The 63105-nt window shown below is 43.5% G+C and overlaps 4 protein-coding genes across 7 annotated transcripts; 2 read left to right on the top strand and 2 right to left on the bottom strand.

The window, feature by feature from the left end:
• Nucleotides 1-2557: 2557 nt before the first annotated feature.
• SYNC (syncoilin, intermediate filament protein) lies at nucleotides 2558-14030 on the top strand. Of its 2 annotated transcripts, none has more exons than XM_074934152.1 (4): nucleotides 2558-2796; nucleotides 5728-6697; nucleotides 10072-10196; nucleotides 13470-14030. In XM_074934152.1, exons 2-4 carry the CDS (start codon nucleotides 5735-5737, stop codon nucleotides 13528-13530), a joined length of 1149 nt encoding a protein of 382 aa, XP_074790253.1. In that variant the 5' UTR covers nucleotides 2558-2796; nucleotides 5728-5734; the 3' UTR covers nucleotides 13531-14030. The 2 variants fall into 2 exon arrangements, with proteins under 2 accessions (XP_074790253.1, XP_074790251.1); XM_074934150.1 differs by lacking the exon at nucleotides 2558-2796 and adding an exon at nucleotides 3046-3139 and having other exon boundaries at nucleotides 13470-14029.
• Nucleotides 14031-15214: 1184 nt separating this feature from the next.
• RBBP4 (RB binding protein 4, chromatin remodeling factor) lies at nucleotides 15215-25894 on the bottom strand. Of its 2 annotated transcripts, none has more exons than XM_074934273.1 (12): nucleotides 25738-25894; nucleotides 24168-24315; nucleotides 23312-23457; nucleotides 20758-20931; nucleotides 19676-19791; nucleotides 19394-19554; nucleotides 19165-19291; nucleotides 18963-19040; nucleotides 17561-17637; nucleotides 17400-17457; nucleotides 17201-17311; nucleotides 15215-16233 (listed from the first exon to the last, which is right to left on the bottom strand). In XM_074934273.1, exons 1-12 carry the CDS (start codon nucleotides 25871-25873, stop codon nucleotides 16168-16170), a joined length of 1398 nt encoding a protein of 465 aa, XP_074790374.1. In that variant the 5' UTR covers nucleotides 25874-25894; the 3' UTR covers nucleotides 15215-16167. The 2 variants fall into 2 exon arrangements, with proteins under 2 accessions (XP_074790374.1, XP_074790375.1); XM_074934274.1 differs by having other exon boundaries at nucleotides 24168-24312; nucleotides 25738-25884.
• Nucleotides 25895-30692: 4798 nt separating this feature from the next.
• Nucleotides 30693-45901, top strand: ZBTB8OS (zinc finger and BTB domain containing 8 opposite strand). Its single transcript, XM_074934711.1, has 7 exons — nucleotides 30693-30833; nucleotides 35517-35541; nucleotides 38682-38803; nucleotides 39078-39160; nucleotides 39559-39611; nucleotides 41251-41287; nucleotides 42551-45901. The coding sequence occupies exons 1-7, from the start codon at nucleotides 30746-30748 to the stop codon at nucleotides 42635-42637; spliced, it is 495 nt and encodes a 164-aa protein (XP_074790812.1). The 5' UTR covers nucleotides 30693-30745; the 3' UTR covers nucleotides 42638-45901.
• A 4222-nt stretch (nucleotides 45902-50123) lies between these two features.
• Nucleotides 50124-56706, bottom strand: LOC141974471 (zinc finger and BTB domain-containing protein 8A-like). 2 transcript variants are annotated; one of them, XM_074934216.1, is made up of 4 exons: nucleotides 56615-56706; nucleotides 54614-55605; nucleotides 52199-52314; nucleotides 50124-50963 (listed from the first exon to the last, which is right to left on the bottom strand). In XM_074934216.1, the coding sequence occupies exons 2-4, from the start codon at nucleotides 55572-55574 to the stop codon at nucleotides 50637-50639; spliced, it is 1404 nt and encodes a 467-aa protein (XP_074790317.1). In that variant the 5' UTR covers nucleotides 55575-55605; nucleotides 56615-56706; the 3' UTR covers nucleotides 50124-50636. The 2 variants fall into 2 exon arrangements, with proteins under 2 accessions (XP_074790317.1, XP_074790316.1); XM_074934215.1 differs by lacking the exon at nucleotides 56615-56706 and having other exon boundaries at nucleotides 52145-52314; nucleotides 54614-55589.
• Between the last annotated feature and the right edge of the window lie 6399 nt (nucleotides 56707-63105).

Genomic DNA, 63105 nt, shown 5'->3' with positions numbered 1-63105 from the left:
TAATCCAAAAAGCAGAAACTCCAAGACTTGTCAGGTCTGCAAATGCAAAGGGTAAACTCTGGCCTCTTATAGACTTGACTGTATGATATATCTCTTTCCTGGGGCTAGGTATACCTTCTGACAATCTTTATACATCTATAGTTTTATGTCTTTCCACTCCTTTGTTGATGGTTTTATAGAGCAGTCCTTTATACTGGGAAGACCATCATCACAGGGTTATGCAATCACCATTAGAGAGTAGCTGGCACCTTCTTCCACTTCTGAGTTTGCTGCAGCTGATATAGTGAGCAAGGCCAAGACTGCCCTGAGAACTTGGAGGGGGAGAGAGACAGCTGCCAGGTCAGGGACTGAGGCTAAGATTTACCACCACTGGAAAGAAAAGGGCATCTGCAGCAGCAGAACCTGGTGGGCACAGCTTGGCTCATCCCTCCTCCACGCTCTCTGCATTACACTCAGAATAGCCACATTGCAGAGGAGACTAAGCATGAGGGGAGCACATTTGTATATATATATATATATATTCAATGTTAGCAAATGGGAATATATTTGAAAGGGTGCAATCTTGAAACAACAAAGCCCCCTTGCATTCCCAAGGGCAGGGAGAATGTTACTGTCAGAGCAGCGCTACGGGGGTGGGCAGGTTTATTAGTGAACCACAGCTGAGCTCCCTCTTGCGCCAGCTGGGAGGGGAAGACCGAAGTGCAGTGACAAAGGAGACAGAGCTTAATTATTCCTAATAATAATAGCACCTGGCACTTATGTAGTCACTTTTCAACTGCAGGTCTCAAAGTGCTTTACCACAGTCATTATTCTAATCCCGTTTACACATGGGGACAGAGAGGCACAAAGGTAAAGGATAGAATTTTCAGAAGCATGTAAGTGACTTAGGAGCCTAAGGTTATGTCTACTCCAGGAGCAGTTTACCAGCATAGGACTACAAGTACTATCCCAGCAAAGACCTAGTGTGGACACAGCTGTACTGGCAAAGCTGTGCTTTATACAGTATGGTAACTCCACTCGCCCATGAGCAAAACAAGCAAAGTGTAGTTTTCCTAGTACAGCTGTGTGCACACAACAAACTTTTGCCAGCACAGCTCAGTCAGTCAGGGAATCTCAGACTCCCGATCAACAGAGCTATGCTGGCAGAAGGCTGTAGTGTGGACATAGGCTATGTCTTCACTAGAAATGCTGCAGCTGCACCACTTTGATGCAGACACCACTACAGCGACAGGAGGGGATCTCCATTGTTGTAGTCAATCTACCGGCCGGACGGACGGTGGATGGAAGAATTCTTCCGTTGACTTAGTGCTGTCTACACCTGGCATTAGATCAACTTAACTACATTGCTCAGAGGTATGAATTTTTCACATCCCTGAGTGACGTAACTGGGTCAACTTAACTTTTCAGTATAGACCTGGCCTAAGTCTAAGACCTGGTCTAGGCCTAAAACTTAGATCAACCTAGATACATCGCTCAGGGGTGTGAAAAATTCACAGTCAAGAGATGTAGTTAAGCCAACCTAAGCCCTGGTGTAAAAACCGCCTACCTAGCCCCTCTTGAGGGGGTGGATTAAACTACAGTGACAGAGAAACTCCTTCAGCCCCTGTAAGAAATGTCTATACGACTGTGCCGCAGAGGCCGAGCTACAGTGTGGTAACCGTGCCTGTCACAGCCTCATTGTCACAAGGAACTTAGGGACCTAAATCTCACTGAACATCAGTGGGACTTAGGCTCCTAAATGATTTAGGTGCTTTTGAAAATTTTATCTAAAGTGACTAGCTCTGGATCAACTAGTGAGTCTGTGGCAGATGTGGGAGTAGAACCCAGGAGCCTGACTCACAGGTTGGTATCCTAGCCAGAGCCGTGGGCAGTGCCTAGGGTGACCAGATGTCCTGATTTTTGGGTCTCTCTTATATAGGCTCCTATTACCCCCCCCCACCCAACCCCTGTCCCGATTTTTCACATTTGCTGTCTGGTCACCCTAGCAGTGCCCCATCCCTAAAGTCCATTTAATCTCAAAATATTTTTAAGTGATTTGCTGGGGTTTTTTAAAAAAAAATTCTGTAGTATTTTCTATTCCAGTCAACTAAAACTGATCACAGGCCAAGAACTCAGAACGAATATCACAAACCCTTACGCCTCACCCTTCAACTCATCCCACCCATTCCACTGCATTTGCTTTCTCATGTACTGCTCACCAGACAGCTGCCTCTCTGTGCAAGCATCGCCATGGCTGGACTGGGATGGTAAGGGTATTGTGCCAGTCAAGGAAGAGGGCCCAATAAGGGCAGGGAAGGGGCGGGCTTAAGGCTGCACAACAAAAACCATCACTTCAAATCCTTCTAAAAATCAAAGGCGTACAGCAACCCAGAGCTTGTGCTCTGTCTCGAACAGGATAACTCCAGCCACCACCTTCCCTGGCAAATGCCTCCCAGGATGGGCATGCTTTAGATCCAGACTCCCAGCCCATAGCCTGCCTTGGACTTCTGGAAGGACCCAGCCTCATTTGCTGTTACTTGCCGCTTGCTAAAAATGATCTGGAGCAAGGAGCCAGCTCTCCCTTTCTCCGCCCTCCTCCTCCTCCTCCTCCTCCTCCTCGTCCCTGACCACGCTGGGAGGGATCCAGTGTCAGCCTGCAGCTGGCATTGCAGCTGGTGTCCAGGCAAAGAAAGGGAGATTACTGCTTGGAGGCCAGAGGGCTCTGGTTTCCAACAGTTTATTAATAGCAAATACACACTCCCATGCTACACCCACGTCCAGTCCAGAACACGAGGAACTGGGCTCCTGGAGAGAAAGGTGAGAGCTAACAATTGTAAATTGGGGCTGTGCTTTTCCCTTGTCTGGGACCAGATGGGGTAAAGGGGGCAAAAGTGGAGGGGTGGGGAGGGGTCTTCCCTGAGCAGAGCCACTTTCAGCGTTCGTGCTGGGGTTAACCCAGAAAGTCCAGCAGCTCTGCTCAGGATGTAGGGCAGCAGGGCTCCTGCAGGCAGCAGCTTCATTCATTTGACAGGGTTAGAAGATCTGCCAGGAGTTTGCCTTCTTCAATACATGCAGGTCAGACTACCAGCCATTCTGGTCTGTGCTGAAGAATGTGTGGTACTTCACCACAGGACGATAAGGAAGGGATGTTATGTGCCAGGTAAGAGATTCCTTGTGCGAACTGGAGGGAGGGAGAGGGAGTCCACACACACACACAAATGAGAAGAGGGGTGGCATGGTGCGTGGGTGTGAATCTCTAAACCCAGATCTAGAAGGGTGGGACTGCAGTGTGTGGTCTTGGGCAGTTGATCAGTTCCAGGATTAAATCCTGCAACAGCAGGACAGGTGTGGCAGGGGTTATTTCCTGATTTTAGTCCCACACGTGCAGATGAGCACCAAGGGGTTCAATTAGCCAAAAAGTTGATAGTACCAGCTGAAAAAGGGCTCTGCTTTTGTCCTCACCTTTTCACGATTTTTCCCCTTCTCCCTTAGGAAATAAGAGACACTCACCCTGCTTCTGAGGCTAGGGATGTGTCATGAATTCAGAAAACTGCCTTATTTGGAAAGAGGGAGCGTATCCATTAAAATAATCTGTTCTCTCATCTTAGAACTGTTTTAGCGAACAGAGGGGAGCGCTGTTATTGTGCCAGCCTACGCTATTTTATTTCTAGGTAACTAGACGTTAGCTCAGATCCATGCTGGCAGCGAGCATGCTTTCTTCCTCTCTGACTCTACTCCAAATTGGGTGTGGTTGTAGCTTCCCCACCGAACGTATTCTAGGGTGTAATTTTTTTTTTAAAAAACAGCCTTTTTGCAACAGATCATTCTCTCCTCACGACCCCAAAGCACATGCGTTTAGACTAGTTATGACTGAAGCATTTTGTAACAATGTGCACTGAGGACTTACACAGATTGTAGTGGATGAATGATCAGCTCACAGCTGCAGAGGCGAGTTAAGAATCCCTCCCGGGAAAGCTGAAGCTTCTCTACTCTGTGTTAAATGTTGTATTCCATCCTCAGCCATCTTGGAGAGCCTGGATGTAGTCTAACAGCACATTCCCTCCCTCGGAGGCTGTGTCAGCATGGCAAAAACCAGGCAGGTTTTACTGAAGAAAGGAAAAAAAAAAATCAATAGCTTGGCAGTACTGTATAAACCGCTGACTGCCTGACATTTTGTATACGAGCTCTCGATGCAACAGCATCTAGTAAAAGCCTCTCATTTGACTTTCTATCATTCTGAGGAGTAAATTCTCTCCTAAAAATAAAAGAGATACAGACTTAGCACGTAAAGTTCAGTCACAGCCTGTGGGAGAGGCAGGAATACACGTCGATTATTATTTTGTATTACTGCAGCACCTCAGCATCCTAACCAAGGCTGGGGACTGTGCTAGGCGCTGTGCAAACACAGAACAGAAGACAGTCCCTGCCTCAAAGAGCTTCAATGCCAAAGGGCTCGTCTACACTTACATTGTATCGCGCTCAAACTGGCTGCGCTCAGGGGGGTGAAAAACCACCCCCCTGCACGCAGCCAGTTTGAGCGCTTTAAAGCGCTAGTGTGGACAGGCGCCGAGCCGCGCTCAGAGCTATTCCCCTCGTGGAGGTGGATTACCAGGAGCGCTGGGAGAGCTCTCCCCCAGCGCTCGCGCGTGACCACGCTCACACTTCAAAGCGCTGCCGCATCAGCACTTTGAAGTTTCTAGTATAGACCTAGCCTGACAGAAATATAGTTTGACAAGCAATAATATGAATCTAGGCATGTCCACTGCACCCATCCCTACAGCATCTAGCTACCAGCTCACGTATCAACTATGGAAGAAAAAGAGAGATGGGTTTCCACACCCAACCTCTATCAGCAAACACCTTCACTCATGTAAACAAAAAAAGTTTAGCTGAGTGTTGGTCTAGGGATACATATGGCCATAGTCAGACATTCCAGTAGGATTCTCTGTACTTGTGGCGCAAGGCAGTGTGAAGAAACAATGAGTAAATGGATCAGGATCATTTGGTCTAGTCCCTATGAAGCAACAAGGAGGGATCAGAAACAGTGTCTTACTACCAGCAACCAGGAAACAAAAAGGATATAGCTACCTTGGTATTTACAACGCAACAATCACCGTAGTGTCTATGTGCCACTGTTTCAGCCGTCACTCACTGGTCACATCCTGCCATGGGATAACGGTTTGCATCATTAGTGAAGTTTTACTACCTGACCAGCCATGGTAGTGCAACTTTGCAATGTATTGTCCTGGGCTGTTTATTCTGTAACTCCCTGCAATTCCACTGGAGGAAGAAGTGGCTCTACAGTTCTGGGAGGCTGGGTACCACTCGAACTGCAGCTGGTTTTCAAATTACTACTACAAATCTCTTCTTCCCGGTCCATCCGAGCCAATGTCACTTCTTATTTCTCAAACATCTTAGATTTTTTAAGGGCAAACTTCTTGTAAGACCATGCACAATGCATCAATACCAGCCAATACTGTAGCCTTCATGCTTGAAGCGGCTTGTGAATTTTAGAGCATGGTTTCTTGTAAAGGACAGGAAGGGTGTCTTACTTGTGCAAAGGCAGCTAAGAGCAGCAGAGATGGGGCTTTGCAGCAGAAGCAGGTGCTTAGGTTAACACACCATTAATGTTCCTGGTTCATGGGAACCAGTTTGAGGAACCATTCCTTAACACTTCGGAGAGGGAAAGGGAAGGTTGAAACTCGCAGTGAATGTTGTTCTGATTCACACTTCATCTCTCATCTCCAGGGACCTGATGGCAGATTCAGAAGCCCCTTTGGAGCTGCATGTGGATGATTCAGGTACATCCTTAGAGCTCGAGGGAGATGTTACAGATGCCCCGTTGGAGCCTGAAGTTGCACATGCCCCCTTGGAGCTACATATGGATGTCACAAACGCCTCGCTGGAGCTGAACAACACAGATGCACCCTTGGAGCAGCATGTGGATGGCGCAGACGCTCCCTTGGACTTAGATGTTGCAGAGTCCCAGACTCTCAGCATTGAGGAGCTAGGAGAGCATTTCCAGGAATGCATTGAAGCAGTGGAGCAGCTGGAGAAGGAGAGAGATAGCCTCATCCAGGAACTCACGCTGCTCCGGGAACCTGCCCTTCAAGAAATCAGACAAGCTCACGAGGAGATACTGGCAGCCTACAGACTGCAGGCCAAGGTGGAGCTGGAGCGGGACAATCTGAGGAACGAGATCCGACAAGTCAAGCACAAACTATTCAAGGTGACCAGAGAGTGCGTGGCTTGCCAGTACCAGCTGGAAACCAGACGGCATGACATGGCCCAATATGCAGTCTATCGGGCTGAACTGGAAACCAGGGTCAGCCAGCTTTCAGAAGAAATATCGCAGCTGAGAGAGACTTGTGAAAAACAGAAGGAACAGTTCAGGCAGCGCCTGGAAATGCCCCAATACCGGGGGGACAGCCATTACTTGCAGGAGAGCCGAAGGCTTTCCATGGAGTTCGAGAGCTTTGTGGCAGAGAGTCGCCAGGGCCTGGAGAAACACTATGAGCCACAGCTTGTGTGCCTTTTAGAAAGGAGAGAAGCCAGTGCTAAGGCTTTGCAACAAACACAGGGAGAGATTCAGGGGCTGAAGGAGACACTGCGACCACTGCAGGGAGAGGCCAGCAGGCTGCGGCTGCAGAACAGAAGTCTGGAAGAACAGATCATGCTCGTTAAGCAAAAACGGGACGAAGAAGTTCTCCAGTACAGGGTATGCTTTACGGGCCTATAAAATAGCTTAAACACCATTCTAGTATAGGCCTAGTCTGTGCTGCTTCCTTGTAGGTGGTCTGGGGCTCCTGGATTCAGCAACTGCATACTACAGTGATTGGTGCTAGACAAGTACCTTACACACAAGAGTTGGGAACAGTCAGACACCCTCTACTTGCCGATACATTTAGTAGCCCAGAAAAGACAGATGTCCCCTCTCCTTTATGGAGGCAAGGCAAAGCAATGGCAGCTGCTAGGTAGGCAGAAAAGAGGTTAGAAATAAAGAGGACACCAGGCGATATTGCTATGGATTCATCACCATGGGCAGCCAAAGGGAATATTCTTCTAGTTTAACCGGATCAGTTACTGATCTCCTCTTCAGACATGAGGCACCTAAATAACACCTCCAAATAAAGCCAGTCCCTACCTAGCACACTGTGTGAAACACAGTGGAGCAGAAATAACTTTAGCTGTGTTACTTTAAAAGCAAATATTAATTAAGGGCCTACAGCACACCACCATGAGTTTATCACATGCATGTTCATTGTCAAGGAGTTCGTTTAAAGCCTGCGAAGCAGTGTAGTGCCAAAGTTGTTGATTTTTATACTTGCAGCAGTTGTCTTACGTATTTACATTTAAATCAGATGTCCAATACAAGTCCTGCTAAAAGTTTTGGTTTTTTAAAAGCCTCCAAGCTTTGACTGACTTATTAGACACAATGAAACAGATCCTCTGTATAATTCAGTGAAACTCCATTGACTTCAATGAAGCGACACCGATTAACACCACCATAGGATCTGACCCTCTCTCTATTTAGATTTGTCCCAGGAGAACGTGTCTATGTATACTGGATACACAGGCATAAAGTGGGACCAACAGGACTACAACACTACTGCATATCCAATATACAGACACACACTAGCTTACAGGTATGTAACACACACCTGCAGATTTATTTCTGCCTTAGAGACATGCATGTTCAAATACCACAGAGATAAGTACATCAGAATCAAAGAGAGAGAGATGTATCTAAAGAGTCCAACTTGCAGCACATCACATTTCTGCCTGGGGTTACTCGAGAAGTACCTATTAGCTTAACTTTGTGCTGAATACAGCAGCTCCTCTTATAATGAGCGAGCTTCTACGAAGACACTAGTGTTCAGAGTACCCTGTCTGCTTCTGGGATTAGTTCCAGGTGCTGGTTAGTTTATAAAGCCTTAAATGGTTTACGCCTGTTATTTATCTTGTCACCTTGTTGGCAGGACACTGGGCTGCTAACTTGGTGAGCTTCAGGCTGCTGTGTAAGACACATTGGAATTGCCCTCACTGGTCCATCATTGGCAAAGCCAGAGAGTGGATGTCAAATATCTTGAAAACATAAGCCTTTGCTAGCAACTGGTTTGAGTAACACAAAGGACCAGTTGTGGAGATGTTTGGCACCATTATAAATGCCTAAGCCAAACACACTGTTAATACTAAACTATTGATGTTGATGGGAAGAGCTATAGACCCCTCTCTATTGTTCCAAGTAGGGCCATTTTCCCCCCCTAGAGAGAAAAATGATTTTCCTCCAAATTCCCATACTGGATTAGACCAATGTCCCATCCAGTCTGGTATCCGGTATCCTCCAATGGCCAACATTAGAAGCTTTAAAGAAAGATATAAACCTTCATTATGGCTACTTATGCAACAACCTGCTCAGGGGAATGGAAAGGAGAGGGAATTTCTTTCTAAGCAAATGCAGCTAATAGTTGATTTATGCCCTGAAATGTGAAGGTTTATGCCTCTTAAAACATTTTTTATCCCAGTTGGTGCAATAGCAGATATTACTCAGATAAGTGACTACTCCTTCTCTGAATCTTACTAAGTTATTTGCCACACTCTTTTAGCACTGTTCCACAGGTTCAATGAGTTGTGTAAGTTTCCTTTTCCATTCTAAAGTCTGCTGCATTTCCTTTATCTTGTTCTTGTATTAGGACAGAGGATAAACAGAAGCCCCCTAGCTGACCCTGTTTCTATACCTTATCATATTCACCTCCTCTCTAAACATAATAGTCCAATTCTAATCTCTTCCTATAGAAATACTTTCCCTGTCTTTAAACAAAACACTTTCCCTAGTTTTTTCTATTTCTAGAATATGCTTTTTGAGACCAAACCTAAACCCACAAAATTCAAAGGGGAGAATGTACTGTCAAGGCCTATAATGGCAGACTATTTTCAGTATTGTTATCTCTGCTTTTCTTAACACTGCTATTAATAGTCAGAGTCTATGCCATCTAGTAAATGAAGTTGGTGCTCCTTTACAAGTAAAAGCCTTTCTGAATGCCCAGATACAGCTGTTTACCTAACATTTTGGGTCCCAGTGAAAGCACTGCCTGGCTGACTTCCTCCTGCATTAATAGTACAGTAACAGTGTCAAGTACTCTGCCACAGGGTTGGGCTGTCTCCCTTGCCACAGGTTATCTATAAAGACAAGAGAAATGTCCAATGTTAAGCATTTCTCCCCCATTTTGTGAGGAAAGGAAAAGCAATTAAATACCTGCAGAGTGCATTTAGATGAAGATGATCCACAACATTTACCCCCATTTCACTTTACAGCTTTTCAGCTAAATTAAAGCAAGCCAAGGCAGCCAGTGGCTTCTAAAACTGGACTTGGATTTCAATCCCTATAGCCTTTCTGAATGTTGCTGTTGAAAAGCTTTTGGCAAGTTCCCCTGATCATGCATGAAGGTAACAGATGCTGCAGGCTCTGTATGAAGAGGTCAAGCCATCTATGTCCAGATCAGCTTATGGCTTTACATCAACTTTTCATTTTAGATTTCTCTCCCTATTCAGCGCTCTGAAAGGACAGGGCTTGCTGAAAATTGATTTGGATGATCTCCCCGCTATTTCCACATCACACAAGAACTCAGGGCATACTTTCCCCATTAATTTCTTCTTCAGCTCCTGGAAATTTTACATGAAGATAAAAATACAGATTAGATCTCTCTGAAACACACAATTTTCCTGTTTGTATTACACGTCAGTTGTCGCTTCTTGAGGCACTATGAGCTGAGAAACATCCCATACAGACAGATGAGCCTAGCGAACATGCATTAGCACAGTCAGCCAAGAGCAGAACTTCCTCCCTAGGCAAACTAGGTTCCTTATCTATACCGGGGAAATCAATCAATGGGTGGCGCTAGCCATCAGTATAGCTGCAACTGTGCAAACCCATAATGTAACCAGGCAAACCTGCTATACTGATGGCTGTAAGCAGGGCAAAACCTCTCCCTTCCACCCCTCCCCATGAAAGCAACACTAAGAGCTGGTTAACCTTCATCTCCCAGGCACTGTGTTTCAGAGTTACACATCAGACATATTCTTTGTCCACAGGAACAGGTGGAAGAGATGGAAGAGAGGCTAAGGGAGCTGAAAAATGAGGTCCAACTTCAGCAACGTAAGAACCAAGAATTAGAAGAGCTGAGGACCAGCCTGCACCAGGAGCTATCTATTTACAAGTCAGTTTATTTTTAATTTTAAGTAGTTCTCAAGGGCAGCCTTAGACATTGGTTGAGTAGGAGCCTAAGGCTCCTAGTTCCTATACAAGCAGGGGGCCAAAGCAGTACTACTTTGATGGAAAGCACTTACTGTACAAACTAGGCACAATACCATTAGTGTCAGCCAGAAAGGGGAGGGATTGGAACTCAAGTATTTACCAGAGAGCAGGAGGAGATGGATAGAAAGTAAAATGGATAGATCTTTAGCAACACAGAAGGATTGTAGTAGGGGCATAATTTTCCTGAAGGCAGCCCCAGTTTTGGAAAAGTTTGGGAAATGCACCAGTGGATATTCTCCATCACCACAAGCAAGGGGGGAAATTCCCCTTCTAGCCAAGATACCACTACTGCTAATTTTTCCTCAGGACGCTTCATCTTGTTATGGGAATGCTCCACAATGCCGAGAATTTCAAACAAAAATGCATTGATTTGCATCAGTACAATCATTGGTCTCGCTTCTCAAGGTTTTCACTTTGAGACATCTTACCCCTTCCTTGGGCTGTACAGGCTCTGGAGGTGTTTAGTAATTTTCCTTTTTATTGTAGCATTCATTTCCCCCACACTTTTTCCTTTTGTACAGTTTCGGAAAATATTCCCTCACTCCAGAGAAATATCATGCTTTCCTCAGACTGCCAAAGAAGGAGTTAGTTGTATCCACCCTGTCATAGATTCATAGATATTTAGGTCAGAAGGGACCACTATGATCATCTAGTCTGACCTCCTGCACATTGCAGGCCACAGAATTTCACCCACCACTCCTGCAAAAAACCTCACACCTATATCTGTGATATTGAAGTCCTCAAATCGTAGTTTAAAGACTTCAAGGAGCAGAGAATCCTCCAGCAAGTGACCGTGCCCCATGCTACAGAGGAAGGCGAAAAACCTCCAGGGCCTCTTCCAATCTGCCCTGGAGGAAAATTCATTCCCGACCTCAAATATGGCGATCAGCTAAACCCTGAGCATATGGGCAAGATTCACAAGCCCGATACTACAGAAAATTCTTTCCTGGGTAACTCAGATCCCACCCGATCTAATATCCCCTCACAGGCCATTGGGCCTATTTACCATGAATATTTAATTACCAAAACCATGTTATCCCATCATACCATCTCTTCCATAAACTTATCGAGTTTAATCTTAAAGCCAGATAGATCTTTTGCCCCTACTGCTTCCCTTGGAAGGCTATTCCAAAACTTCACTCCTCTGATGGTTAGAACCTTCGTCTAATTTCTAGTCTAAATTTCCTGGTGGCCAGTTTATATCCATTTGTTCTTGTGTCCACATTGGTACTGAGCTTAAATAATTCCTCTCCCTCTCCAGTATTTATCCCTCTGATATATTTATAGAGGGCAATCATATCTCCCCATAACCTTCTTTTAGTTAGGCTAAACAAGCCAAGCTCCTTGAGTCTCCTTTCATAAGACAAATTTTATTTCCCCCACACTTTTTCAGACTGCCAAAGAAGGAGTTAGTTGTATCCACCCTGTCATAGATTCATAGATATTTAGGTCAGAAGGGACCACTATGATCATCTAGTCTGACCTCCTGCACAATGCAGGCCACAGAATCATCCTAGTAGCCCTTCTCTGTACCTGTTCCAGTTTGAATTCATCCTTCTTAAACATGGGAGACCAGAACTGCACACAGTATTCCAGGTGAGGTCTCACCAGTGCCTTGTATAACGGTACTAAAACCTCCTTATCCCTACTGGAAATACCTCTCCTGATGCATCCCAAGACCGCATTAGCTTTTTTCACGGCCATATCACATTGGCAGCTCATAGTCATCCTATGATCAACCAATACTCCAAGGTCCTTCTCCTCCTCCGTTACTTCTAATTGATGCGTCCCTAGCTTATAACTAAAATTCTTGTTATTAATCCCTAAATGCATGACCTTACACTTCTCACTATTAAATTTCATCCTATTACTATTACTCCAGTTTACAAGGTCATCCAGATCCTCCTGTAGGATATCCCTGTCCTTCTCTAAATTGGCAATACCTCCCAGCTTTGTATCATCCGCAAACTTTATTAGCACACTCCCACTTTTTGTGCCGAGGTCAGTAATAAAAAGATTAAATAAGATTGGTCCCAAAACCGATCCTTGAGGAACTCCACTGGTAACCTCCCTCCAGCCTGACAGTTCACCTTTCAGTAGGACCCGTTGTAGTCTCCCCTTTAACCAATTCCTTATCCACCTTTCAATTTTCCTCTTGATCCCCATCTTATCCAATTTAACTAATAATTCCCCATGTGGCACAGTATCAAATGCCTTACTGAAATCTAGATAAATTAGATCCACTGTGTTTCCTTTGTCTAAAAAATCTGTTACTTTCTCAAAGGAGGAGATCAGGTTGGTTTGGCACAATCTACCTTTTGTAAAATTATGTTGTATTTTGTCCCATTTACCATTGACTTCAATGTCCTCAACTACCTTCTTCAAAATTTTTTCCAAGACCTTGCATACTACAGATGTCAAACTAACAGGCCTATAATTACCCAGATCATTTTTTCCCCCTTTCTTAAAAATAGGAACTATGTTAGCAATTCTCCAATCATACGGTGCAACCCCTGAGTTTACAAATTCATTAAAAATTCTTGCTAATGGGCTTGCAATTTCATGTGCCAATTTCTTTAATATTCTTGGATGAAGTTTATCTGGGCCCTTCTGAAGGGGTATCAGATAGCAAAGACTTTAGGACACTACAGATGAAGGCCAGATTATTCTGAATCACAGGTTTTAAAGGCCAACATTTTCAAATGTGAATGATCAATCTTAGACTCTTAAGTCCATATCTGCACCTAAATAAAAGTTGCCTAATAGTCAGAATTCCTGGATACTTACACATGCTGCGGTGTTCACCACTAAAAGTTAGGCCACTTAATATGGACTGAGATATCTAAATAAGAAACCTAAAATTGGGCACCCACATTTGAAAGTGTGGGTCGTCTGCTCCTTTGCCTGTGGCCTGCATGTCAACTCCATTCTTCTCTGTGCCATAGCAGTAGTTCCTCGTTTGTCAAACTCTGTGCTGAGGATAAGTTGATCTGCATTCTGGAGGCAAATCTCACAGTTCTACACGCTTAGTTGCCCAACCTGGTTGCTATCCAGTGCTATTCCTGCACACCTTGCAGCACTAGAGTGTTCTTCATAAATAAAGTCTTCCTCCCATAACTCTCCAGATCATTATTTCATAGAATTGGTGGCCTAAATTTACTTTATTCCCTTGCAGGGGCTGCTTAGAAATCTATGGTCACCTTTGCAACTCAGAAGAAAAAGAAGACCAGGACTGACCCATGGACTTTCCTTATTTTATCAGAAAATAAATGCAGAGGAGCTCAATGTGAAGGACTGAGGTATCTGCAGTGGAACTTACTTTTCCCCTCTCCCTGCTCACCCCCTCCTAAATAATGCATAGCAACTATTTAAAGTCAGGAATACCAGACAATCATTTGCTTGTTTATATTTCTTGAGGTGCTGCTCTGTTGATCTTCTAGCATGGTAGAAAAGAATAAAGCTGCTGACCTCCAGGAGGGCACAGAAAAGTACACTTGTACTAAACAATGAACATATAAAGAGGAATGATAGCTGTTTTGCTGTGTGTTTGGAAAGCATATCCGATCTTGTTTCGTAGGTGGATCGTATAAGCTTGAACGAAAGGGTCATATAGAAAGCCAATTTTTTTTTGTTTCAAAGAACTACTGTTGTTGCACCGTAAACAGGATTGTTTCTTTTGTAGCTCAAAAGATGACTGCTGTATTGTGATATGTTCTAGTAGGGTCCATAAACTGAGTTCCCAAATAAATTGTTTCCACTTTATATAAAAATCTCACCTTGAAAATAAGGATTCAGGTTTTAAAGGCTGCTTGTATATCCCAAAGCACATTCTGCCTCATGGAGACTGCAACATGCTCACGTGATCAAATCAAAACAGCTGTAAATTTGTTCACATGTTAACAATCATCATAGGATGTAGACCTAACAGCCTATTAACAATTGTTAGGGGGATTTAAGACCCTGGTCTCTATCTAAAACTTAAGCGGACCTATGTTGTTCAGTGGTGTGGAACTTTCACTCCTGAGGGTGGCTTAACGACATCTCTAAGCCCCCGTGTACACACAGGTAGGTCAACAGAAAAATTATTCCATCAACTTAGTTGCTGCCTGTAGGAGGAGTGAATTAACTACAGCAAGAGAGAACCCCTTCCATCATTGTAGCAAGTATCTACACCATGGCACTACAGCAGCAGCACCACAGCATCTGTAGTGTAGAGGGAGCCCCACTCAAAGCACCCGGGGAGATTCAGACTCTGAGGTGTAATTCTGAAAAGGGTTACTACAGTCTGCTCATGCCTTCTTGAAGGCCAAGCTTTACCTTAATGTTGAATGAATCAGAACCACAAAGCCTTATATAAAAAGGTAATCCATGCTACAAAACCTTGAATTTTATTTTCTGAACTCATGAATATCAAGGTTTGGGACTCTTCCCCCACCCAAGGCTGCCACACCATTAGAACTTTGTCCTTGAGAGGGTGTGAACAGAAGAACTTTCTGAAGGCTAAATTATGGATAGCTCTGTACATGTACTCTAGAAGGAATGGGCAAGAGAGCACCCTTCATTCCTCCCCTAATACGACAGCCATGTTTTGGCTGCAGGGGACACAAAGAAGATGCTACATGATACTGCTGCCAATGCTAATAGCCCCAGAGGCTGATGTGGAGTAGCAGCCATACTCCTGCCTCCTACACACCAGCATTCTCCTGGCAGCATTTGCAGGTCACATCTTTTAAAGAACCTCCTGTAAGGTATAATGTCTCCATACACTGCTGCTCAGAAAGCACCTCTATTGTAAGAGGTACAATTTTGCCTTGAGAATGCACTTTTCCTGAAGATAAGCTTCAAAAAAAAAAAAAAAAAAAAAAAAAATCAAAAGCAGCACACCATTTATGTAGAAAAACAATTTATTCCATCTGAAGCACTTACACATAATTAGTCATGGAGAGTAACAGCCTACTGGTGGAACAGGTCACCCTAGTGGGAGATGTGCAGAAGCTAGTGGTCAAGGACTAACTCCTAAAAAAAAGTTGCTCATCCACATTTAATATTTTGTTTTACATATACCAGCTACCAATGGTGTTTTCAGATTACTGGGCATGCCATCTGTGGTAAGTCAGTCAGGTAAAAACATACAACTTTACAACTTGGTGGTCCCAAGTTTTAAAAACCATTTCACAGAAAGGAAAGAAAATATAGTATGAAAACACAGCTCAAGAACACACAATAGAGCAAACTACATGGGTGGTGAACAATGATCTGCAGGAATAGCTACCGTATCCAAAATTCTGTGTTGCCCACCAGACGGGGAAGTGAAAATCCAGAATTAAGGAAAGAACTCTAGTTCTGGTTGAAGTCAGAATCTGCACTTGAAAATACTGGCACACAGACAAAAAGGATCCCGATATTCTGAGTTTTACCAAAAAGAGGACACCACTCTCCACTTATCAGCTGCTCACAGATTAAAACCCCTTGCAACATCTGAACTGCATCATCTCAGGCACACTTAGGTGGCTCCACCCCTCAAACCTTGGTCAAAGTTAACCAGAAAACCTGCAGCTGTAGCATATAAGCAGAAGAGAGGAAAAAAAAAGTGAGTTTTTTTTCCACTTCATGAAGGCATCTTAGGCCAGCTTGATACACAATCAACTTCTGTAGGAAATTTAAACAAGGAGCTATAGCACAGTACCAGCTCAGTTGGGCCAAGCCCTTAAGTTAGGGTCCTCACTGTTGGAGTTAAAAGCATTGTTGATGGTATCTACATAAGGAAGGCTGAACACAAAGTCTATGTGTGTTTCAAAACCAGTGTTAAATCAATATCAGGACTGGAAGGGAAGAGAGGGAAAGAGGACTAAAAACAGTAAAAGGTCAGTCATCTAGGACCCTTGACCTTCTGGATCCACACTTCCTTCAGGGTCTTCATCATTATATATGTTCTCAGCCTGCAAGACAGATACAGAGGATGGGGAATTGGAGAAGCACTTAATAGGACAACATTTATCCAAGTTAAAGGGATTCAACTGGAGCACTCCCAAGGACTGCAGTTCTAGCAGTTGCTCATCTCCACATACTGAGCTCTCACCCTAGATCCCTCAAGGCCATTTAGCATTTACAGAAGTGTTACTATAAATACGACAACCTTCTCATAATGGTCATGTTTTCTACATTATTTCCTTAAACAAAGGCTCATTATATAGACTGTAGTTTGTACATAATACACAATTAGGGACTTGCCTCCTTAATTGTAAGTGAAGATCACTGAGAATCCCACTGTATTTAAAAACAATAAAAAAGGATCTTTTCCATATATTTAACATACACTACTCTCAGACAGTGCCTTTCAGAAGATCTCAAAGCACTTCAACACGATCATTCCAAAGCCCCTGTGAAGTGGATATTCCATCCATTTCCAGGTGGATAAGCAGGAGGTAAAAAAGGGACTGTCAGGGTATAAGTCACTTAAAAACACTACTTTCTTTTCCTATGCTTCTAACTGGAGTTATGTAAAATATAAAATTAATTTCCCCAGCCCCATTTATTCTATTTACCATTTGTAAGCATTTCACTCACTTTGGACAATGACCGATCAGTTTTCAACTTCTCCTTTGGCTCTCACACACACTAATATAATGTGTGGTTTCCAAATACTGGAAGGGAATGTTTATATCGTCCCAAAAAAAAAAAAAAACCCCCACATTTTTGGAATTGAGAAACATGAAGTAGTTTCTTTAATGTTTGTAAAAAAACAAAACCTAAATCAACTTCAGTACTGCACAGCAAGTCTGAATCAGAGCAGGGAATTCTACTCTGCTCAATAGATCTGAGATAGTGTCATTTCCCCACACAGCCACCAAACAATGAAAACAAAAAACACCCCCCCACACACCAGCCAACCACAAAGAAACTTACCATTTGCCAGACTTGCATAATATTGTCTTCTGATACAGAACAAATTACCCAGGGTTCATTGGGATTCCAGGAGAAATCAGATATCTTTGCAGTGTGACCACCATGAATAAACTAGTATTGGGGAAAACACAAAAGACAGAGCATTCAGGTCTACAGTGTAGAGCATGTCAGATCCAGCGTTATGGTCTGAGAAACTTACCAACAGCTCCGGTGGGCCATCCTCTGCATCTTCAGGGGACTGCTCTTCTCCAATTTTACTGTAGTAGAAACAAGAGCAAAAGGTAAAACAGTTTTCATAGGACACAAGGGAATTGATTCAGGAAAGACAATAGCAGGTAACACTGCCAGTTTAGGACTTACCTCAAGTCCCAGACATTTAGCCTGCGGTCAGTACCACTGGAAGCCAAAATAGTCTCATTATGAGGAGACCACTGAACCTGCACAAATAAGAGCACATCAGAAAGGGGATGAATCTTAACAAGCGATGCATGAGACAGTTAGTGGAGCTACATCTGCTTTCTCTCATGAATGCAATTTTCCAGTTTCAGGTTGTAAACGCATCAATTCAAAATATGAATTTTCCATTGATAATGCTTCTACATGGAAGAGAGGCTTGTGAACACTCATGATGGCATGTCTAAAGCATGAATGAGGTGATGTACTCAGACTCCAGGGAGCTGCAACATCCAGTCTTCCTTCTCATGTGGGATGCTTACTGAAAAGCACTGCATCCTCCAAGGAAGCTGCTTTCCCTCCCATCTGCGATGAGGGTTACACTTACACAACAAACCATGCACTCATGTGAAACAGGAGGCAAGATTACATGGAGTACAGAAAAAGCAGAACAGAAGGGAAAAGGAAGAAGTCCCACAATCCTGTTTATACCAGCCCAAATACTAGAGTTATTGCCTTCAACTGGAGGACAAACTATTCCTGGGAATGCTACTTAATCCAGCAGCTGGGCCAGAGGTCAAGGGAAGAGTGTTGGGTTCTAAGCACATATCTTTCAACAATGCATGTAAAAGCCATCAAGTGTTCTATTTAGAAACTGTTATAGTTCTCAATGATAGTAAGCATCTTACCCAACAAACCCCTGCATATTCTTTTCTTTCGAATCAGTCTTCCATTTTGCTGCTCTCGAACAATTATCGTCACCTGCCATCTCTTCTGATGCTGAAGATGCTAACCTGTCTAAAAAAGGCGTCCTGCTTTCCCAATTGCTCACTGTCTCTAGCTGACCCTGAATATCCCCATTATTGGTCACCAGTTTGTACTCTAAGACGGTGCAGCGTTCCTTGAGGGACAAATCCAGATGATGAACATGCTGCAGACATTTCAGCACACCACCTTGTTTCTGTCTACCACCATGAATAATTTTACTCTGTATTGCTAACATTTCTCTCTTTAGTGATGAGGAAAGGCCATTAAAGCTACCTCTCATCTAACCTGTTCCTTTCTCCCAATCATTTTAACTCCCTTAAAGGTTTGGTATTCTCCCACATTTAAAGGGCTCACTATCTGCTGCAGCTCCTCACTGCAACTAGTTACTGTGGAGAGAGTCACATAAAGCTGCCAAAAACCCGCCACAAATTTTTAATGCAAATATCCTTAGTACTAAGAGCAGTGGAAGGAAAGGAACGAAATGGACTAATTTTTAATCAATATATGTTAACGCTGTGCAGGGTGTCAGTAAGTTGGAGGCCCCGCAACTGCAGGAAACAAAATCAAAGTAATTCCATAAAAATATACCATTTTACTGTACCTGAAATATTTCATCTTTATGAGATTCAAAGGAGTGCAGCTTCAGTTTTAGGTTTCTCAGATCCCATAAAGCAACAGTCTATTCAGGAAGAAGGAAAAATAAAATTAAAGGCAAGAGATACTTTTACCAGAGTTAGCAATATATAGTTGTGTGAACATGAGCTTAAAGGATGTCATCTGTCCACATTCAAGACAGACCATACCTTATCAGCTGATCCTGTAGCCAGAATAAACTCACTATAGGGATTGAAAGAGAGGCAGTTCACTTCAGCTGTGTGAGCATCCACAGAGTGGCTGGGCTTGGAGGTGTTGTTTGACCGGGTGTCCCAACTACAAAGAGAGGGAACGTGATGGGATATAAACTTTTCTTGTCCAACGTCAAAAGAAAGGGGGAATGTTCTCACTTTACAAATAACGATACTACCCACTTACATCATGAGCTTCTGATCATCAGCAACAGATCCAAAAAGAGATTCGTGGAGCAGGTGCCAAGATACATCTTCCACTACTGCTGTATGCCCTGTAAAGATGGTCTTTGCATCCACCACTTTACCTTCCTTTGGAACAGCGCTAATATCCCACAAGCAGATGGTCTTAAAGAAAAAGTGTATCTTTAAGATAGAGGAACTCTCCTCACCTCCCCCCACCCACCCCCAAAAAAGCAATAGTTAATCAACTAAAGCACAGCATTCTACATATATTTACAATACTCACGTGATCATCAGAAGCACTAAGCAAATGCCCACTCAGATTTGGATTCCATGATAGTCCATAGCCTTCCTTTTGGTGTCCACGAAGACGCAGATCAGGGTTACATTCTCCAGAAGGGTCTGCAAAGGCAGTGTCAGAAAACTTCAGTTCCTAACAACTCCACTCAGGCAAGCCCACCCCAGACCACCATGAAAAAAAAAAAAAGAGTTCTACAGTGCTTCCCCAAGCTTTGCTTTCACATTTTAAACAGAATTTTCCACTTTAGTCTCGAGTATTTTCTCCAGCAGTGGGACCATTTCATTTTTAAGAAAAGCTGTAGACTGCACCAAGGCAATCTACAAGGCTAAAGAAAAATGTTAGAACTAATGTTTTCTTAAACTGCTAAAAGGAGGAATAATATTTCAAAACATTTATTACTGAGGAGCTAATTCTGGACCAGGGTTCCATTATGCTAAGGTGCTGTCAAAACAAAGACAGTCTTTGCTCCGTGTCTACAATCTGTAAATCAAGAAGTAATTTGTCAGGCTGGATGGTGCAATGTAGCCCACTCATTTTGTAATTCGCAATGATCTTCGTTGGCTTCTCCCAAAAGAGGCCAAATTAGTTTTTAAGGCTACCCCCGCTCCCTACTTCCCCTAGGCTGTTTGCTGATGATTTTACATCCCTGTTACATCCCAGGACAGCAGCTCAGCCACCAAGCAAACAAAACAGCTTCCAACTGGTCACTGAGCATCCTCCATTACCACAACAGGTGAACTCCCAACACTGCCTTAGTGAGGAACTGCTAGTGTTGCCCCACTCAGACAATACATAAATATTTAAAAATTAGATTCTAAACAAGACATGACAGACCATTCAGTGAGGCAGCCACTGAGAACACATATCAACTAGTTCCTTGGAGAAGTCTTCTACATAAGAAACAAAAATCAGCTTTAATTCTAAGAGTTAAAAACAAGATGTATCCCACACAAGCCCTTAAGCTTCTATTGGGCTGTTTCACCCTTCCCACACACACAGATTCATAAGGCCTATCCACTAGAGTTTGTGCTCAGCTCTGGACTATGGCAAAGGAGAGCTACAGACACCTGGTTTAGAGGGGTGTTTGGTGTAGTCAAAGACCAGGACATCGCTGGATGGAGTTTTTGTGGCAATGATGCATGGATTTTGGGGCATGTAGCGTGCTCTGTTCACTTCTCCTTCATGGTTGATCTTGATTTCAATTTCAATTTTCCCACTAACAGAGCCAAAGCCTCCAAACTCTGGAAATAAGGAACAAATAGCTGTTAATAGTGAACTGAGCATGCCATTCAAAACAGAATATGAGAACTCAACAAGGCCAGAGAAGTATCCACATAGATTATAGGACAATTCATTGTTCTGAAGCAATATTCACAGAAAATAAGCCAGGAGAAGCTGATTTTCAAATACATTTGTTGTTGTTACATCAACACAACAGGGCTCTAACTAGCTCCCAAACCACCCCCAAGTCAGTTTATTACTAGAAGCTTCTGCTAATTATTTCAGCTAAGAAACTCACAAATCTATTACTGGTGAAGGTTCAAGACTAATAGTTTTAAAAGAGCCTCTCTGTTCTACAAATAGGTGATGTATGTTGGGAGATCCATCAGAACACATCTGTTCCTAAAACACAGTTCGAGTCTTGCCCAGTTAGATGGTACCAAACTTTATTTAACAAAGCATCATACTGTCCGTTAAGGCCTGGAGCTACAGCACAATTTTGTTCAACAGTTCAGCCTGCCTCTGCAGACAGGACCAATTCAGCCTACCCCCAAGGCTCCCTGAGGAAGATACAGGACCTTGTATGAAAAAATCTGGCAGGCAACCCCAAGTCTAGGAAAGAGAATAGGACCTACCACCATTGATCTGGCAGCAGGGGACCAGAGGTGAGAAAGGTGTCAGAGTGACAGAATCCCTGGACAGAGTTCCTGACCTCTCTTCCACAGTGTTGGCATCAATCTACCTACTCCTATGAGTGGATTCACAGTAGATTTCTCTTCCATTTCTGAATGATAATGAAACCACATTGGAATCTGGCCCATGAATGCAAGAAATGAGACTTTCAGAGAAATTTTAAAATTTTTAGATAGAAAACTATTAATTCACTAAATCTCATCAACTGAACTCACAGTAAAATGGCAAGGTTTTCTTTTGTGATTAATGTACTTTATAGTACTGGGACATTAAAAATAACTAACAAAGTTCATATTCCTTGTTAATGTTCTTGTAAGAAATTAAACAAAGTTCCTGTTTATGCTCCTCTCATTTACAACTAATAAAATATGCTTAAAATAGAAGCTAGCTGAACAATAATAGCAAACAAATCTGTTTTACAGAGTGGAACTGAGGTAGAAAGGTTACATTAAGCAACCTGCCCAAGGCCACAATAGGAGGCCTTGCCATGGGTGTTTAGACAAGGCATTCTTTAGTGCCACAGCTAGGATTAGGTCAAGTGTTCTTGGCTTCTAGTCTAGTGCTCAGTTCAATAGGCCATACTGCCTCATGTGGAAGAATGAGGAGTAGCAAGTATATCAGGGTTATAGAAAGTCAGATGACTAAAAAAATTAGTTGATAACTTTTTGAAGCTGTTTAGCATCTGAATACAAAATTGAGAACAAGTATTGTGCGGTATATTCCTTGAGAGACACTAATGTGAAAGTCATTAAACTAAAACCATTTTAGGACCATGATTAAAAGTTTTGGGGTGAAGAGATTCTCTACAGACTTCCTATCTCACTTAAAATTGCAAGTAGTATTCAAATATTGTGATTCAATACCCATCACGAAAAACAAAAAGGATTAAGATACGAAGGAGAAAAGAAGCAGCTTTACTGAGATTTGACATTTCTGGAAAACAAATACTAAAATGAAGTATTTTATTAGATAGACTCCTGTTCATGAGCAATACTGAGAAGTCCAAAGATCAAAATGTCAATTGCACAATCCTGGCTTCTAGCAAGAAAGTGCACAGCAAACAACAGGATTGGAAATGATATATGTCATGCAGAACAATTGATTAAACTGACTAAAATAGCCATTCCTTATAACAAATAGGAACACTGGCAGCCAAACAAGGCTGCAGAAAACATGGGATCCAAACCCAAAGTATTTGATTATTTAACTGGACAAAAGTACAATCATTCTTTTTATTCTGAAGGGGCTGGCAAAAATATTGTCAGCAGGATTCAAACTAAAGAGAACATTTGAAACGTTACACCCCCTCTAGGGCAGAGGAAAAGGACGCTTTTCACCAGGTTAAGAAAACAGCCACTACAAAGGAATACTTTATGCTATGTAAAAGTCAACCTGTAGAATTCAGTCATCTCATAATGGATATACAGTTGTACCCCACCATTTTGCATTAAACCTTCCCCCTTTCTTTTCATCACAGTTACAAGAAAAAAAGGTTACATTTTACTAAGTGAAAATTAAATTTCATTCAGTGTAGCATATAGATTAGAGGTACTGTGTAGAAATCCATGAGAGAGAAGCTGAATCCTTTCCTGATGATTTAGTAGTGTAAGAGTTTTTAATTTTTTTTATATCTGTACTTTACGAACCCAAAGCTAAGAAAAGGCCAAGAGCTAGTGAGAAAAAGGTTAAATCTCCTTTATCCCTTACCTCCTTTCTCACTATCATAGTGTGAAGCATCAAACTGTGCATCATCATTGGGCAGCTGAACACTAGCTATCACAAGATGGTTTTGTTCATCTGAAGTGTGGGTCCCCAGGACAAGTCGGTGAATACTGAAATCTTTGCCTTCGGGTCTACAACAAAAGGAAATTACATGAGTAATCAAGGGAGAGATATCCAGCTGTAACCAGCTCATCAGAATGAGCCACTGCCTGGAACTTATCCCTTACAAAACAACCAACACAGCCACCCACTCATTTTAGCATTGTCCCTGCCCTCCTACTCAGATAGGAAATCCCCTCACTTCAAACAAGGTTGCTTCCAGATCCCATACTGGAGTCCTCAACACCAAAGCCTACTTGTTTTCTTTGCCCCTCTAGAGTGTCCCCGATATACCGCCCAAGGAGCTTCTAGTGGAGTAAAACCTTGAGGCTCATTAGCACTTTCTGCAAGCAGCAGATGGAAAATAAATTGGCTCAGAAATTAAGGGGATGGTTGCGTGCAGACAAGGAAGCAGGCAATGGACATTTTACTCTGAAGCTTTTGTCTGGTGTAGGGTGGTGGGGGAAGAGCAGAAAACAACTGGATATTTTGAATACAGGTAAAAAAAAAAGATACTGTCAAACAGAAGCTTGTTTCTAAACCAAAAAGGAGGAGCAGAGGTATTGGCTAACAGTCTGCAGGCCATCACAGTCCTCAACTCACTACTCATAAGGCAAGAGCACAAACAGCTGGGTCATGGAAGACAGCAATTATACAGTCTCACTGCAATACGAGATGTGATAGCAAATTTGTTCTTTCATCGCCTTCTCCCTCCTCATTCAAAATAAGAGGCTCAATTTACCTTGTTACATCAGGAAGCCACTGAGCAGTCAAGCTGGGCCACTCCAGAGCATGGGTCATTACCAGATCATACAAGAAAGGAGTATTCTTTTTCCAAATTTTATATTCCTCATTGATCACACGCTCCTCCACCGCATCATCAAAGGCTGCTAAAGTTTTTTTTTAAAATGCACAAAATTAATATGGACAAGTACATTTGTAAGCTGGCAACAATACAATGAGTGGACATTTAACAACTAGCTATCTGTCTTACATTGTCACACTGCTGATACTTACACCATACGTCTACCAAAAAGACAACTATTAGATTAAAAATCCCCTGCAGCACATGCAATCACCTCTCTAGTCTTCTTTATTTGAAGAGAATCCAGAACCAATACTTAAAGATCCATTGTCACACAGATGTAGGAAGCAATAAAAATTAAATATGCCTGGAATACAAAGGAGCAGTGCCTAGCTGGGCTCAGTTCATACTAGAAATATCCCCAACAAAGCTATGTAGCCCTAAGTCAGCCGATAGATCCCTCTGCATCTCCTTGTGTGACAGAGGAGTTGAATCTAAACCTACAAACTCACCCTTCACTAAAGATAATGCACAAAGCTTTCCACAATTTAGAATGGCATTCTTTCCTCTAATGTTTTCACCGAACATGAAAAACAAAATCTCCCTCCTTTCATACTATCTAGGTTTGAGCAACCCAGGAATCCTATAAAAATGCAGTAGTAAAGACGGGGTTAGAACCCAGACCGAGTAAAGATACTTCCCTGTGTGTAGAAGAGGAGTTTCTGGGGCCCTTGAGAGTTAAACTAGTCGATAAGGGCGATTTGGGGAATCACAAGGAATGAACCCCTGTAAGCAGAGGGTAGGAAGTTCTTCAGTGGACAAACGTGCCCCAGAGAACCACCTCACAGACGGGCAGAGGGAGCAGCAGCAGGCGGTAGGGAAGAAATGGGAATCCCAGGGCAGCTGGGCTGGATGAGCAAAGCGCAGCCCCAGGGGCGAGTGCAGCTCGCGGGGAGCCTGCCGAGGGTGCGGAAGGTCCTGACACTCACAGGGGCAGGACTCAGCCGTGACCTTACGAGGGCGGAGGCGAACCCCAGAAGGGCCCCTCCGGGAGCCCCCCTCCCCATTTGACACCCCCAGACTCGCGGGCCCTAGGGCAGCAGGCGCCTCCTCGGCCGGAGCGCGACCAGGCGCCCGCTCGGGCCTCCTAGGGACAAGGCCCCCCCCCCTCTGCCCGCCACAGGCGGCGCGGGGCCCGCGGCCTGACACCGTGGGGCCGGACCCCGCCCCCCCAGACCCAGGGGCCGCCTCCACAGCAGCCCGCCTGGGAGCGGGACCCCACCCCCAGCCCTTCCGGGGAGGGCCGCCTCGCACCAGGGGGACCGGCTCCGGCGGGCGGGGAGGGGGACCCGGCGCGGGTCCCCGTTACCGGGAGGCGGCCCCCCCCCGGCGCAGGCTCTCCACAGGCCGGGGAAGGGGCCGAGCCGCCGCCCCCCCCTCACAGAGAGGGGGGTGGGGCCCCAGGCCGGCCGGGGCCTGCGCGCGTCGGCTCCGCGCTCTCGCCTACCCTCCTTGTCCGCCATGGCGTCGGTGCAGGCGGTGCGGCCAGCCGGCTCCTCGCCTCCCTCCGTCCCCGCCAGCCGCCGCTCTATTGTTTCCTGCCCGCTGCGTGCGGCTCCAGCGCCGCGCGCCCTTCGCGCCATCAGCCGCCAATCACAGCCCGCGGCCGGGCCCCCGCTGCCAATCGTAGCGCCGAGGCGACCTCGGGTGGGCGGGCCCAGAGGGCGGCGAGCGGGCTCTCCGGTCACGTGGGTGGCGAAGGTGCCGCTGAAGTTCCCCTGGGAGCCGCCATTTTCCAGTGTTGGGCGGCCTGGGCCCTTGTCCTCGCCCAGGTCTCCTTAAAGGGCCAGTCACTAGGCAGGGGCCACTTGCATACAGGCACCATAGACTGTCCGCTTCGAGCCCCATGTGCGTGCATTGGTTGGGGTCACCCTGGGTGGTGGGCTCAGCGATTGCACCGCATGCCACAGGTGACGCTGTGGTGGCCATGAACAGCCCGGCCCTCAAAACCCTTTCCAGATGGGCCGCCCGCCAACCCTATGGCCTGGCACTGCATTGTGTACATTGGCAGTGGTTGGCCCATCTCATTGCACAGGTGTGCCCTATTTGCCAGCACTATTGGGGGTCATCTGAGTGAGTGACCGAAGGGTAAAGCCTGCGTGTAACTCTGGCCACTCAACAACCAGCCCTACCACTGCTATAGTGAGCAGCGTGACACAGGGGGAAATTTTCTGTAATTTTTATGAATCCTCATTTTTACGCTCAAATAAATTGGTTAGTCTCTAAGGTGCCGCAAGTACTCGTTTTCTTTTTGCGAATACAGACTAACGCGGCTGCTACTCTGAAACCTATGAATCCTATGTGTACCTCAGTTTCCCCTGTACTTTGTGTGGCTACCCAGTTGGGGGGAAAGGACTGTGTTTGCTCTCGGGGAGGCTAAGGCCACACTAGAGAGCTTACAGTGGCACAGCCACACCAATGCCACTCTTAGCCAACGGGAGAGAGCTCTCCCATCAACTTAATCCACCCCCAATGAGCGGCGGTAGCTATGTTGGTCGGAGAAGCTCTTCTGCTGACATAGCCCTGTCTACACTGGCGCTTATGTCAGTGTAACTTATGTTGGTTGGGGGGTGGCTTCACACCCAGGAGCGATATAAATTATACCAACAGAAGTGGTAGTGTAGAAATAGCCTAAGACATAGCTGTGTCTGTGTCACTTGAGTGGACTAGATGAGTGTCATTTAAAAGGACTGGCAGAGAATGGAATGGAACCAATGGAAAGCCACTCACCAGGATACTGACACCTAGCAACCAATAACCCAGAGACAGGAGGATTTCCCTGCCTCAGCAGAGAAGCTGAGCAGAGACCCAAGCTGGAGAACAAAGGACTGGGAGGTGTGAGGTGGGGACATAAGAGATGGTTCCTGGAAGAAGCTTGGGGCTTTGTTACCTGGGAGCTGAGGAAGGAAGTCAGAGGCAGAGAGTCTGAAAATGGGGTTCACTACTGCTTAGCTGGTGCTCTGGGCTGACCATAATGGACTATGCTTTAACCTTAATTTCTGTATGCTAACCTAAGAACTTCCTACTCTGTGTTCCAGCTGACTAATAAACCCTCCTGTATTGAAAATGCGATGTTAGTGTCAGTGTAATTACTTGGTAAAGTGCACTCGTCCCTGAAGAGTGTACAAGTCTCTATCAGGACCCTGTTTCAGTTGGACTTGCTGAACAGAGCTCAGTATGAAGCAGAAGTGATGAAGCCCCAGAAGTTTAGTCTCAGGAGATGGTAAGGATGCATGGCCTACCCTGGGAGTCAAGTGAGACCCCTTGGGGTCTGGCAGATCAAAGGGATTCCTCCAAGACGCTGTTCCAAAACTGGGAGTGTAGCACTGATCCTGTGGATCCATGATAAGGAGTAATATTGTATCATGTACTGGCTAAGGTGCACTAAGGAGGAATATGCAATGAACAACCACCCATCTATAATACAGGCTGATGGTCCCAGTATGGAATGCTGCATGTTGGTCCAAGCAGTTTTAAATAGTGCAGCACTACACCGCAGAGACTAGAGGCCCCACCATGCAGTGCTCCAAGATGTTCTTTAATGAGGTGCCGCATCAGACATTTGAGGTCTTCATGCTGCATCTAGGAGAGAGCAGAAAAACTGTTAGCTGCTCCACTTTATGCAAATTAAATTGCCCATAAACCTCTGTTTTTATAAAGTTTGTGTGTCCCTACATACTACATCTAAGGGAAGTAAATATACCCAGGAATAAAAGTTTTTGTCTACAAGTCACTGCAGTCTATTATCAGATAATAGTATGGAACACCCTAAAATCCAGACAATTACGGAATTTGAGAAACAAGGTTCAAATTCAGCCTTTAATCTGCTTCCTAGATAGTTTGTTACCGCCCTTCCTCACCGAAGAGTTAAAACATTACAGACAAAATTAAGGTTTTTTTGATTATGTGCCCTGTAGGTTTGGATGTTTCCTGTCTCCTGATTATTTTCTTAGTTCTCTCAACTAGAGAGACATAAATGGACTATATCCAACCCTAGTCAATACTTTCCCCTTTCCATATATACCACTTAGGTGCAACAGAGATGGACATTATAGAAAACACTACATTGGATAGACACAGACTGTACTCTGTCCTTAATCCCAATTTTAAAAAGCAGACTAGCTGCTACTAAATGCATGTGGTCTAGAGGTGTACACACTAGACTAGGACTCAGGAAATTCAGGTTCTATTTCTGACTCTACTAGGAGACTTTAGATAAGTCACTTGCACATCTCTGAACCTCCATTTCCTCATTTTTAAAGTGGAGATAATGATACTGACCTCTTTTAAAATCTCCTGATAAAAAAGCACTATGAGAGCTTTTTATTTAGTCCTTCCAAAAAGTCCTTCCCTTCTACTGAAAGTAAAAAGATATACCCTTATTTTACTTCACATATGCACTTATTTATAGATTTCCTCTCTTATGTTTTCATTCAGAACATTATTAGCCCTGTGTTGTAAACCCCAAACATTGAAAAATAATTAATTTGGCCCATAAAAATTGAGAGATTGTTTTAAAAATCATGAGGGTTTTTTAAAATATTAAATGTTCGGTACTTTTTCTTGCCTTTTGGCTCTTTAGGGATCCCTTGCTTCACATTTTCAAGATTTTCTCTGCAACCACAAGGGCTAGAAATTTACTTTAAAAAATTAAAGTTGAAATTACACCTCTACCCCGATATAACCCGGTCCTCGGGAGCCAAAAAATCTTACCGCGTTATAGGAGAAACTGCGTTATATTGAACTTGCTTTGGCCTCAAACATTTCTGTCATTAATAGTCACTTCCCAACCCCTGACTGACCCCTCAGAACTGCCAATGCACCCAACCCCCCCTGTTCCCTGTCCCCTGACTGCCCCGCCCCCTATCCACACCCCCGCCCCCTGACAGGCCCCCCGGGACTCCTATGCCCTATCCAACGCCCCCGTTCCCCATCCCCTGACTGCCCCACCCCCAGAACTCCGAACCATCCAACCCCCCCCCGCTCCTTGTCCCCGACCGGCCCCCAAGACCCTCTGCCCCTTATCCAACCCCTAGGCCCCGGCCTGGCACCCTTAACACACCACTCAGAGCAGCATGTCAGGGCCAGACATGCTGATGCTCTGATCCGCAGGAACGCACAGCCCCGCCCCCCAGAGCGCTGCTTTACTGCATTATATCCGAATTCGTGTTATATCAGGTCACGTTATATCAGGGTAGAGGTGTATCATGCAATATCATGATTCCAGAACCTGGGCCTTTAAGAAGACACTACACGTTGCGAGACCCTCATGATAAAATCACAAGAGCTGGCAATACTGTTTTGAACCAGTACAATTTCCATCAGCTGTTGAGGATGCTAATTGGATTTAGCTGCAGATAGCTCCTTCCACATGCAAGCAATTTAAGGAAAGAGCAAGGCTGGTCACTCTGTGGGGAAGGGGAAGATACAGTTGGGGGATAAATACTTGATTACAGAACCTGCAGTTGACACGTGTTTTCTGGTCCTGAAGTTTATTTCCATTTACCTTTCAAATTAAAACGGGGTTTGAAAGTCTGAAGAAACTGCAAACAGGCTGACTTTAGGAAACTTATACTCCTCACTGGGCCCTGACAGCCTTGTTCACTAGGGACCAGGTCCTATTCAGAGCCCCATTGACTTAAGCATTTGAGTGTGTTTTCAGGATTGGGGCCTAACAAACAGTTGCTGCCCTAAAGAACAGATTTCACTTTTATTTGCTATAGTGACATGGTTGAGAGCTACAGAGTCTGCATTTGTGCCAGCTGCTGTGATTTTGGTGGGCTTTATAGGGGCTTGTTTTGTAACATGTCTATGTTTAGATTACCATATGCACACTGGGCATAGTTCTGTAAAGTGCTGAATACCCTCAGATGCCATTAACTTCAGGGGGAGTTGAAAGCATTTGACACTTGGAAGCTCAGGCAGGCCTCCTATACAACTGACTTGTTACTTTGGTTTTAATATCATTCTATTATTTATGGAGCATTGACAGCATGCTTGGGGCTGTACAGAACATAAAGGAAGACATTATTCCTGCTCCAAGGAGTTAACAATTTGTGGCCCCAAACGTGCAAAGACTTATGCACATGCTTAACTTTACCCACTGTTCATGTTCACTATTCATAGCGCATAAAGTTAAAAGCACATGTCAAATCTTTGCAGAATCAAGGTCTAAATTTCCCCCATGAATGAAGGATTTGGTGGCATGGGAATTCAGAGAGGCACATTTGAAATATCACAGTTCCATAGCCTCCTACAGTTGTGGTGCTAGCTACATTTAGTTACAATAAAAGATCTCTTCCAAAATTGCTATTGATACTCCTCAGAGACTGGCCTGATAAAAAGAGAACTCTCTCTTTAAGCACCAGCATCACGTGTGGAAACTTCCCTGACAGCCTGGAAGGGGGTGGCCATTTTTATAAAGCAGGAAGTGAGTAGTGCACACTAAAGTGATCATGGCAGATAACTACAGGGACTATAATCTGACAGCGGACCAGCAGGCCATTAAAGCCAAGTACCCACCCCTCAATAAGAAATATGAGTGTGAGTATTCCTAGCCTTGTCCAGACATAGTGCATGGGGTGCTGGGCGTGGGGTGGGGGTGAGGGGGACTCTGGAAAGGTGAGTCTCCTTAATACACGGGTGCTGCATGCTGTTTTCACTTTCAGATTGTGGGTGCATGCCTGTAGATTAACTGTAGGGGTTGTTTGTGATTCTTAATTTGTTGAATTACTTTGTGCCTTTCTGTGATGTAAATAACTATACAATGACTTATTCATCAAAAGCATCCAGGGAAACACTCCTTCTAAGCTGTTTCTTGTCTCTAAACAAATGCTTGAGATCTTAGCTGGATAATGTGTTTTTTCCGTCTTCTTCACTACACGTTTTTCTGTTTTTGTTTTTGCATTATGTGCTTTAATCTGCTGCTTTAAGACTTTTGCCTGGGCTTTTTTCCCCTTCCCTCCCCAGGAATTCCTTCCTGCCTTGATTTAATAGCTTTAGGCACTTACAGGAAGCAGCCTGAGTCTAACTGTAGTTTTATTTAGGCTGTGCCTATTTGGGAGAGTAGTTTGTGTAATTTATTAACATATGTTTCAGGACTTGTTCAGCTCTTAAGCCTAGTATAGCCTAATGACAGCAGCATGTTCCACCAGTCAAAAGGGAGCCAATCTTCCTTCTGTAATCAGAGAAGATTTTTATTCTCTGGCTGAAATGAGTTAGACTCTGTAGCTGTTGTTTGTTAGAGATAGTTGGTAGGGAAACTATTCACAAAGCAGGTAAGTGATTATGGAACCAAGAGCGTGGTTTCAGCTGTAATGATCTGTTGTATGTTACTTATTTTAGACCTAAGTTTAAATCTGTCTCCAACAATTTCACACACCTTTTGTATTACTGTGAGTTGACTTAAATTCTAGATCCCTAAATTGTGGCTGTAGAAAATTTCATATGTGTTTAAAGAGTTAATATTACATAATTTAAGATCAATTTTATATTGTGGGTTCCTCGTTTTGTAATCCTTCTTAATGGTTTAAAAGTCAATGCCACATATTAGGGTGTTGGCCGCTTAAAAGCTATAAATGAACAGAAAAGGCTTGTGCACTAAGCCTGCAGAATATCCGGACACATGACACTTCTCAGCCTTGAGGGAAAAGAAGAAACTGTCACAGACATCTAGTCATCATCACTTGTTTGCTGTGTTGATGCAGTAAACACCTTTAATATCTCATAAGAGCTGGCAGAAATCTGTTTTAGCTAGAGATAGGAGGTATAGACTGTATTCATCTTTGCTTTGAAATTCAGTTCTATAACTTATGTTGTTTGACAATGCAACAACACTGATACACCAGTTCTAGGTTTCCCCTATTGATTTTAATAACTAATGTTTTCACTCAAGCGCTAGCTCACTTACTTTTGTCCCTTAACTTTGCTCTCAATTAGATTTTGTTACTTAAGGTCATCATACTCTTTATTTGTTAAGTGTACTGTCCTCTCTTAAAACCGTTATTGATACACACATCCCAAAACCTAGCTGTAAAAGCCTTTTAAGAAAGAGAGAGGTTTTGCTTAAAATTGTCTTTCATAATCTTAAGGGGGAATCAGGATTTGGAGCATACTGCACTGGCAATAATAAAATGGAGAAACTGTGCCATCTTGGGTGTGATCACGCTAACACTAGGCATAAGTCAATGGGACTACTAAAAGTAGTAAGAATTATTGGTCAGATTTTCAAGAGTGCTCTTCACTCAGCAGCCGTCTGAGAGCTGACGGGCAGTATTTGTAGGATTGGGCCTAATGTCTGCATCTTGCACTGTAAGTGCGCAGAGCACGACTTGTTAGCCCTTTCACTGGACTACTCTGTACATGACTCTGTACAAAGAGATCTGTCTGCAATGGATTGTACGGTCCATGTATACACTTTTTTTGGATCAGTTAGTGGCTGATGACCAGTATTTTGACTGTTCATGTATCTGCTTTAACTGCACAGGTTTGGAAATTTAATTTTTTAACTACACTTTTAAATGTAAACCTAATGCCTTACAAAATGCAGCTATACTAGGGAGCCGCCATGTAATTGAAGGCATTTAGGGTCTGATCCTCTGAGTTACTGGTGTCAGTGGGAATCAAGCGCTCAAGTGTTGGGGAAGAGTCTGCATGGGTTTTTTTCCTTTTTTTTTTTTTTTTTTTTTTGTAAAGAGAAATCATGCCTCACCAATACACTAGAATTCTTGAAGGAGTCAACAAGCATGTGGACAAGGGGGATACAGTGTACTTAGATTTTTCAGAAAGCCTTTGACAAGGTGCCTCACCAAAGGCTCTTAAGCAAAGTAAGCTGTCATGGGATAAGAGGGAAGGTTCTCTCATGGATTGGTAACTGGTTAAAAGATAGGAAACAAAGGGTAGGAATAAATCATCAGTTCTCAGAATGGAGAGAGGTAAATAGTGGTGTTCCCCAGGAGCTGCTACTGGGACCAGTCCTATTCAACATATTCATAAATTATCTGGAAAAACGGGTAAACAGTTAGGTGGTAAAATTTGCAGATGATACAAAACTACTCAAGATAGTTAAGTCCCAAGCGGACTGCGAAGAGCTACAAAAAGATCTCTCAAAATTAGGTGACTGAGCAACAAAATGGAAGATGAAATTCAATGTTGATAAATGCAAAGTAATGTACATTGGAAAACATAATCCCAACTATACATATAAAATATGGGGTCTAGCTGTTACCACTCAAGAAAGAGATCATGGAGTCATTGTGGATAGTTCTCTGAAAACATCCACTCAGTGCAGCGGCCGTTAATGATGCCCAACATTCTATTTGCCTTTTTAAGAAAGGGATAGATAATAGGACAGAAAATATCATATTGCCTCTATATAAATCCATGGTACACCCGCATCTTGAATACTGCATGCAGATGTTGTTGTCCCATCTCAAAAAAGATATACTGGAATTGGAAAAGGTTCAGAAAAGGGCAACAAAAATGATTAGGGGGATGGAACAGCTTCCGTATGAGGAGAGATTAATAAGACTGGGACTTTTCAGCTTGGAAAAGAGACAACTAAGGGGGGATATGATTGAGGTCTATAAAATCATGACTGGTGTGGAGAAAGTAAATCAGGAAGTGTTATTTACTCCTTCTCATAAAACAAGAACTAGGAGTCGCCAAATGAAATTAATAGGCAGCAGGTTTAAAACAAACAAAAGGAAGTATTTCTTCACACAAAGCACAGCCAACGTGTGGAACTCTTTGCTAGAAGATGTTGTGAAGGCCAAGATTATAACAGGGTTCAAAAGAGAACTAGATAAGTTCATGGAGGATAGGTCCATCAATGGCCATTAGCCAGCATGGGCAGGGATGGTGTCCCTAGATTCTTCTTTGCCAGAAGCTGGGAATGAGCGACAGGGGATGGATCACTTGATGATTACCTATTCTGTTCATTCCCTCTGGGGCACCTGGCTTTGGCCACTGTCGGAAGACAGGATACTGGGCTAGATGGACCTTTGGTCTGACCCAGTATGGCCGTTCTTAAGTTCTCCCCAACTTCTTGTATCCAGTCCTGATCCATCAACATTATGCTTCAAAATTATGGTGCAGAATATTGTTATCAATTACAACACCACACCTTGTTGTATGCAAGCAGCAAAATACATTCTGTACCACCGGCTGCTTTTTTCTTATTCAGCTCAGTCCTCTCTGGGGTATCATGCCTACAATGGAGGTGGGAGTACACTTTAATTGTAAAATTAACTTGGTTACATTGTCTGTGCTTGACTTTTGCAAGTGGGAGTCAGAGCACAAGCACAGGGAGGGGCTGAATGTTGATGAGCTGACCCAAAGAATGGATTAATTGGAGGGGGATAAAAGGTGGAATGGCCTAGAATAGCATTTTAATAAATAAAAACTGATTTTAAAAAACGGTGGATACAGTTAGACAACCTGGCTGCATAAAGGAAAGACTGACCTATGCATGGATGTGCTTGTGCTGAGCTGAAGCTGTTAGGAACTTGTAACCACAACATTTTGGGGGGGTTTGAAGGACTAACTCTTACCAGAGCCTCTGCTGGAGTAGGGGTGGGAATGGTCTTTGGTAAACTTATTATTGCATGTGTAGAATTGTTTTTAATTGTGGTTTTCTCTGTAATGCTTTCACCTTAAGAGTAAAAGTGCTGACTTAAGAGTTGTGTAAGAGCATAACTGTAGGCAGTTAAGCTGGCTATAGCTTCTGGGATGGGAGCAAATCACAGACCCTGGTCTATTTAGGCAGTCTGACTTGCTGGTAATAACACCGTGTAGGTAGGGAATTGTGCCACCTGGAAAAACCCCATTCAGGAGGGGGAGAGAGATGCAGGTCTCTCCCCAGGAGAGGTGATGGCTGGGAGCTGGAGGTTTAAGAGTGAGTGCCCTTGGTGGACCACAAAAGGGGAACACTGTTGAAGCTGCCCTGAATTGTACCATGTTATCGGTGGTTTCACTAGAAACAAGTTAGCTTTTTGTGGTTTTTCTTTTAAAAACCTGTTCTGTCGACATGTGTTGATGACACTGAATTAAATCTTTTCCAGTGTCATTGTTAATTAATCAGATTAACACACTAGCTGGAGCTTCAGTGTCAAAACAAGCACAAAAAATTATCTTGTTATTAACAGGACCTGACTTTTTCTTCCATATTATTGCTTATTTTTAAACCACCATGATGATCTCATAACTATTCTTCTTCTACTCCCTCAGATCTGGATCACACAGCTGACGTGCAGTGAGTATTTACAGCTGCAATTTCTACTCCTGGGGGAATTCTATGCCAAAAAATTAAATTCTGTGCCCAAAATTTTAAAATTCTGCAAAATTCTGCATATTTTATTTGTCAAAATATCACAGTATAATCATGCCAGTTTCAGTTATTTTGGTAATTTATTTCAAAATATCTGTCAGCAAGTTTATCTGTAACTAAAAAAAGATTCTGGTAATTTTTTTTGACAAACAGATTCCTTACTAGGCATATTAGCACAGAACTTTGAGTAATTAATTTAAATTACAATAAAGAACTAAGAGTAGTGAGTAGAAGTAGAACTCGATGAAGTGAGCTGTAGCTCACGAAAGCTTATGCTCAAATAAATTTGTTTCTAAGGTGCCACAAGTACTCCTTTTCTTAATACAGAACTGTATTTCCTGCACCAGTCAGAAGCAGTGCAAAGGCTTGGGGGAGTCAGGGGTAATGGAGGAGCTGAGGGAGAGGGAAGGAGCCTGAAGTGAACCTGGAGGGTTGTTGGATGTGGCTGGAAGAAGTATGGAACAGTTTGTTTGTTTGGGTGGCGAGGGGCAGGCTGGATTGTAAGGGAGTTTGGACGCCTCCCTCATGCAGACCCTTGCTGACCCAAATCCTCTCTCATTCAGTCAGGCATATCTGCCCGTCTCCCCACACCTCCCATCCCCATGGGTCTCTACAGCCTTCTTCCCCATCCTTATGTGTCCCTGCAGCCCTTCTCCCCCCATCCCCATGTGGCCTTGCATCCCAATTCCCATTCAGCTAGAGGGATTTGGCTGGTGCCTTTCCCTGTGTGATTCATGAGTGGCTCTGGGAGCATTCATGCAATCTAGCTGGCTGCAGGGCTCCACATGAGGTTGTGCTGAGTGATCACAGCTCCTAGAGGGGTTTGCTGCTGGTCACTAGCAAGGCATTATGAGACACAGCCCAGGCTGGAGAGTTTAGGGGGCACAGCGGTCCCACGGTCCCAGGCTGCACTCCGGGAAACCCATTACAAACTTATCAAAAGAGAAATAGATAAATATATCCACCCCCCATGCCCTCCCAAGAGAAACCATATAGTTGAAATGAAACAAAGAATATCTAGCATCCCAGCAGTGACGTTGGAATCACTTTTATAGTGAGGGTGCTGAAAGCCATTGAACAAAACTGGAAAACCTGTACATGATAGAAACTACTTCAAGCCAGAGGGTGCTGCTGCACCCCTAGTTCCAGCACCCCTGCATCCCAGCATGCTTAGGTATGCATTCCATAAGCTCAAAGGGGATATATTTGGCCCAATTCTCCTCTCACATCAGTTTACATTGATGCAACCCTGCTGACTTCACAGTTGCTCCTGATTTACATCAAATGTGATAGGAGAATTAATCTTAGTGAGGTTACACACAGAAATTTACTCCTGGGGGAATTCTGCGCCACTATGCATACACAGAATTTCCCCCCCACACACACAGAAAATTCATTCCGCCCCAGAAGTGCTGTAGTTCCACCTTTTGCCCACTAGAGGCTGCTGTGGCGCTAGAACAGCCAACAGCACCTGAACACAGCTGGCTGTTCTGGGGCCACAGCAGCCTCTGGTGGGCAAAACGTGGAACTGCAGCACTTCTAGGGCAGAATGTATTTTCTGTGCATGCACAGTGGAGCAGAATTCCCCCAGGAGTAGAAGTTCATCATTGCACCCTGCCTGCAGAGCCAGGTTAGGACAAAGAGTGGGGCACACAGGGCTGCTAGGGGTAACAGACTAGGGTTCAGAATAGCTAGTTGGGGGGACAGACTGGGGCCTGGGCTCAGGAGCTGGTGGGGTGACAGCATTGAGCCAGAAGCTCCCAGCACTGGACCTCAGGAATATACCGTCTTGCACTGCTCAAGATGGGCAGTGCAAATTTAGTAACTGGTTGACTACTTCATCAATGGAAAGTGTACATACACCAACCTTTGCAAAACCTGAGCAGATTTACCACACACGTCAGGCAAATTCACTGGTAAAGATAAACAGTAAAACAAATGTATTGACTACAAAAGATAGATTTTAAGTGATAGGCAAAAAGTCAATTAGTTACCAACAGAAATAAAATATAAACATGCAATCTAAACTCTCAACCCTATTAGACTGGGCAACAACTAGATTAAGGAGTCTTTCTCACCCCTCTGGATATTGCAGTTCAAAGTACACAGATTTCACCCTTGACGTCTGGACCAGTCCCCTCAGTTGGAGTCTTCAGAGTGTCCTTGTTGGTTGCAGCATAGGTGGGTGAAGGAGTAAAAGGCCAAGCCTGGGCCCCCTGTGTTGTAGAACAAAAGTCCAGGCATGTCTCAGGGCACTGCTGAGTCTCCAGGCAAGGTTGAGCAATTCCTCTGGTGTGGCCTCATGCAAGTGAGTCATTGAATTGTAGCTCCCTTGCTGGACAAGGGTGGTTGATGGGTTGTTTGACATCCTGCCCGGGTGTTGGTTACTTTCCTTGCTGTTTCCTCTGGCGAGCTATCATCTGGCTAATTCCCCAATTTACAGCATGTTTTAGTGACAGCCATACAACACAATTTTCATAACTTCACATCCATCTATGTATATCATTAATGCATAGAGAAATGACTTTCAGCAGATCATAACCTTCCCACTGATACCTTACAAGGCATGTTTTATATGTAATATCACAATTATATACAGATGAGGAATATGGGGGGTTACAGGGTGCTCCCCCAAGGTACAGAATGTCACAAAGGTATGCCTAGAGTGCTCCTGAAATAAGTCTGAGCTACATGGAGGTGTTTTAATTCTTCAGCTCCTTGTCTCTTCTCTTCAACCTCAGATGTTCATGCTACCTCTCTATTTCCAAGTGATCTATTTCCATGCATGCCAACTGTCCATATTTAGGAAGGACATCACTTCTTTTAGTAAAATATTTTCTACTTTCCCACTCTGTCCCTCCAAAAGGAAGCTCCTTTCCTCTTGCAATATTTCAACAGTGCTTCCCTAATCTTCTTCCCAGATGCCCCTATTCATAGGTAATGGCAGGTCTGCACTTCTCTGCATTCACTTCCTTTCCCACTTATACTAGCACCCCAATCTTTCATCTGCATCCCCCCACTTTCTTTGTTACTATTGTATGATGGAGTAATGCTGATGTCTGTAGGTTACATGCCTGGGGAGATACCTTGGAAGAGACATTTGAGCAGTGTGCTATGGCTATGTTTGGCTACATGACGGATACAGAGACGGTTGAACCCTTGGATACTATAGAAGTGGAGGCAGAAGGTAAGAAGGCAGTGAGCCTATTGTATGAACTCGTTGAAAGAGAAGTGCACTGAAATTAAAAGGTCAGAAATTAAAAGGAGCCAATCTCAGTTGGCTCCTTAGATGTAGTACTGGTACCGATTTATTAAATACAGATTTACATGGAGGAAATCTGAATCTTCTAGTACTTTGTCATCAGGAAACTGCCCCTTTGATATGGACTGAAAGAATGTTTGGGAAGTTCTTGACCAAGCTCCCGGTTGAGACACTTTCTCTCTCTGCTTCTATCCTGTAGGACATGACCTGCTCTCTCTTCTCTACAACTTCTTGAATGAGTGGCTGTATAAATTCAGTGCTGACCAGTTCTTCGTACCCAGGGTAAGTCTCTTCCATCTTACAGGACAGGACTATTCCCTACCAACACCTGCCCTAGGTACACAGGGTGGAACCAACGAAACACTTAGACCCGCCAACACATCAGGGGGATTGTAGACACAAGGACAGGGAGAGGCAAGGCACATATTCTTAGTTTTGCTGTTGTAAAGGCTAATGAATAGATGCCATTATACCATAATAACTGTTCTATGTACATCTGAATTCTGAACCTCAGTGTGTCTCTGAGGCTGCTCAAACGCTGGCTTTTAGGTTCCGATGGTGATGTGAATATTGGCTTTGTATCGAGGCATGTTCACTGGGAGTCTTCATCTGGTGGTATAAATCAATATGAGAAGTCCTCTTAATGGCAACTTTTTTCCCTGTTTCTTTTTTCCTTGCAGGAGGTGAAAGTGCTTCACATTGACCGAATGAGGTACAAAATAAGGTCCATTGGGTGAGTAATCAGCACCATCTCATTTAAGAGCGAAATTCTGAAAACCAGTGAATAAAGACTAGGAAGGAGTGGGGGGGCCTTGGGCAAGTCCTTCTGTCTGTGTCTGTCCTGTATATAAAATTTAAGTATCTATCATGCTCTCTCTCATGAGGATTAATCAGCTAATCTTTGTAAAACTGTATAATACTACTATTATTCTGATGTGTTTCAGCCAGTTGCTATCAAAGACTTGGAAGCAGACCGGAAATAAAAATAATCTGAGCCCAGAACTTCAGGGAATTACTTAATACAATACAGGGACTGTAGGCAAATCAACGTCTCTCCGCTTCCTTCCTTCTCCCTGTTTTGTAGGACTTCTCTAGACTAGGATTTAAAGGTGTGATGTTAGATTCAGCTAGCTCAATCTAACTAACCTCTTCTAAAATTCTAATTGAGACAAAGCGGTTGTACTTCAGAACATGTTAACCTGATGGAGTTAAACCCTAGGCTCCCCCTTAAGTTTTATCTTGACGAGTTTAAAGTGTTTGAACTATAGCAGCCTTATTAAGTTTAGGATGTTAGCACATGGTTAATTAATATATTTTCCTGGTGTGGGTTCCATAGTCTAGACAATGCCATAGATGCCCAGTTTCACTCCCCCTGGACAACTTCTATAGCATTTACATACATGTTGATGATTCAATGGATTTTTTGGGGGGGATTAGCTTTTCAGTGTTGTAGCTGACGGTACACTGTGTGTATTGTACTTGCATGAGGAGACTTGAAAGGACCAGAATAACTTCAATCCTCCCAATTCTATAGGGGAACTGTTAAGAGTGAATCTCTAATGCATAAGTGAAAGGAAAATGGGCTTTGTTTGTTCTCCTCTCCCTTCTATCTATCTTAAGTCCTTCTCTGGGGCCCTTTATCTTAGTGCCTCACGGGCTATAACGTATTTATCCTCACAAAACCCCTGTGAGGTGTAGAAGTGCTATCATCCCCATTTTACAGATCGGGGAACTGAGACCGTGAGAGGCTAAGTGACTTGTCCAAGATCACAGAGGAACTCTGTAGAAGAGCCCCACCCCTATTCTTTTATGTCATGGGTTGCTGCCTAACCACTGGCTCATGCTTTCTCTCTTCCACCCACACCTCTCCTAGCAACCCTGGCTTATGGGAGTGACCTTTCGAGCAATTAGTTGGAAAAATTCCCCTCCATGGGGGCACAAGGGATGGTGTGCCATTCTCTCCCCTACAGTGGGAGTTACATGTTTTAACTACTAGAGAGGGTGTAGTATGTTGTTCCCTGAACTACTTTTCTTTTTTTTTTCTTCTGTTAATAGCTTGTAAAATTGCCCAAGAGGCTAGAGCCTGGAACAGGAGGTTTTTTATATATTTAAACAAGCAAGGAACAAAAAACTAGTATCTTTGCTGGGATGGCTCAGCTCTCTGAGATAGTAACTATCCTCCACACCACCTCAGTAGTTACGCTATGAGAGAACTACTGAGGAGAGTTAATCTGACCTTTCCACAAAGTGGATTTCCTCTAAGTGACTCACTTGCACTGGTGATTCCAGCAATGATAGTTGTTGAATTAAACCAAAGTTTCAACAATCTCCTCACACTTATCTGTGGGTTTGTTTTTTGTTTGTTCCCTAAGGTGGGGGGAAGAGTTCTCTTTACCCAAACACCCTCAGGTATGTAACAATTGCTCTCTGTCTTACAGTTTCATGGGTATGACAAAGGCTTTTCTCCTAAGTTATTAAGAGAGCCAGTTACAAACTTTTCTGCGTAATTAGATGCCAGTATTGCCTCTGATACCAAAGCTCTTGCTCACTAACTGCCATTTGTGAATGCAGCAATTAGCACTCCTGAAACTGAGTGTCTGGGTGATTACTCATGAGCTAGTAGCAATGAGAAGTCCGTTGTCTAGTTGAGCCAATGAAATGCAAACCAATCCAAAGTCAGGGTGCTTACACTGGCATTATAGTTATTAGGTTGCTCTGTTGTAAATTCTCTAGAGATTCAGTAATAAACTAATATAATCCTTCCTGATTTCCCTCCCACATCACCCAAACTGTGGTGTTCTGTTGTGGCTAGTTGATGGGAGTTGGTGCTGTGCAGAAAGTAACTTTGTTCTGCTACTTTCCCATCAGTCACTGACCTAGACCAGTTACTACATGGTGATGTCCCAACCTTTACACTCCTAACAAGTGCAGCACAGCTGTGCTTCTGGGGAAGGATTTTTTATTTTTTTTTTTTTTAAACTAAGCGGTTTTCAAACTTTTTAGGCTCTTGAGTAGCAGCCGTGTTAGTCTGTATTCGCAAAAAGAAAAGGAGTACTTGTGGCACCTTAGCATCCAATGAATTGAGCTGTAGCTCACGAAAGCTTATGATCAAATAAATTGGTTAGTCTCTAAGGTGCCACAAGTCCTCCTTTTTTTTTTTTTTTTTAGGCTCTGTACCCCTTTCGAAATAATATAGTCTACTGCATGCCCCTATCTGACATAGGTGGGGGAGGGTGTGTGGGATCATGTGCCCCTCCCCAATTTCTGCCTTCCATTTAGCAACAGCTTCTGGAGGTTTTCACAGAGGTCAGGCAGGGGGTGGAGGTGGCACTCCCTCCCTGAGCTGCCTGGCATCGCTGGCCCAAGCCACCTTGTGTCCCCGCTCATCCCCAAATCTTCTTCCACACACCCCTAGGGGGCACCCCGCCACAGTTTGAAAATCTCTGTACTAAATAAAATGCGTTGTCTGCCACTACAGGATTTTTCTTATGTACCCCCTAACGAGAGCTCACATACACCTAGGGGTACATATACCCCAGTTTGAAAACTACTGTAAACTGAATAGCATTCCCAGGAAGCCAGTAAACATTCATGTATTGCTGTGATTCATACAGAGCCACTGCTGGGGCTCATGGTTTACAAACTCTAATTTCCTGTGCCCATTCCCTCTAGGGTACTGAGGTCAAGGCAATAACTTATTCAGCAATGCAGATCTATGAAGAAGGGACTCCAGAAGTGTTTGTGATCATCGATATCTAAAACAAGAAGAAAACTGCTGAAAGGAGTGAATACTTGTCATTGCTGGCAAAGGTCCCACACGAACTCTGTCATCCATCTGGAAATAATGGAACAGTTGGCTATAAATGTATTGTAATACTTAGACCCAATAAGATGCTCCATCAGCTGGGAGGAGGAATCACAGGGAATGGCCACCTATGATTTTACTCTGAGGATGGTGAACCAGGCTGGGAACTGCATATCCAGAAAGGAGAGCTAGGTTTCTCTGGTGAAAAGAAAGGGATTTGTAGGGAGTCTCTCAGTAGCACTGATACTTTTATATCGATTTTTAAAGGCCAGCATTGGTACTGGGTTCCTTTTGAATGTAGGTGGGGAAATCAAAAGGGGGTTATTTTTATTAGCCAAAAATATATTTTATTGAGTTAGCAGGATGTCATAGATCTGAACACTTTTTTGCCTTCTTTTAGAGAAACTACCTCTCCTCTGTTTTGCACTGTTTTGATATAGATTTTAATTTGCTCATTCCAAAGTGGCATCTCTGTTTCACTTTATTTAAAGCCTCCGAGGGCATGTCTACACAGGAAACTAAAACCCATGGCTGGGCCATGCCAACCGACTTGGGCTCAGGCTGTGGGGCTGTTCCATTGCTGGGTAGACTTTCAGGCTGGGGCCCAGGCTCTGGGGCCCTCCTACCTCACAGGGTCCCAGAGCTTGGGCCCCAGGCCAAGCTTGGAAGTCTACACAGCAGTGAAACGACCCCACACCCAGAGCCCTGCAAGCCTGAGTCGGCTGGCATGGGTAAGCCACAAGTCTCTAGTTGGTGTGTAGACATACCTTGAGATCTCTGCTGCTAGTCTGGCCTAATGAAAGGATTTACCATGATAAAAGTCATCTTGACCTGTCTGTGTTAAAGTGAAAAGATGCCACTAGGTGGTACTGGATCTCCTCCATAGAACACTGGTGAACTCCTACTGTAATGAAGCATGTGTCCATGTGAGTGTAGTACAGTACTAAAGTTTCCTCTTGCCCTTCCCACAAGCAGAGGCTGCATTCACCACTTCTGGGGTAGAAGGGAGTCTACCAGGATCTGCATGTCCCAGAACAATTAGATCTTGGAATATGAAGGGCACTTCTCTCCTGTTCCCGTGATGGCAGTCAATAAACTGGCTACTTCTTTCTTAAGACCGTAGAAACGGTACAGAACATTCCTCCACTGTAGGACAATGCATTGTCATGCCGGAGGCAAACTCTGACTGAACACCTTTCCTACAGAGAAGTGTGTGTAAACTTCACCAGTCTTCATTGTGCTATACAGTTCTGAGACCTTGCAAGTAAACAGTGTGGAAGGTTCCTATGTCTGTCTTTAAATGCTAACGTATATTTTGGGTTGGCCTTTACTAGCAAGGGATGGTTGTGGGTGTGTTAGTGGGGAGGAGAAAGAGAATAATTACAGCAAGTGGAGTTTTTTGGGGGGCAGGAGTGAGTAAATTATATTTTCAGCAGCTCTAAGGCACCTTCATGCTGCCAGGGGCAAACTAGAATTGGGACCCATATCTTTCACAGTAGTGTACAAGTTAACTGTGCGAGTAACAGTTCTTTGCTGTTTGAACATTATTGCATATAGGTTTGCATGCATTATTGCATATAGGATCCATGCAGGACAATTGTCATCTTTTTGAAATGACCACTTACTAGCTCTCCTTTTATTATCAGCATAGGAAGTGGGATGTTTGAAAGAGGGAAGGAGCAAATCACCGACAGGTATCAGTTACATCTTATCTGCAGTTGTCTCTGTTTGGCTCAGTATAGCATGTCAGAACTAGGGTGACCAGACACCAAGTGTGAAAAATTGGGATGCGGGTTGGGGGTAATAGTTGTCTATATAAGACAAAGCCCCAAATATCAGGACTGTCCCTGTAAAACTGGGACATCATCACCCTAACGAACCCCACTGCCCACTACTTCAAAAAAGGAGAGTCTATTGTACTATAACTAGGAAAGGTTAATACTGTGTTTAGTACCCTTCCCTTCTTCCATTGTATTTTGAGAAAATAATTACAAAGTGTAGAAAGGGCTGCCCACTTTAAGCAGCTTTCTTTTTTAAAATGTTTCACTTAAGACCGCCTTTAAAGGGACGAACGGGTTTTCTTACAATCATGTTACTGTGCACATGTCCATTTAAAAATCTCTTCAATTTAGTTGCATGTATAGTGTGAAATAAAGTTGACTTAATTGTGCAGGTTTTATAACCATCTACCGAGAACAGCATCTCCTGGAGGTGAGAGAGTGGTGGGGTTAGTTTTGTAGGTGGAGCAGGGCAAATACCATCACCACTTTCCTTCCCTCTCCCTCCAGTTGACCCTCTGCAACTCTGTTACACATGGGCAATGACATATTGGCTAAACTGCCCCTCCCTCAGGCTGTTGCAAGATGTACAGTTGTGTTGGCTGCCTGCTGCTGTCCTCCACCCCAATGCAGCCAGCTCTGGGGTGATGTCCCGTTTGCCTGTTGGAGTGAGATGTGTGCGAGCCTGAGAACTAGTTGAGCTGATGTGAGTGAGGTGGGTGTGTAATACGGTGTACAATATGAGGTGGGGGGAACCAGCCTGGGCCATGAGGGAAGCCAGCCCTCAGCAGGACATGGCTGGGCCAACGCTGGCTAGTGGGTTGGAGCCAGAGAGCAGAGGGTTTATAGCATAAGAGTGGAACCAAAAGACGTCACCTCTCTGAGGGCCGGGGGGTGAACGGGGACAATCTCCCACCCAGGCCAGCCCCTGTCCCTCACTCGAGGCAACTCCTCACCCCATTGGGCAAAAACGGTCTGCTGATTTGTTCAGCCAATAGCAGCGTGGAGTTGACGTGGGGCTGGCGGAAAGCTCTGCGGAGCTTTGTTTACTCCACAGAGCTGTTTGAGCACTGGGTCAGGTCCCACCCATGCAAAGCAGCTAATCGGGAAGGAGTTCTATTGGACCATGTGGCTGTCAATCAGTCATCTTAATTGACCTATCACGGGGGAGGGGGAAGGAAGACAGGATAGTTAGCCCAACTTCCCATTGGCTGTCAGGTGGCTGTATTCAGCCAATGGGGCGTCGAGTTGGAATTCTGTCACCAGAGCAACTTCAGGCGGGTTGGGTTCGGTTCCCGTTGGTGCCTGAAGGAGTTTCAGGTGGGGCTGGATGTGGCATGTCAGGTCGATTTTTGGCATGGGGCAGGGGGGTAGCACGGTCCCCAGTGTGAGGAAAGGTAAAGGGGCAGCAGCAGTGGAAGCGTGAGCGGAAGGCCCTGTAGGGGAGGTTTGGGCCCATCCTGAGGGGATAGAGGGGGCAGGGTGGCAAGGGCTAGCCCGTGATGGGGCTAGAGGTAAGAATGGGGGAGGTGGGGTGAGGCCAGTGGTGCTGGAACAATTTTTAGTGTGTGTGGTGGGTGGGGGAGGGTGCTGAAAGCCATTGAACAAAACTAAACCCTTGTCTGATGGAAATCAAAGCCAGGGGGTGCAGCCTCACCTATAGGTGCCTGAACTAGAGGTACTATCTCTGTATGACAGTATTTGAGGGGGGGCCTCCTGCCCCTGTAACTAGACGGTGGCCAGAGCCCCTGTGAAGGGCGGTGGGCTAAGCAGAGGGCAGGAGGGAGGGCTGTTGCTGTAAGAAGGGCAGGGTGTCCTAAGAGGAGGCTGGGGTATTTCTCCTGCAATAAAAGGCACTACCTGTGAGAGGCAGGGAGTGGGTGGTGCTTGAGCTCAAATCATAGGGGCCGGGGGGGAAATAATGTTCTCTGTGGAGAAAATGTGAAATGTTAGATATTAATTTATTTTTCTAAACATGGAAAATGGTGGGCATTCAGTGGAACCATCTGGAAAAGTCAGGAGAGACTTGAAATTGGTGCCTCTTGGAATCATTCAGCTGGGCCCTGAATGAGCGAACTGGCACTCCCTGGCATCTGTATGGGCCCACCTCACTGCTAAAGTTGAAATGGATTTCCTGTGCAATGCTCTGCTTGCAAATATGAAAATGAAGGCTCTCTCTCACCACCATATGGGCACCCTCCGCAAAGGTCTTTTTCAGTGTATTTTGGGGTTCCTGAACGAAATCTCTGGAGAGCGAAAGCCTCAGTCTGTAAAAATAAAGGCACCACAGCCAATAGCAGTACAAGCTTCTTCCACAAGCCGGGATGGTCGCTTAGGCCTATTCCACGGGGACCTTCTCAAGGAATGGGGAAGGTAGTTCAGCTTCTGTTCCCATGCAGTCTTTAGACTGCTGAAACTATCAACATGGTTGCCAATTCTGATGTTTTCCTATGACGTACACATTTTCACCAACAACTGGACTGAGCCCCCTTCCTCAATAAACTCCAAAGATCTGTTGGATTTTTGGTCATACCCAACCTGTTCTGGCTTTGAAAAAATCTATACTCTGAAAACATGTTATATTTTAAAATTAAATGCAATAACTTTTAGTTTTTGGGAGGGGTGGAAAGTGCTGACCTCACAGGTGCATATGTAGCTCCCCTGCAGATGAAGGGCTTGTGTTTGTGGGTCAAATTTGACATTTGTTATATCTTTAATATTAAAGGACAGTCTTTTTTCCATTTATATTTCACTCATGCCATATTTATTATAGTACATTTGAAAGGAATTCAAATATATATACAATATAGCAATAATTTAAATTTAAAAAAATTTTGTCAAAGTGTATTTATCTGTAAAGAATTGAAAACTATGAAAATTCACTATTTTAAAATAAAAGTAGTTGATTTTATTAATGACAAATGACTACACAAATGTAAATATGTATCTAACAAAATGAAACCTCTCCAGTCTGGTAGTTAAAAATAAATGTGAGTAAACTTTTAAAAAATAGTTTTAGATGCAAAAGGAATGCTCTATTTTTAAAAAATAAAAGTTTCCTGCTCAGATTAAACATAAATAGGTGTCTCACTTTTTTTTATTTTGGGGCATACTCTTAATTGTATTTCATATTTATTTTTAAATATATGCATTACCTTTTGGGAAGGCTGCATCTTTGAAAAGAGCATGGTTCATGCATTTACAGATAGTGTAGGTTTGATAGAAGCATTCTGCACAAGCTGAAATCTATCTACTTTCTCACACATTAAAACAAATGTAACCCCATACTCATCACAGATACTATTAGATCCTCATCTGTTTCAGTGCATAGTGGGAAAAAATGTCCTCTGTGGCCCAACTCATCCATGAAGTAACTCCATCTACTCACTTCAATAGAATTACCCCATTGACTAATTTGGATCCTGATTTCAAAGCCTTCTATTGATTTACTGTGAACAACCTCACATGCTTTTTCTCTCTCTCTCTCTCTCTCTCTCTCCCCCTCTCCCCTTTATTCACTTATCTTAGCACTGGTCTCCTCTGCCCCTCCATAAAATCTAGCCACTTTGGTATTTGATAATATAGTTTTTTAAAAATATGTATGCATGTGGTCTATATTGGTCTATGCTTGGAAGCACAGGAGCAGCTGAACAATGGATAAGAAATTTGCTATTGTAGGTAAGAACCACATTTGCAGCTCCTTGAGTTTAGAACAGCCTTATGTATCTTTTCACCTCAACTTCAGCTATTTTTAAGTCTCTTCTGGAAGTATATCTCCATAATTGATACCTGTTAAAATTAAAAGTTAATTTTTCCCCTTTTCTATGTAACTTTCATTTAACTGTAAAAGTGTTTTGAGAGTATGTAAAAGATACTATATGAAAATGTTATTGTAATAATGCAAGAAAATGCTTTGCTTTTAGGAGGTGTGACACTTGCTGGGTAAAACTTTGGAAGGTAAGAAACAAACCAATTTATATTTTAAATACTCATTTAAAATATATAGGCCTTAATGAATGGAGAATGGACATGCCAAAAACAGGTTCAAATTCTACTTGCACTCCTTGTATTCTAGGGGCTTGTCTATACTACAGGTTATGTTGGTATAACTTATGTTGCTCAGGAGCATGAATAGGCCTCCTCACCCCGAGTGTTGTCAATGTGGACAGCACTATGTTGGTGGGAGCAGCTCTCTCCCATTGGCATAGCGTGTCTTCACCAGAGGCGCAGCTGCAGCACTTCTAGTGTGGAATAGCACTTGGACTGTCTGAAGGCCTGTTCAGCCCCTGTTGAAATTCAGCCATCTCATGTCTACTTTCAGCCTCCAGCTGCAATAGATATGCCCCATAGGGGCAATTCAGCACCTGATGATAACTACAGCACAAGCATGCTCTGGCCACACTCCATCTCTGTCCTGACATTTCCTACACTGGGGGTTATAAGGAAATAGTGGCATAGAACTGACCTGGGGCAGGCAGGGTGTAATTCTCTAAAGGCCATTTCTGCCAGGTTTGCTGTCACTTTAGGTCCCTGGAGCAGTGTGAAGGGGGCTGGGATACAGCTGAGAATCAGGCCCATTGTTGATACTTAGTCTATAGCCTCCTATTTCAAAGCTTGTTCAAGAACCTTTTGTTTACCTTTTAACTCATGAAAGTCATTGTTCTCCTGCAGTTATGTTGGGAGAAAAGAGAAAACTAGGAAGTGGGTATGGGAGAGAGCTGTGGCTTCTCTTCATATGGCTGACATTCCCCACTCATGAGCTCCCCCCATTCTGCACTGCTAGTGTTTCTTTTCTGCATTTCCCTTTTTGAAGTGTTGTAGCACTTAGCACTAAGAATTTAGTGTTTCTAGGGTCTAAATGTTTTGCTGAGTCCACATAATTGAGCATTCTACAAAGATGGTTCTTAAGGACTAAAAAGACAGATCCAGGAACAGGGAAAGTTGCCTTTCACACAGCTCAGCAATGTAGTTTAGGGGCTCAATTCTCTACTGCCATTTGCCTTGTGTAATCAAATCAAATTCTTGAAGTATGATCTGTATTTAAGTTTACAAAATTTTAAAATTAAATTGTATTTTAAATTTTATGTTTTAGCCCTCAGAGTCTCACTTGTCACCTTACTTAATATACTGTGGTTTTTGCTTTGAGTGCCCAATGGCCTTTGGACATCTTACAGACTGAAAACAAAGACTTTCAATTGGACTTGTGACATAAATCCTTTCATGCATATTTGGAAGTAGGACTTCTTGTGTTCCTAAATTGTAGGTGCCTGAAAATCTCTCCTATAGTGCCTAACCAATCCCCTCTGGCAGTTTAATGCAAGTCCTGAACACTTTTTTAAAAAACGAAAAAACAAAAACCCTTTGTAAAGATTGCACTTCTAATATTCTTATTTCAAAGCAACTCTGTTTATAGGTGTCTAAATTAAAAAGCTTCAGTAGTGTGAATCCTGTTCATTTGAGGATGCAAACTCACTCCATCCAAATGTAGCTGTTCTATCGCGTAACCTACTCTATATAGATATTCTTTAAAATGCTTTTTCTTGTAACCAGTAATGAGTAGCATTTTTTTTGAGCAATGCTATTCTAGTAAGCAGACTAGTCAGATTCTAATTAGTTTTTAAAATTTTATTACAAGTATCAAATGTAAATTTTTCGTAAGTGTACACAGATTAAATACAGTATTTACAGAAAATGTTAACTACTGGCTTTAAGTTTTTCATAGTAACTGATTCAGTAGTTCTTGCTTTGATGCAGCTGGCAGAACATTGAACGTATGAAGAAATGCCTTTTAGAACATCTTAAACAACTTTGTTCTAACAAAGGCTTTGAAATAAAGGAAGAAAAATGGTTCACGCTTTCATTTAAACAGGAACTTTGAGGTGGTCTTTGGCTTACCGTAAAATAAGTCATTTTAATAGCTCTCCAGATGTTCAGTTTCTGGCCAACTTTCAGGGATCTTTACATTGTAGCAAAAAATGTAGTTGGAAAGCAGCTCCTATGGACACAAAGGAATGTCTGGAACTATGTGCACACTAGATTGTAGGCCTTATTTTGCTCCCATGCAGTATTGTTAAAAAGGATCTATTAATGATTAAGTAGATCATAGTCTCTTAATTGGCAAGATGTAGTAAGTCCGTGATGAGATGAGCACTAATAGATTTCACTCCAAATACAACTATCTAAGATTTGATTTCACTTTTTCGTCTGTCTCATCTGTGTTATCATCATTAACTTGCTGGATGACAAATTTATCAGGTTCATCCTCCATCTCTACATCTGATCTGTGCTCTTCATCCAAGTGCCACCCAGAAATTTTGTCTCCTAGAGAGATAGTAAGAGGATGTTCTGCGTTTAAGTCATCACGAATGCTGTCAATATCTGCTTCAGCTAGACATTCATTACATAGTCTGTAGCGCCTTGTTCCTTGTTGAATCACATGTCCTGTTAAGTCGGTGACACGATTCTTACACTTTCTGCAGATTAGTTTGCCGGCTTGATGTATCTATAGAGATTTAAAATGGAAAATCAGCTTTCATCCAAAGAAGGGTTAATACAATGTTTTCTTTAGTTTAAGAACATCTACAGTAATTTTTATAAACTGAGAAATGCTTTAGATCACCCTAAAAGTAAGTAAGGGGATTATAAATGAGACTTCTAGAGCAAGAACCAACAGATCTGCACTCATTTATTAAAGTCTATAGTACAAGTACACTGGATCATTAACTATCTTTGATTTTCATCTTGTTTCTTACACAACTAAAAGTATGAGTATTCTATCTGCTTATCAAAAGGGGAAAGCTTTTTTCTTTTGTGTTTATGTAACAAAATGCACACCTAGGACAGGATGCACTGCTTCTGTGCTACAACCATCTTTTTATTTAAACTAGAAACCTAGTTATTAACTGGGTCCAAGTATTCACATAGGCATTGTGTATGTGTGCACCAAGACAAATAAAGATGGGATACTTAAAAAAAAAAAAAAAAAAGTAATGAAAATGCCACACTATTATTTCAGCACTTCAAACGTGATTTACACTCACATTTTCCAACTCTTAAGTAGATTAAAAGCTAGTTTTTGCTTTCTACTTTCAATTTGTGGCTACTTTGTTCTCCTCCACAACTCAATCTCAGTCATTTGAAGACAATTTTTCTAAACTGTACCCGTTGTGCTTATTATGGCCCTTTCTTTTAAATACTGCTTTAGTGGTATTTTTAGAAAATGCTACGTTATCATACAGTTTATTTCTAAATATTATCTTGCATGTAAAAGGCACTTGTCTCCACGGAAGAATAAGTCCATAAGTTTTGAGAGCACAGTCCTATTTGTGCACATAACAGGTGCAGCACTTGCAGCTACAAGTTTCTTTTCATTGTGCCAAAAGGCCTCATCCATCTTAACATTTAGGGGCAAGATAGAGTAGTTCAGTCTCTCTCTTTACCACAAAAACCATGGTTATGCTACCACCAAAGATGTTAATTTTAATGGTAAATTTGATGGTTAGTGTTATGTAGATGCTTGTCCAGTTCCTAAACGGAGACAAGTGAGACGACTAAATTATTTTATACTGGCCACTGAAAAGCAGTAAGATGAGTGACTCTCTGGGGCTGGTTCTGGACAACAAACTGCTGTTGTGAACATAATTTCATTTTTCAAGAAAGCCAGTCTTTAGTCAAATGACATACTGTTTGGAAATGGCTACGTAGGTGCTCTAATCTTGTGAATTTTTTCCCACATGCCTCACACGGATAAGGTCGTTCCCCTGTGTGACATCGAAGATGCCGCTTCATGTCTGCTCTCCGTTTCACTGTATGGGTGCAGAAGGGGCACTTGAATTGCATCTTAGGTAGATCATCTGTTACAGAGAAAATCCTGTTAGTTAGGTAAATATCAATAGTCTCTTCCCTAGACAGATTTGTTGAAGCAAAGTTAGCTTTTCCTATAATCTGTAACTTGAGAGAAAAGAATCCAAAACACAACCACAACCCTCCTTCTCTCCTCTCTCACTGCATTATTTTTCCAACTTAATAAAAAGTCAAATACTTGGTGAACTGATTTAGATAGCGGATTCTGTCCTAGACAGACTGACCCTAAACTAGGTTATTTACATACATACAGAGGTGCCTTAACATGTATAGGTTTTCAGATGCTTGCAGATTGGACTCTTGGTTCAGATAATGTTTTAGAATCCAGATGAATATTTGTTTAATTTGAAATAAAGACATCATTCCAAGACTCAAGGTGCCTTAATATAATTTATACAAAAAATACAATTAGATCTCAGCAGCATTAAAATAAATTCCACAGAATTTTGCCAGCCACCTATTCCCTGTTCCTCAAGAAAGCATATTCTAAGCCTCTCCAAAAATCCTCCTAAACAGAGGTCTTTTGCAGTATATCCAGAAAGTCATCAAATTCAGACTATTTTGGACCAAGGGTGTGGAAGCAAGTTAAGTCTGAGCCCTCACATTTCTTCTCTTTTATAATGGGGGGGGAAGAGGGGGTAGGAAGAGGGTCTAGCTAAAGCACCTTTGATGACCACAGCAGTTGCAGCAGGCATGGAGAGAGAGGCAATCCCTCAGGTAGTAAGTAGGCTGGTACCAGGTAGAGCTGACTGAATTTTTTTCAGATGAGTAGTTTGTCAAAAAATGTAGTTTCAGTCAACCTGAAATTATTCACATATTTGACATGAATTCACCAAATAGCTCCCATGGGTGGGAGGAAAGATAACTATCATAACTTTTACCCCAGTGGCAAGAGCACTCATGAGATGTAGGAGATCCACATTCAATTCCCTCTCTGCCATATGTGGAGAAGGGATCTGCCTGACATTCAAGACAGCAACAGCTAAATGGCTAATGTGGTGCTTCTCCCTTGGAGTAATGGCAATCCAATGCCAATTCACGAAAAGGCTAAACCCAAGAATCAAGTCTGGTTCTTACTTGTGATGGTGCACCATGCTACTACTAAACTATACGAAGCCATTTTCTAAATTTCCTTTAGGCACAGTTGTGACTCGGATCTAAGCAGATTTAAGCCTGTCAGCAATCGTACTGCCACAGCAGTTAATATGGACTTTTGGTCATAAGGACCCCATTGTTGTTTTTTAAACCAACTTGTTTTGTTTCCCCTTAAAATCTGTGAATATTTTCAGTATTGTACACATGAATATAGAGAACTCTTCTCTTCCCTCTCCCATTTGGTACTCCTTATTTTACTAATGTTTAAGACATTTCCTGCAGCATAACTCATTGAGGAACGCTTCTGAACCTTCAACGGTTTCAGTAGCTTTTGCCGTCAGAATTATTGACAAGCATAACTTACTATGAATTGCAAAATTTCTTAAATATATGCAATATGAATGAATACAGACTTCAAATGTTTAATAGTAAATATTGCATTTTGCAAAGTGTGGATCATCAATAATGTGATTATAGCTTAGTGCTTATTGCTGTTAATTTCTTTGGTCACACTGATTGCTTTCTTCTTATACTGTACTTGTTATATTATCTTTACCGTTGATTGCATATGGTAAACCTCGAACCCCATCTTGCAAACACTTATGCATCTGAACAGTACCAGTGAAGTCAATAAGATAACTCATGTGTACTTATATGAAGGATGTAGGTCTAATAATTTAAATGCACAAGCTATTACTGTAGCACTTAGTGGTACCAAGGTTGGGGCTCCATTGTGCTATAGGTACATTAGCATGAAAAGCTGCAAGCTCTTTGGGGCAAGAACTCTCTAAATAAACAAGACCAATAAAGCAGGGGGGGAGAGGGAAAGGACAGAGAGATGAAGTGACTTACCTGAGGTCACACAGCAGATCAGTGGTAGAACCAGGAATAGAAACTAGGGCTCAGATCCTCAGTCTGGTGTAAAACTGTTTCATAGCTCCACTGAGGTCACACCAGCTGAGGATCTATCTCAAGTCTTCTGGCTCAGAATTTAGATACCCACCCACTAGACTATATTGCTTCTCTCTCCTTATTCCTTATACTGAATTAAGGAAGTGTAATGAAGCTTAAAGTTTGGGCATATACACATGATTGTGTCTTTCCCAAGGTTTTGCAGACACCCAGAATCTTTTTCAAGAGAACCCTGAGAAAAGTCTCAAGACAAACACCTTATACAATTATATCTACTGTTACCTTCATTCCAACCACCCATTACACCTAGAATCGTGGGCATAGAGGTATACAGTTCATCTGCTTTTAAATCCATATACACAGGGGAAGTTCTTGAAAGTTCTTGTTCCAGCTGAGCAACAGACCATTTCTTTGGTATCACCTTTGATTCTTGATCACATCGGTACCCAGTATGAGCCGTGTCATTCTCTGTGTCAAACTGAATTTGCTCTTTGGATTGAGAAGTGCAAATAGTCTCTGAAGCACTGCAACTTCCACTGGCCTCATCAGGTTTGTTTGATTTATATTTCAGAAAGTCATGGGGCTGTGACAGTCCAAGACGCCTTTGGCGTTTTTTCACTGAGCCAAGCTTTTGGCCTCTTTTGGATAATTGTGTTTCTTGCTGTTGGACATTCATTTGTGAAGATGAGTGGTTGCTGTTATTGGTCCAGGAATTTTCATTCACCATGCCTGCCTTTTGATCTGGAATTAAGTGAGAACGGATGGGGTTGCTTTTAACTTTCCTTCTTGACCTATAAAAAGGTGGGCAGTCAAATCTACTGTTGACCCTTTTGGCCGAGAGGGTGAAGTAGTGATCCTTCTCTTTTTCATTAATATCCAGTGAGGATTTAATGAATGTCTTACATACACTAAGAATATCTGTCATCTGCAGATAACTAGCAGCTGACATTACTTCAATCACATTTTGCCCAGTGAGAGACAGTTTGCCTGAATATACAAAGTCCAGAATAACGGTGAAGGTATCAGGAGAGAAGACCTCAAAAGTAGCTGTGGTTGGCTGACTAGTCTCTTTTGAGCTTTGGGAAAGGAGCATTTTGAAATAACCACTACTGGCAAACAGCACATTTCGATGTGCTTTGAAGACCTTCCCCTCAACCAGAATACAGCAGTCACAGAATAAGTCTTGCTTGCGCTGCTCATTTAGTTGCTGAAGGAGATGAAACTGATGGGAAGAAATCTCCATTCCAAACAGAAGGTAAACAGGAAGCGTTTCTCTACAATAAAGAATAATTACAATCTTGACATGCTACATGTAAACCCAAAGTTACTGTACAATTTCAAAAACATTTTTCTTTAATAAAAGGGATACAATGAGACCATGTACTCCCCGTCTCCCCCCCGCAGGGTCGGCCCGCGCTAGCATAAGGAAGAGAGAAGAGACACTATTTTGATAGAGCAGATGAGATGCCTCAGTTGGAGGCTCCAGCTCCGTGCATTTATATCCTAAAACCGAACAAAACTCACTGGAAAACTTTACAAGCCCCGTTGCGGATTCAGCAACGGGAAAGAAGACCCATCCCTTTCACAGGTTTGAGGGTTACGGTTCAATAGGGTTCAGGCCCCAGAGAAGGCCACCGGGCTACTACTCCAGCCCCGGTCACGCGCACGGTTGCGCCCTCTGCCCGGCAGGACCAGGGCGGCAGCGCCACCGGCACGAATCTCAGCGGCCAGAGAAACTATCGCCCCGGCGCCCACACCACGGCATTGGCGGAGGACGCTGTCAATCACCCGCACGCCCCGTCCGAATTGGCCCTTCGAGCACAGGGAGCCCGGGCCGCCTGACGGCGCGAGACGCCCGCTCGGGGATCGGTGCGGGCGGGCTCCGGACGCAGGGAAACCTCCCCGCCCCGCCCTCTCTCGCCTGGCTGCCTGCCCATGACCCGGCTACCGCGCCAGGCGGCTCGGGACGGGGCGCTCCAAGCCCCGCGGCCAGCAGCCTCCTTTCGCGCGGCTCCGCCCGGGACCTGCCGCCCCTGCCCGGTCTCCGTCCCGGTGCGCAGCCGCCGAGCTCCCGCCAGCCCCTCGGCTGCCCTTCCCGGCCCCTCACAGCGGCGCCCGGGCTACAAATGGCGCCCGCCTCGCTCTCCCTGCGAGCGCGGCTCGGCTGCGGGGAGCGCCCGCCTCAGGGCCCCAGCCCGCCTCGGGTCCGCCGAGCCCGCCGCTGCCCCCGGCCGGTTCCGGGCCGGGGCCATGGCAGCGCCCGGCTGCACCGCCGCCACTTACCGGCGCGGTTCGGCGGGCGGCAGCTGCCGGGCCGGGGCGGGGTTGGGGATGCTGCGGGCTCGGCTCCGTGTCACTGGACCGCAGGTTGCGGGTCCCGCACGCGCAGGGCCGAAGGGGAGGGAAACAAAAGGTACTTGCTGACGCGGGCGTTGGTCAGAGACGCCCGAGGGCTGGGGACACAATTAAAGGGGCAACGCTCCGCTCGCAGCGGGCACACCCCCGGCCGCTTCCTGCCGCTGTGCTCGGGTTGCGCTCGCCTTGGCCCGCGCGGTTTCCCTCTCCCCGCACCCGCCATCTCCCCGGGGAGCCCATTTCGCGGTTTCCCGCAATCGGTGGAGCGCGGTCATTGTTGAACAAGGTGAAAATGTCAAATATCCAGGGTTTCTTGGGTGGGGAGAGCGTACGTGCCAAATACAAAAAGGAGGACTTGTGGCACCTTAGAGACTCACAAATTTATTTGAGCATAAGGTTTCGTGAGCTACAGCTCATTTCATCGGAAAGCGAGCTGTAGCTCACGAAAGTTTATCCTTCTTACTTTGTATTTCAGGTGTCACTATGTGCATAATAAAGGACAGTGCTAGTTTGATGTTGGGTATTTCTTTTCTTTGAAAAAACAATACTGGAAACAGTTCTCGGACAAGTAACATGGTATAAAAACCTCTGCCCATTAGCATAACAATTAGTTCTGATTTTGCTTTTGCATAGCAGAAGTATAGACAACTGACATGCATGCACTGTATAAAATAATGACCCAAAAATTCTTAGTAACACACAGGGAGGGGAGAGATTGTATTGAAGCACAATTTAGTAGATGAGATTTGGAAGTTTCAGGTTCCCAGCTGTACACTTCTTGCTAGAATTATAAAAAGGTCATTTTCATTCTGTCCATAATTTTGGTTTAGCAAATGGGTATTCAGATCATGCAGCCCTTCTTTTGTAGTGTTCCCGCAGGAGTAGTAGTGTTCTGCCCATCTTCCTTGATCATTCCTAAGATATTCTATATAAATTAAGAAATTGACAGCTGATTCCCTTTTTAATGCTTCATCTCAGCTGGAATCCCTATAATCTATGTTATAGTTAGTTTGAAAAGTATTTAAGTACTGTACTGACAACTATTTTTTAGATTCAGTGTTTATAAACGCTGAAAGACACAAAATAAACTATTTGGGCACTCAGTGTATAATTTAAATTTATTTTTAAATGGTCAGAAATCACACATCTGCCTCCTACTGTATGTAGAACAAAATCATGCAATGTGTTAGTGTTGTCGGACCCCCATAGTCCACTGAAGCCAAATGGTTTTACTTACCTTATTTTGTTGTACCCTAATTTAGTCTTCAAACCCCACAGCCCATCTTAACTTCTCTGATGCTTACTTGTGGCCTCGTCTGGATTAGGAGAAAAGGGTACTCCCCGAATTAAGTTAGCTTAATGGAGCTAGTTTAAATCAATTGAAAAACCCCACTTAATACCAACACAGATACAGTCAAACACCTTTAGTTTGATTTTTGCAGGTCAAGTTATAGCCTAAATATTAAAACCTATATTCAAATTATGCTGAAAGGTGTTTATGGCTACCTGTGTTGGAGTCTTGAGTCTATAGACCATCTCAGGCCTCCTTGAAGCCAATGGGTGTGCCAAGCATTTTCAAGCTCAAAAGGAGGGGTAATCAAGCCCCTTTATGTAGTAAGAATAGCTACAAGGTTTGCGGCTACTGCCCCAGCTACCACATCACATGGCAGGTCAAGGCTAACTTGTATAGAGTGTAAGCTTTTGTGAGCTACAGCTCACTTCATCGGATGCATCCGATGAAGTGATCTGTAGCTCACGAAAGCTTATGCTCAAATAAATTGGTTAGTCTCTAAGGTGCCACACGTCCTCCTTTTCTTTTTGTGAATACAGACTAACACTGTTGCTACTCTGAAACTTGTAGAGTGCTAACCCAGGTTGCAAATGCAGGATCTAGGTGAGGGTATGAGCTACAGGTAGTGTGTGTTGGAGACAAAAAGCCAGACGGGACAAGGAGTTGCAAATATGACCCTGACAGGAAGCAGAGGGACATGGTTTCTTGGGGATTGGAGTGGCAGACTTGGGGATTTCTGAGAAAAGAAACTGCCTGTTGTTGTTTGTTACGGTGTTCAGGGAAACAAGATATTATGTACTTTTTTTGCAAAACTATATCACCAATTTCTGATCCTAAAAACTCTGCAAATCCCTGAATTTTGGCTAACTGCTCAGTGCAAAGGGAAAACAGTCTTAAGTGGGGTTTTCAATAGAGTTAAGATAACTTGATTGAGAAAAAGGTGCTTTTTCTCCTAGTCTTGAAAAGGCCTCTCTTTCAGTGAACTTATACAGCAGGTATAATATAATACATTGTAGAAGAGAAGGAATAATAATATGCAGCTTCAGGGCAACTGACGCATTCAAAATAACTTTGCTAAACACTCCTCTTATCCTTAGTATGTAAGGAATTCAGCATATTACTATATTCAGTTAGTGTCCGGTTTTGTTTTGTTTTTTGCAACTCATCTTTAAATGTCAATTTAAGTAAGTTACCCTTTGTGGAACTATTAATCTGATTGGAATTGAAGGATGTTAGTTACATAACAATTCTTGAAACACTTTAAAACACTCTGTTGAAAGGTTATATAAGTCCAAAGTATGTTCATTACTTAGAATGATGACAGTTTCTTGTTAAGAAAAATCAAGAACAAACATCTCTTTTGAGGCTAGGTAAAAAAAGTTATTATGAAGGCTATTCTCTGCATTTGCTTTCTAACATATTTTGTTAGAGGTGTCCTGGAAACAATGAAGCTGAGATCTGCATACTAAAAGATCTTCAGATGTTGAGACTGTTATAGATTTAACATCCAGCCTGCTTGTGAACCATAGCTACTGTACAGATAGTTCAAATAGCATGATCCTACTCAGTGCATACTGCAAGATGCTCCAAATTAGTACTCCTGTGTGACCATGGTTGCGATTATGCCAAGAAAGGGGAGAGAGAGGAAAATAGGAATTAACATACTGAATCTAACCAGTAGATAATTCATCTAGTCACTCAAAGTGAGCAGCATCACCAAATGCTTCAGAGGATGGAGCAAGAAGCCCTGTAGTGAACAATTATGAAATAAATTGCTCAAAGCTGAAGCTTCTTCCCAACTAATCATTTAGCAATTGGGGCATGCCCTTAAACATGGTGTGTGTCTAGCCTTTATAAAAAGTGATGGGTATATAGAGGACAATGGGATATGTGTGAGAAAACAGTAGGTTTGTAGACTTACCAGTGGTATCTACCAATTTTTTCCACTGAGAATTATGTGGACTATGTCCATTAACCCACTAAATCACCATTCATTGCATTGATTTCTATACTTCTCACTAAGTAGGATAAACTTTTAAGAAGTCAGAGGGAGGCTCACTGTCTCTCGTTCCTCTTGTGGTTGGTGGTCATTTTCCCCAATCTTTTCTTCAAATTCTAGGGCATGGACAAGTGATCTGGCTGCTGAGATAGGAAAGACAGAATTTTAGTGACAGATTTGGCTATGGACCGTATGTGCAGGGAGACAGTGAAAAAATATATTAAAGGTGACCTGGAGATTGCAGATTAGGTGACAGGAAGAATGGAGGTGTTGCTCAGGAATGGAGATGGGGGGGTAGAGAAAAGGTTTAGAATTCAGTTTTGGCAACGAAGTTTGAAAGGAGTGCAGGCCACCTACAATGAAATGCCAGTGAGTGATGAGAGATTGAATAGAGGAAGGGAGTCTATTTCGCCACACTATAACTGAGAGCAATCAGCATACAGAAGAATAGATGAGGTCTCCCAATGACAAAGTGTAGGTGAAAAAGAAGAGGGGGCTCAGGACAATGCCATGGGGGTCCTCCATAGAGGGCAGTAGTGGGAAGGAAGAGAATCTGCTGAAACAGATGCTGAAGGATTGGTCAAAAAAAGTAGGAAGAAAACCAGGGGAGGATGGTATTATGAAAACCAGTGGAGGATAGAATGTCCATGAGAAGGGAGCGATTAACAGTATCAAAAGGAAGTGGAAAAGATCAAGTCAAAACAAGATGGAATACTGGCATGGAGAATTGCTCAGGAAGAGGTCAATGGAGACTTTGGTGAAAGCAGTTTGAGTGAAGAGGACAGAAACCCAATTGGGGAGGGCGTAGGAGTTAGTGGCAGTCTGCTAGTAACATACTAGACACAGCTGATCCTGACAGGGGCTGCCGGATAGATAGAACTTCTTGACTGATGGAGGGGCAGACTTACCTATTGTTTAATTTGGTGACAGAGCTCACTGGCTGCTCAATGCATTCCCTGCCTGCAGCTGTGGTTGGTCATGCTTTCTGTGCCTGCTCCTGCCTTGCCTGCTCTTGTGCCCAGTTCAGCTCCTACCCTTCTTCATCCTGGACACCCGTGGTTCTGACCCCTGGCTTCGCTTCCTGACCAAGTCTCCAGCTCACCCATTGGCTCAGGCATTTGGCTTCTGATCCCTGGTTCTGACCCTCTGCTGTCAACTCTGCACCCACATGTCCCATGGCCCCAATTCTTGATTCCAGCTCAGCTTTGCTCTAAACTCCAGACTAGCTTCCCCCATGGCTCTGACTATTAGGCCTGACCACCCATGGCCCAGTTGTGTCCTTGACAGTTTGAGAAGCTCAAGAGAGAAAGACCAAAGACTGGGCTTGGCTGTGAGGCTGAAGTCCATTAGGGCTTCTCTCTTCCTGACAGAGGTAATGGACACCTTGCAGAGGTTGCAGACCAAGATCATGTTTTCGATTACCTGAATTGTCCCTGCACTTCCGAGAGTGTGCTTCAGAACCTACGCCAGGTGAATAGGCCAGTCACCAGGCTTGCTGTGGAATTCTGGCTCTTAGCGGCCAATGCTAGATGGAAGGCAGCATTCCACACTTAATATGGACATTTTGAGTATTTAGATATGCCATTTGGGCTGTGTAACACTCTGGCCACATTTCAGCATTTTGTAAACAAATTTTTCTGGGACATGCTGGTTCGTTTGTTCTCTATTTAGATGATATTCTTCTCTTCAAAGACCAGAAACTACATGAGCAGCATGTTTGCCTTGTCCGACTTCACCAGAATGACTTCTGTGCCAAACTGAAAAATGTGAATTTGACAAGGACACTGACAAGTTCTTCAGTTACATAATTTCTCCAGGGGGCCTAACAATGGACCCATGGAAAGTGTCTGCCATCGCTAGGTGGAATGCCCCAAAAGGAGGTCAAGGAAGTTTAGCAATTTTTGTTGGCACTTCATGAAAGGCTTCTCCCAGCTAGCGTCAATGATAACTGCACTCCTCCAAAAATGATTTTGTTTTGTCTGGTTGGCAGAGAGATGATCAGCTAAATAAAGGTTTCACTTCAGCTCCTGTTCTTGTGCGTTCAGACTCCGCCAAACCTTTTACTGTGGAAGCAGATACCTCAAACTTCACAGTCAGGGCTGTACTTTTGCAAAATGAAGGCCCCCATAACCAACTCCATCCTTGTGTATATTATTCCTACAAACTAACCACTGCTGAGAAAACTATGATATCTGGAACAAGGAGCTGCTCGCAATCAAAAGAGCATTAGAAGAATGGAGACATCTTTTGGAGGGGGGTTGGTACCTAGTCCAGGTCCTTACTGATTCAAAGAACTTAGAATATATTTGAATGGCCCATAATCCTAATCAATGGCAGATCCATTGGCCACTTTTCTTTACCAGGTTTGATTTCATCATTACCTACCACCCTGGGTCGCAAAATGGGAAAGCAGATGCCCTTTCCCACACGGACAAATATGCCGAACTGAACACTGCTTCCCGAGCCACTGTGCTACGATCAGCTAATTTTGTGGAACCACAGCCCAGGATTTGCTGTCCCTTATTCAGACACTACTCCCAAAAGACCAGCAAGTGGCCAAAATCTGTCAGAGGCGGGATACCTCTGACACCCTGCTCAACTCGGATTTCCATTTGCTCAATGGTCTACTGTATCATGAGAAGTGCTTTTACATTCCAAAATGTCAACCCAGACTTGAAGTGTTGAGAATTTGCCAGGGTATACCAGTGGCTGGCCATTTTGGCTTTCATAAAACTCAGAATTTGGTGGTACGAAGTTTCTGATGGCCAGGAGTGAGTAGTGATGTGGGGGAGGGGGAGAAGAAAAGAAAAGAAAAGAAAAAAAAAGTCAGCTCCTGCAACCTGTGCTTTCGGAGCAAGTGCCCACATGCTAAACTGCTTGTTCTACTCTTGCCTCTGCTCACCCCACCTCAGCCCTGCTGTGTGGTCTTGTTGGACTTCATTGTAGAACAACCTCGCTCCCAAAGTTACACTGTCATCCTGGTTGCAGTTGATCTCTTCATTAAGATGGCACACTATTTCTTTTCACTCTCTCCACCGCTGAGGAAACAGCCTCCCTTTTCCGAAACCATGTTTTTCATCTCCACAGATTGCCAACTAGAATAGTGTCTGATCAGGGCCCACAATTCAC

The sequence above is a fragment of the Natator depressus genome, chromosome 19, assembly GCF_965152275.1.
Source record: "Natator depressus isolate rNatDep1 chromosome 19, rNatDep2.hap1, whole genome shotgun sequence".
NCBI classification, from domain to species: Eukaryota; Metazoa; Chordata; order Testudines; family Cheloniidae; genus Natator; species Natator depressus.
The sequence above is the reverse complement of the archived record's forward strand: the minus strand, read 5'-3'. Positions and strand labels throughout refer to the sequence as shown.

Bases quoted from the DNA above. Each gene is read 5' to 3' on its own strand.
- SYNC (XM_074934150.1), top strand. From the start codon at position 3,090: ATGTGTGGTACTTCACCACAGGACGATAAGGAAGGGATGTTATGTGCC. The intron at 6,698-10,071 runs GTATGCTTTACG...CTTTGTCCACAG, and splicing joins AAGAAGTTCTCCAGTACAGG to GAACAGGTGGAAGAGATGGA. The intron at 10,197-13,469 runs GTCAGTTTATTT...ATTCCCTTGCAG, and splicing joins CAGGAGCTATCTATTTACAA to GGGCTGCTTAGAAATCTATG.
- RBBP4 (XM_074934273.1), bottom strand. From the start codon at position 25,873: ATGGCGCGAAGGGCGCGCGGCGCTGGAGCCGCACGCAGCGGGCAGGAA. The intron at 19,041-19,164 runs GTATGGTCTGTC...CTTCCTGAATAG, and splicing joins CTACAGGATCAGCTGATAAG to ACTGTTGCTTTATGGGATCT. The intron at 17,312-17,399 runs GTAAGTTTCTCA...CCCCAATACTAG, and splicing joins ATGGCCCACCGGAGCTGTTG to TTTATTCATGGTGGTCACAC.
- ZBTB8OS (XM_074934711.1), top strand. From the start codon at position 30,746: ATGGCAGATAACTACAGGGACTATAATCTGACAGCGGACCAGCAGGCC. The intron at 30,834-35,516 runs GTGAGTATTCCT...CTACTCCCTCAG, and splicing joins CCTCAATAAGAAATATGAGT to ATCTGGATCACACAGCTGAC. The intron at 39,612-41,250 runs GTGAGTAATCAG...TTGTTCCCTAAG, and splicing joins TACAAAATAAGGTCCATTGG to GTGGGGGGAAGAGTTCTCTT.
- LOC141974471 (XM_074934215.1), bottom strand. From the start codon at position 55,574: ATGGAGATTTCTTCCCATCAGTTTCATCTCCTTCAGCAACTAAATGAG. The intron at 52,315-54,613 runs GTAACAGTAGAT...TCTCTGTAACAG, and splicing joins AATGGGTGGTTGGAATGAAG to ATGATCTACCTAAGATGCAA. The intron at 50,964-52,144 runs GTATGTCATTTG...AAATCTCTATAG, and splicing joins TACGTAGCCATTTCCAAACA to ATACATCAAGCCGGCAAACT.